We start from the raw sequence: 63837 nt of genomic DNA, 5'->3' as shown, positions 1-63837 counted from the left end.
AATCCTACAGCCTTTCCCAGCAAGATTGTCGCATAAATTTTCTTGCTTTTTGCACTCAGGAAGAAAAGTAGACACCAATCTCCCTCGGAAGACAGAGTCTACCATCTGACCTCTGTCTTTGAATGCACAGCAAAGGCGAGAAGACAAAAACAACATTTAAAGGCCTGTTGATTGCGCATTTGTTTCTGAACTCCGCATAATTATTTTGAGGGTGCTTTAGCACACCCCTAGTTCCAGAGCCTATAGCATGTGTATGAAATTGTGGAAGAGGATTGTTTAACTCCCAGGGTGCCTGGGGCGAGGTGCCTTCGTCCTCTGCCATGGTTCCCGTGTGCTGGGGATGAGACCAGCTCATCTGTACATGGCCCACACACCCTGTCAGGGATGGAAGGGGAATCGCTTTCTCTTCCACCCTGACCTGTGCCCTCCCTCTTCCCCCTCCCCCCCCCATGGTGTCTGATGACGTCAGCGTGCAATGGCACATCTGGGTGAGTCCAGGGTGGTGTGCTTCACATGCACCCCATGCCATTTTCTTACCCCCAATGCCCTTCAACTTTGCTTGAAATCACACATATTTCCCACATTTTTGTGACGGAATCTGCAGGAATCCACAAAATTCCTACCACCCAGCATTGTCGCTTCTATACCAATAAAAATTCTGCCCCAGTTGTCAGTCTAAAAGTTTTTTCTTTTTTCAAACTGCCCTTTTGGACCCGCTTTGGTTCCCCCTCATTTTCGACATGCACTTGGCTCACCTACACAAGTGAGGTATCATTTTTACCGGGAGACTGGGGGAAACGTTGGGTGGTAGGAAATTAGTCCCGGTGCGGTGATCCCACACAGAAATGTGGGGAAATGTGATTGACTCCCCCCCCTAAATTGAGGTTTGCTGAGGATTCTGGGTAAGAAAACACTGGGGGATCCACGCAAGTCACACCTCCCTGGACTCCCTCGGGTCTCTAGTTTTCAGAAATATTTGAGTTTGGTAGGTTTTGCCTGCTGAGCCCAGGACCAAAAATGCAAGTGAAACCCTGCATTTCATGTCGCGGGCACTAGGCCTACCCACACAAGTGAGGTATCACTTTTATCGGGAACGCTGGGTAGACTTAAGTTTGTGGCTGCCTTCAGATTCCGGAGCTTTGCAGCACCGAAATGTGAGTAAAAAGTTTTTTTTTTTTTTTTTTGCCACATTTTGAGGTTAGCTAAGGATTCTGGGTAATAGAACCTGGTGCGAGCCCAACAAGTCACCCTATCCTGGATTCACTTAGGTGTCAAGTTTTAAAAATTGTCCAGGTTTGCTAGGTTTTTCTAGGTGCCGGCTGAGCTAGAGGCCAAAATCCGCAGCTAGGCACTTTGCAAAAACCAGGTCAGTTTTCTTTGGGGAAAATGTGATGTGTCCGGGCTGTGTTTTGGGGGCATTTCCTGTCGCAGGCACTAGGCCTACCCACAAAAGTGAGGTACCATTTTTATCGAGAGACTTTGGGGAATGCTGGATGGAAGGAAATTTGTGGCTCCTCTCAGATTCCAGAACTTTGTCACCGAAATGTGAGGAAAAAGTATTATTTTTTTGCCAAATTTTGAGGTTTGCAAAGGATTCTTAATTGGGGTGGCTGCGCGGAAGGAAGAGCAGCCCCACTGACCTGGTCAGTGAACCGCTCTGCCTCTGTGTAGCTCTACCAGTAAGTACAGCCCGTGTGTTTCAAACTCTGACCCCGGTCAGAAGTTCGAGGCCCTCCATCCGTAGGCTCCTGCCTGTGCCTCATCCCTGGTGTCTAGTGGGAGAGCTCTGATCTTCTGCCAGGCTTTCCTCGGCCTCTTCTTCTCTGTCTTCTCCCTTTCATGTTTTTTCTTTCTAGTGTGCCGGATTGTGCCTTTTCGCTTTCTTTCCTCTTTTTTTTTTTTTCCCTATCATTTTCCTCTTTTTTTTTTTTTTTTTTTTCTCGCATTCTCATTCTTGCTTTTTACCTCTTCCCTCTTGCTGCTGCCCCTGTGGCCCCGCCCCCCCTCCCTACTTAATGGCGGCTGCTGCGCGGCCAAGCCGCCAAAGGCTTGCCCGTCCGCAGCCCGACCAGTGCCAGGACCCCTGAACCCGCCACCTCTACACACCAGCAGCACTCAACCCAGGACGCAACAACAACTGTAAGCATGCATCACAAGCCGACACCCATGGACCCATCAGCTGCCTCCGCTGCTGCCAATCCTACACCACCACCAAGACCTTGGACCCAGCACAACCCTCCCGCAACAACACACCGACACCAAATCCTCTGAAATGCATCCTCAGCATCCGCTCCCTCCATAAACATGCTACTGAAATCTGGGACCTCCTTGACAGCACCACCCCGGACCTCGCTTTCCTCACCGAGACATGGACCAACGCAACCTCAGGCCCGGTCATCGCCATTCCCCAAGATTACAAGATCACCCGCAAAGACCGCCCGGGGTGGGGGGGGGGGGGGATGGAGGATTCGCTATCGTTCAGTAGTCCAACATCCGTTTGAGAACACACTGCGAAGACTCCACAAGCCTGATGATACACCTTCATTTCAAACTACAGACCAGCCCGACATCCACCCTCGGGGAACCCTCATCTACCACCCACCTGGACCCCGCGAACCCTTCACCGACTCCATCACTGACTGCATCACTGCACAAGCCATCACAGCCACCAACTACACCCTGCTGGGAGACCTCAACTTCCACCTCTACAACCTACAAGACCCCAACACGGCATCCCTCCTAGACAAAACCCACAACATAGGGCTCAGACAGATCGTGACAGAACCAACGCACTCAGCAGGACACTCCTTCGACCCCATCTTCACAACAGGAACCTCTGTTACCTTCAGCCACACCTCTAAACTTCCATGGACAGACCATCAATGCATCCATTTCACCTTCAACACACCCGTCATCAGACCCCAGCACCAACCATCCCATAGAAGCTGGGCAAGAATCACCGACAACCAGCTCACTGTCGCCCTCGCCAACTCTGCCCCATCCATCACACACGACAACCCAAACCCCGCAGCACACACCTTTCACAAATGGATCACCAACATCATAGCCCCCCCCCCTCAAAAAGAACAGCACCCACACCAAGAAAGTCAGCTTGTTCACCCCAGAACTCCGAGAATCCAAACACACTTGTCGACACCTCGAGAAAATCTGGAGAAACACCATATCCACAGAAGCCCAAAGAAACTTCAGAGCCACCACCACCAACTCATCAGGAGCATCAAAAAGAAATAGTATCTACTCACACGCACACAACAGCAAGGAACTCTTCAGCATTGTTAGAAATGGGGTCTCTAGTTGGCAGTCTGTTTGCACCCTGTCCAAGTAGGGACCCTCACTATAAGTCAGGATAGGGGAGATACTCGCTCAGATAACCCCTGCTCACCCCCTTGGTAGCTTGGCACAAGCAGTCAGGTTTATTTCTGAAGCAATGTGTAAAGCATTTGCACATAACCCACAGTAACACAGTGAAAACACTACAAAAGGACACCACACCAGTTTTAGAGAAATAGACAATATTTATCTATTTAAAACAAGACCAAATACGAGTAAAATATGAATTCTGCAAGATTTACTAAAAAATACAGTTCCTTGAAGTCAGTAGCTCCACCTGGGGCTATCATGGCGTTGTGATCAACAGTTCAGGCCGTCCACTCTGTTGCAGGCCAGCAACAGTGTCGGGAAGACCTGCAACAGTACCTTGGATTTGTAGGGCATTGTGATCCTCGCAGTGAGCTCCGGAGAGCGGCGTCGCTGATGTCGGTTCCATAGTCAGTGCAGGAGTCGTCGGGCCCTTGAAGTCACATGCGTTGCAGATCGAACTCTGGGCTGATGAAGTCCAGAGCGCTGACATGGATGGCGTTGGGGCTGCGGTGCAAAGCGGGACGATGCGACTTGCGGTGCCCACAGGTCACGGTGCAGGCAGCGGCTCGGTGACTGCGTCCATTGGTGTCGTTGAGACCAGGGCTGCTGTGTGAAGAGGGGCGGTGCAACGTGCGGTGTCTACAGTCATGGTGCAGTCAGCGGCGTTGTCGTTCGGAAGCGCTGTCTGTAGACCCAAGCCACTGGTGCGGGGCTGGACAGTGCTTCGTGCTCCTCACAAGCGGTGTCAACAGCCCACAGTGCAGGCAGCGGCACCAGTGGCAGCAGGAGCGGCATCGTTGAGGATGCCCAGGCTGCGGTGTGAGCAGGCAATGCTGGAGTGCGGGGCCTACATGTTGCAGTGTGAGCAGCGGCTCGGTGAAGTCATCTGATGATAGCGTCGATGAGACTGGGGTTGTGGTGTGAAGTGGGGCAATGCGACCCAGTGTGGCGTCTGCAGGTCACGGTGAAGGCCAGCAGCTTCGTGCCACCAAAACTGCACAGACTGTCTCAGCAACACTTAGACCTGTTACAAATAGAGGTCCAAGCACTGCTACAAAAACAAGCAATAGAGCTCGTACCCAATCACCAAAAAGGAACAGGCTTCTACTCACTATATTTCCTGATTCCAAAAAAGGACAAAACGTTAAGACCTATCTTAGATCTCAGAACACTGAATCTCTTCATCAAATCAGATCATTTCCACATGGTAACACTTCAAGACGTGGTTCCCTTACTATAAAAGGAGGAATACATGACAACATTGGATCTCAAGGATGCGTATTTCCACATACCCATCCATCCTTCTCACAGAAAATACCTAAAGTTTGTAATGCAGGGCATACACTATCAATTCAAAGTGCTACCATTCGGGATAACAACAGCCCCCAGAGTATTCACGAAATGCCTAGCAGTAGTAGCCGCTCACATAAGGAGACAGCCCATGCACGTATTCCCATATTTGGATGACTGGCTAATAAAAACCAGCACTCAACAACAATGTCTTTTTCACACGCAATACGTCATAGAAACTCTACGCAAACTAGGGTTCTCTATAAACTACCAAAAATCACATCTGCAACCAACCCAAATACAACAATACTTGGGAGCAACACACAAAGGGCAATTGCCACTCCAAGTCCACAAAGAGTCCAGTCGTTCCAAAATGTAAGATCAAGCATACAACCAAACAAACGCTACACGGTATATGTAGGAAGTTGGCTCTGTATGTACTATTTCAAAGTAAGAAATAGCATGCACAGAGTACAAGGGTTCCCCTTAGAAGTAAGATAGTGGCAAAAAGCGATAATTCTAATGCTCTATTTTGTGGTAGTGTGGTTGAGCAGTAGGCTTATCAGAGGGTAGTGTTAAGCATTTGTTGTACACACACAGGCAATAAATGAGGAACACACACTCACACAATTCCAGGCCAATAGGTTTTTATGTAGAAAAATATATTTTCTTAGTTTATTTTAAAAACCACAGGTTCAAGATTTACAAGTAATACTTCAAATGAAAGGTATTTCACTCCGGTATCTTAGGTACTTTCAATCAACACAATATCATGTACAGTTTTGGCAAAAATGGCAATAAGCTATTTTAAAATTGGACACAGTGCAAAATTCAACAGTTCCTGGAGGAGGTAAGTATTTGTTAGTTTTTCAGGTAAGTAAGGCACTTACAGGGTTCAAAGTTGGGTCCAAGGTAGCCCACCGTTGGGGGTTCAGGGCAACCCGAAAGTTACCACACCAGCAGCTCAGGCTGGTCAGGTGCAGAGGCCAAAAAGGTGCCCAAACCGCATAGGCTTCAATGGAGAAGGGGGCGCCCCGGTTCCAGTCTGCCAGCAAGTAAGTACTCGCGACTTCGGAGGGCAGACCAGGGGGGGTTGTGTAGGGCACCGGGGGGGACACAAGTCAGCACAGAAAGTACACCCTCAGCGGCACAGGGGCGGCCGGGTGCAGAGTGCAAACAGGTGTCGGGTTCGCAATAGGTTTCAATGGGAGACCCAGGGGTCTCTTCAGCGATGAAGGCAAGGAGGGGACTCCTCGGGGTAGTCACCACCTGGGCTAGGGAGAGGGCCACCTGGGAGTTGCTTCTGCACTGGAGGTCGGATCCTTCAGGTCGTGGGTGCAGTGTCTTTACCAGGCGTCGGGTTCTTTGAAGCAGGCAGTCGCGGTCAGGGGGAGCCTCTGGATTCCCTCTGCAGGCGTCGCTGGGGGGGCTCTGGGGGTCAACTCTGGCTACTCACAGGGTCGTAGTCGCTGGGGAGTCCTCCCTGTAGTGTTGGTTCTCCGCAGGTCGAGCCGGGGGCGTCGGGTGCAGAGTGGAAAGTCTCACGCTTCCGGCGGGAAACGTGTGGTCTTTAAAAGTTGCTTCTTTGTTGCAAAGTTGCAGTCTTTGTGGAACAGGGCTGCTGTCCTTGGGAGTTCTTGGTCCTTTTAGATGCAGGGTAGTCCTCTGAGGCTTCAGAGGTCGCTGGACCCTGGGGGGATGCGTCGCTGTTGCAGTTTTTCTTGAAGTGGGGAGACAGGCCGGTAGGGCTGGGGCCAAAGCAGTTGGTGTCTCCGTCTTCTCCGCAGGGCTTCAGGTCAGCAGTCCTTCTTCGTATTCAGGTTGCAGGAATCTATCTTGCTTGGTTCTGTGGGCCCCTAAATACTCAATTTAGGGGGGTGTTTAGGTCTGGGGGGTTAGTAGCCAATGGCTACTAGCCCTGAGGGTGGCTACACCCTCTTTGTACCTCCTCCCTGAGGGGAGGGGGGCACATCCCTAATCCTATTGGGGGAATCCTCCATCTGCAAGATGGAGGATTTCTAAAAGTCAGAGTCACCTCAGCTCATTGCACCTTAGGGGTTGTCCTGACTGGCCAGTGACTCCTCCTTGTTTTTCTCATTATCTCCTCCGGCCTTGCCGCCAAAAGTGGGGCGTGGCCAGAGGAGGCGGGCATCACCACTAGCTGGGATGCCCTGTGGCGCTGTAACAAAGGGGGTGAGCCTTTGAGGCTCACCGCCAGGTGTTACAGCTCCTGCAGGGGGAGGTGAGAAGCACCTCCACCCAGTACAGGCTTTGTTACTACACAGGGTGACAAAGGCACTCTCCCCATGTGGCCAGCAACATGTCTGGTGTGTGGCAGGCTGGCAAAACTAGTCAGCCCACACTGGAAGTCGGGTATGTTTTCAGGGGGCATCTCTAAGATGCCCTCTGGGTGTATTTCACAATAAAATGTACACTGGCATCAGTGTGCATTTATTGTGCTGAGAAGTTTGATACCAAACTTCCCAGTTTTCAGTATGTATGACAGTCTCCCAGACCATATACTCTTATGGCTACCTTGCACTTACAATGTCTAAGGTTTTGCTTAGACACTGTAGGGACATAGTGCTCATGCACCTATGCCCTCACCTGTGGTATAGTGCACCCTGCCTTAGGGCTGTAAGGCCTGCTAGAGGGGTGACTTATTCATGCCAAAGGCAGTGTGAGGTTGGCATGGCACCCTGAGGGGAGTGCCATGTCGACTTAGTCATTTTCTCCCCACCAGCACACACAAGCTGGCAAGCAGTGTGTCGGTGCTGAGTGAGGGGTCCCCAGGGTGGCATAAGACATGCTGCAGCCCTTAGAGACCTTCCCTGGCATCAGGGCCCTTGGTACCAGTTACAAGGGACTTACCTGGATGCCAGGGTGTGCCAATTGTGGAGACAAAGGTACAGTTTAGGGTAAGAACACTGGTGCTGGGGCCTGGTTAGCAGGCCTCAGCACACTTTCAAATCATAACTTGGCATCAGCAAAGGCAAAAAGTCGGGGTAACCATCCCAAGGAGTCATTTCCTTACACAACCCCCCCACCCCCCAAACGAAAGAGGATGAGACTAACCTTTCCCAAGAGAGTCTTCATTTTCTAAGTGGAAGAACCTGGAAAGGCCATCTGCATTGGCATGGGCAGTCCCAGGTCTGTGTTCCACTATAAAGTCCATTCCCTGTAGGGAGATGGACCACCTCAACAGTTTTGGATTTTCACCTTTCATTTGCATTAGCCATCTGAGAGGTCTGTGGTCAGTTTGAACTACAAAGTGAGTACCAAAGAGGTATGGTCTCAGCTTCTTCAGGGACCAAACCACAGCAAAGGCCTCCCTCTCAATGGCACTCCAACGCTGCTCCCTAGGGAGTAACCTCCTGCTAATGAAAGCAACAGGCTGGTCAAGGCCATCATCATTTGTCTGGGACAAAACTGCCCCTATCCCATGTTCAGAGGCATCAGTCTGCACAATGAACTGCTTGGATTAATCGGGAGCTTTTAGAACTGGTGATGTGCAAATAGGTTGTGTCAGGGTGTCAAAGGCCTGTTGGCATTCTACAGTCCAGTTTACCTTCTTGGGCATTTTCTTGGAGGTAAGTTCTGTGAGGGGTGTCACTATTGATCCATATCCCTTCACAAACTTCCTGTAGTACCCAGTGAAGCCAAGGAATGCCCTGACTTGAGTCTGGGTTTTTGGAGCTGCCCAGTCCAGAATAGTCTGGATCTTGGGCTGGAGTGGCTGAACTTGGCCTCCAGCTACAAGGTGTCCCAAGTAAACCACAGTCCCCTGCCCTATCTGGCATTTGGATGCCTTGATAGAGAGGCCTGCTGCTTGCAGGGCCTTCAAAACCTTCTTCAGGTTGAGCAGGTGATCCTGCCAGCTGGAGCTAAAGACAGCAATATCGTCAAGATAAGCTGCACTAAAGGACTCCAAGCCAGCAAGGACTTGATTCACCAACCTTTGGAAGGTGGCAGGGGCATTCTTTAAACCAAAGGGCATAACAGTAAACTGATAGTGCCCATCAGGTGTGGAGAATGCTGTATTTTCTTTTGCTCCTGGTGCCATTTTGATTTGCCAGTACCCTGCTGTCAAGTCAAAGGTACTTAAGTATCTGGCAGCACCTAGTTTGTCAATCAATTCATCTGCCCTTGGAATGGGATGGGCATCTGTCTTGGTGACAGAATTAAGTCCTCTGTAGTCCACACAAAACCGCATCTCTCTCTTTCCATCTTTGGTGTGAGGTTTGGAGACTAAGACCACTGGGCTAGCCCAGGGGCTGTCAGAGTGTTCAATGACTCCCCATTCCAGCATCTTGTGGACCTCCACTTTGATGCTTTCCTTAACTTGGTCAGACTGTCTGAAAATTTTGTTTTTGACAGGCATGCTATCTCCTGTGTCCACATCATGGGTACACAGGTGTGTCTGACCAGGGGTTAGGGAAAAGAGCTCAGCAAACTGTTGTAAGACCTTCCTACAGTCAGATTGCTGTTGGCCAGAGAGGGTGTCTGAATAGATCACTCCATCAACTTAGCTATCTTTAGGGTCTGGGGAGAGGAGAACAGGGAGAGGTTCACTCTCAGCTTCCTGGTCCTCATCTGTCACCATCAACAGATTCACTTCTGCCCTGTCATGAAAGAGTTTGAGGCGGTTCACATGGATCACCCTTTTGGGGGTCCTGCTAGTGCCTAGGTCTATCAGGTAGGTGACCTGACTTTTTCTCTCTAGCACTGGGTAAGGGCCACTCCATCTGTCCTGAAGTGCCCTGGGAGCCACAGGCCCCAGAACCCAGACTTTCTGCCCTGGCTGAAACTCAACCATAGCAGCTTTTTGGTCATACCACATCTTCTGGAGTTGTTGGCTCGCATCAAGGTTTTTGCTTGCCTTTTCCATGTACTCCTGTAACGTAGGCCTAGTACATAGTCCACTATATCTTGTTTAGGCTCATGAAGAGGTCTCTCGAAGCCTTCTTTTACAAGAGCTAGTGGTCCCCTTACAGGATGGCCAAACAGAAGTTCAAAGGGGGAAAACCTTACTCCCTTCTGAGGCACCTCTCTGTAGGCGAAAAGCAGACATGGCAAGAGGACATCCCATCTCCTTTTCAGCTTTTCAGGGAGCCCCATGATCATGCCTTTCAATGTCTTGTTAAATCTTTCTACAAGACCATTGGTTTGTGGATGGTATGGTGTGGTGAATTTGTAAGTCACCCCACACTCATTCCACATATGCTTCAGGTATGCTGACATGAAGTTTGTACCCCTTTCAGACACCAACTCCTTAGGAAATCCCACTCTGGTAAAGATAACAATGAGTGCTTTAGCTACTGCAGGGGCAGTAGTGGGCCTAAGGGGAATTGCTTCAGGGTATCTAGTAGCATGATCCACTACTACTAGTATGTATTGGTTCCCTGAGGCTGTGGGAGGTTCAAGTAGACCCACTATGTCCACACCCACTCTTTCAAAGAGGACCCCCACCACTGGAAGTGGAATGAGGGGGGCCTTTGGGTGTTCACCTGTCTTACCACTGGCTTGACATGTGGCACAGGAGACACAACATTCCTTTACTTTCTGGGACATGTTGGGCCAATAGAAATTGTTAACTAACCTTTCCCAAGTCTTAGTTTGTCCCAAATGCCCAGCAAGTGGAATATCATGAGCTAAGGTCAGAATGAACTTCCTAAACTCCTGAGGCACTACCACTCTCCTAGTGGCACCAGGTTTGGGATCTCTTGCCTCAGTGTAGAGGAGTCCATCTTCCCAATAGACTCTATCTGTTCCAGTGATTTTTCCTTTGGTCTCTTCAGCAGCTTGCTGCCTAAGGCCTTCAAGAGAGGGACAGGTTTCTTGCCCTTTACACAACTGTTCCCTTGTGGGTCCCCCTGGGCCTAAGAGTTCAACCTGATAAGGTTCCAACTCCATGGGCTCAGTTCCCTCAGAGGGCAGAACTTCTTCCTGGGAAGAGAGGTTCCCTTTCTTTTGTTGTGTTGAAGCTGGTTCCCCAGTCTTCTTTCCTTTCCTCTTGGAGGGTTGGGCCATTATCAAAGGCTCCAACACCACTTTTCACCCTGAGCCTTGCATTGAGCCCTTATCTTGACACACACCAGTTCAGGTATACCCAGCATGGCTGCCTGGGTTTTGAGTTCTACCTCAGCCCATGCTGAGGACTCCAGGTCATTTCCAAGCAAAAAGTCTACAGGGATATTTGAGGAGACCACTACCTGTTTCAGGCCATTGACCCCTCCCCACTATAAAGTTACCATAGCCATGGGATGTACTTTAGTCTAATTGTCAGCGTTGGTGACTGGATAAGTTTGTCCAGCCAGGTATTGACCAGGGGAAACCAGTTTCTCTGTCACCATGGTGACACTGGCACCTGTATCCCTCAGGCCTTCTATACTAGTCCCATTAATTAAGAGTTGCTGCCTGTATTTTTGCATATTAGGGGGCCAGGCAGCCAGTGTGGCTAAGTCCACCCCACCCTCAAAAACTAATGTAGCTTCAGTGTGAACCCTGATTTGCTCTGGGCACACTGTTGATCCCACCTGGAGACTGGCTATTCCAGTGCTAACTGGAGTAGAGTTTGAAGTGGAACCTTTCTTGGGACAGGCCTTGTCTCCAGTTTGGTGTCCCTGCTGATTACAGCTACGACACCAGGCCTTTTTGGGATCAAAGTTTTTACCCTTGTACCCAAAATTGGGTTGTGAAGAGGCTTTGGACCCTCCCTCCTGAGCAGGTTTTTGGGGCCCTGTAGAAGACTCTTTACTTTTACCCTTGGATGTCTCAACACTCTTCCCCTGGGGAGTCTTTGTGACCCCTTTCTTATGGTCACCCCCTGTGGAAGTCTTGGTCACCCTAGTCTTGACCAAATTCTTGGGGAGAAATTGGTCCTAGGTCTACCAGATGCTGATGCAGTTTATCATTGAAACAATTACTTAAAAGGTGTTCTTTCATAAACAGATTGTACAGCCCATCATAATCATTTACACCACTGTTATTAATCCAACCATCTAGTGTTTTGACTGAGAAGTCAACAAAATCAACCCAGGTCTGGCTCGAGGATTTTTGAGCCCCCCTGAACCTAAAACCTGTACTCCTCAGTTGAGAATCCAAAGCCCTCAATCAGGGTAGCCTTCATGAGGTCATAGGATTCTGCATCTTTTCCAGAGAGTGTGAGGAGTCTATCCCTACACTTTCCAGTGAACATTTCCCACAGGAGAGCACCCCAGTGAGATTTGTTTACTTTTCTGGTTGCACAAGCCCTCTCAAAAGCTGTGAACCATTTGGTGATGTCATCACCATCTTCATATTTAGTTACAATCCCTTTGGGGATTTTTAGAATGTCAGGAGAATCTCTGACCCTATTTATATTGCTGCCACCATTGATGTGACCTAAGCCCATCTCTTGTCTTTCCCTTTCTATGGCTAGGATCTGTCTTTCCAAAGCCAATCTTTTGGCCAACCTGGCTAGCAGGTCATCTTCTTTAAGGCTGTCCTCAATGCTTCCAGAGTTGGACTGTGAGAGAAGCAGCATCTCTGACTATCACATTTGGAGTCCGGGTTGGAGAAACCCTGGTCTCCCTATCTAGGACTGGAGGTGGGTGTTCCTCCAACTCACTAGTGTCCCCCTCTGTGAGGGCATCATCAGAAGGGTTGTTTTTAGCAAACTCTGCCAAGAGCTCCTGGAGCTGTATTTTGGTAGGGTTTGAACCGGTCTTTATCTTTTTGATTTTACAGAGAGACCTTAAGTCTGACATCCTAAGATGCAGGTAAGGGGTGAGGTTGAGTTCCATCACAATCTCTTCTGTAGTAGACATTTTGTTTCTAAAAGTTGGAATACTTTTTAAGAATCTAAAACTATCTCTAGAACTTAATTCAAACTTTTACAAAACTTTTAAACTCTAAAAGAAATGCTAACAGGGACTAACACAAGGCCCTAGCAGGACTTTCTAAAAATTTAGAAAAATAGCTCAAATTTAAAAAATCTGTTTCTAATGACAATTTGGGGAATTTAGTCGTGTGATCAGGTATTGGCTGAGTAGTCCAGCAAATGCAAAGTCTTGTACCCCACCGCTGATCCACCAATGTAGGAAGTTGGCTCTGTATGTACTATTTCAAAGTAAGAAATAGCATGCACAGAGTCCAAGGGTTCCCCTTAGAGGTAAGATAGTGCCAAAAAGAGATAATTCTAATGCTCTATTTTGTGGTAGTGTGGTCGAGCAGTAGGCTTATCAGAGGGTAGTGTTAAGCATTTGTTGTACACACACAGGCAATAAATTAGGAACACACACTCAAAGACAATTCTAGGCCAATAGGTTTTTATATAGAAAAATATATTTTCTTAGTTAATTTTAAGAACCACAGGTTCAAGATTTACAAGTAATACTTCAAATGAAAGGTATTTCACTCCGGTATCTTAGGAACTTTGAATCAACACAATATCATGTACAGTTTTGGCAAAAATGGCAATAAGCTATTTTAAAATTGGACACTGCAAAATTCAACAGTTCCTGGGGAAGGTAAGTATTTGTTAGTTTTTCAGGTAAGTAAAGCACTTGCAGGGTTCAAAGTTGGGTCCAAGGTAGCCCACCATTGGGGGTTCAGGGCAACCCCAAAGTTACCACACCAGCAGCTCAGGGCCGGTCAGGTGCAGAGGTCAAAATGGTGCCCAAATCACATAGGCTTCAATGGAGAAGGGGGTGCACCGGTTCCAGTCTGCCAGCAGGTAAGTACCCGCGACTTCGGAGGGAAGTCCAGGGGGGTTGTGTAGGGCACCGGGGGGGGACACAAGTCAGCACAGAAAGCACACCCTCAGCGGCACAGGGGCAGCCGGGTGCAGAGTGCAAACAGGCGTCGAGTTTGCAATAAGTTTCAATGGGAGACCCAGGGGTCTCTTCAGCGATGCAGGCAAGGGGGGGGGACTCCTCGGGGTAGCCACCACCTGGGCAAAGGAGAGGGCCATCTGGGGGTCGCTTCTGCACTGGAGGTCGGATCCTTCAGGTCCTGGGGGCTGCGGGTGCAGTGTCTTTACCAGGCGTCGGGTTCTTTGAAACAGGCAGTCGCGGTCAGGGGGAGCCTCTGGATTCCCTCTGCAGGCATCGCTGGGGGGGCTCAGGGGGGGTCAACTCTGGCTACTCACAGGGTCGCAGTCACCGGGGAGTCCTCCCTGTAGTGTTGGTTCTCCGCAGGTCGAGCCGGGGGCGTCTGTGCAGAGTGGAAAGTCTCACGCTTCCGACAGGAAACGTGTGGTCTTTAAAAGTTGCTTCTTTGTTGCAAAGTTGCAGTCTTTGTGGAACAGGGCCGCTGTCCTCGGGAGTGCTTGGTCCTTTTAGATGCAGGGTAGTCCTCTGAGGCTTCAGAGGTCGCTGGACCCTGGGGGACGCGCCGCTGTTGCAGTTTTTCTTGAAATGGGGAGACAGGCTGGTAGGGCTGGGGCCAAAGCAGTTGGTGTCTCCGTCTTCTCTGCAGGGCTTCAGGTCAGCAGTCCTTCTTCATCTTCAGGTTGCAGGAATCTATCTTGCTTGGTTCTGGGGGCCCCTAAATACTCAATTTAGGGGTGTGTTTAGGTCTGGGAGGTGGCTCACCGCCAGGTGTTACAGTTCCTGCAGGGGAGGTAAGAAGTACCTCCACCCAGTACAGGCTTTGTTACTAGCCACAGAGTGACAAAGGCACTCTCCCCATGTGGCCAGCAACATGTCTGGTGTGTGGCAGGCTGGCAAAACTAGTCAGCCCACACTGGAAGTCGGGTATGTTTTCAGGGGGCATCTCTAAGATACCCTCTGGGTATATTTCACAATAAAATGTACTCTGGCATCAGTGTGCATTTATTGTGCTGAGAAGTTTGATACCAAACTTCACAGATTTTCAGTGTAGCCATTATGGTGCTGTGGAGTTCGTGTATGACAGACTCCCAGACTATATACTCTTATGGCTACCCTGCACTTACAATGTCTAAGGTTTTGCTTAGACACTGTAGGGGCATAGTGCTCATGCACCTATGCCCTCACCAGTGGTATAGTGCACCCTGCCTTAGGGCTGTGAGGCCTGCTAGAGGGGTGACTTATCTATGCCATAGGCAGTGTGAGGGTGGCATGGCACCCTGAGGGGAGTGCCATGTCGACTTAGTCATTTTCTCCCCACCAGCACACACAAGCTGGCAAGAAGTGTGTCAGTGCTGAGTGAGGGGTCCCAAGGGTGGCATAAGACATGCTGCAGCCCTTAGAGAACTTCCCTGGGATCAGGGCCCTTGGTACCAGGGGTACCAGTTACAAGGGGCTTACCTGGATGCCAGGGTGTGCCAATTGTGGAGACAAAGGTACAGTTTAGGGAAAGAACACTGGTGCTGGGGCCTGGTTAGCAGGCCTCAGCACACTTTCAAATCATAACTTGGCATCAGCAAAGGCAAAAAGTCAGGGGGTAACCATGCCAAGGAGGCATTTCCTTACAGTAAAGTTTTTAATGAAACTACTAGGCATGATGTCCTCATGCATAGCCATTGTCCCAAATGCAAGACTGCACATGCGGCCCCTACAACAGTGCCTAGCAAGACAATGGACACAAGCACAGGGTAAACTTCAAGATCTAGTGTTGATAGACCGCCAAACACACTCCTCGCTTCAATGGTGGAACCCTATAAATTTAAACCAAGGGCGGCCATTCCAAGACCCAGTGCCTCAAGCTATTATCACATCAGATGCTTCCATGGTTGGGTGGGGAGCACACCTCAACAATCACAGCATACAGGATCAATGGGACAATCAACAAAAACTACTTCACATAAATCACTTGGAACTGCTAGCGGTATTTCTAGCGTTAAAAGCGTTTCAACCACTAGTATCCCACAAACACATTCTTGTCAAAACAGACAACATGACAACAATGTACTATCTCAACAAACAAGGGGAGACACACTCGACACAACTGTGTTTCTTAGCACAAAAGATTTGGCATTGGGCAATTCACAACCACATTCGCCTAATAGCACAATACATACCAGGCATTCAGAATCAGTTAGTCGACAATTTCATTCGGGATCACCAGCAAACTCACGAATGGGAAATACATCCCGCGATCCTACAGGATCACTTCCACCGCTGGGGAACACCAAACCTAGACCTATTCGCAACAAAAGAAAACACAAAATGCCAAAACTTTGCGTCCAGGTACCCACACCCTCAGTCCAAGGGCAATGCTCTATGGATCAGTTGGTCAGGGATATTTGCTTAAGCTTTTCCCCCCTCCCACTCATTCCTTATCTGGTCAACAAACTAAGTCAAAACAAACTCAAACTAATACTCAAAGCACCAACCTGGGCTCGCCAATCGTGGTACACAACACTGTTGGGCTTATCAGTAGTACCCCACATAAAACTACCAAACAGACCGGATCTGCTAACACAACACAAACAGCAGATCAGACACCCGAATCCAGCATCGCTCAATCTAGCAATCTGGCTCCTGAAGTCTTAGAATTCTGACATTTAAATCTTACACAAGAGTGTATGGAGGTCATTAAACAAGCGAGAAAACCTACAACAAGACATTGTTATGCAAACAAGTGGAAAAGATTAGTTTGCTACTGCCACACTAATGAAATTCAACCACTACATGCCTCCACAAAGGACATTGTAAGCTATTTATTACACTTACAAAAATCTAATCTAGCATTCTCTTCCATTAAAATCCATCTCACTGCAATATCTGCCTATCTGCAGATTACACATACAACATCACTTTTTAGAATCCCAGTCATTAAAGCATTTATGGAGGGACTAAAAAGTATCATACCCCCAAGGACACCACAAGTACCTTCGTGGAGCATTAATATTGTATTAACAAGACTCATGGGCCTACCATTCGAACCCATGCATTCTTGTCGAATGCAATATCTGACTTGGAAAGTAGCCTTTCTAATAGCTATCACATCACTTAGAAGAGTAAGTGAAATACAAGCATTTACTATTCAAGAACCCTTTATACATATACATAAACATAAAGTGGTTCTCCGTACCAATCCAAAATTCTTACCAAAGGTCATATCACCATTCCAGCTAAACCAAACTGTGGAACTCCCAGTCTTCTTTCCGCAGCCAGACTCAGTAGCTGAGAGGGCCTTGCATACATTAGACATAAAAAGAGCACTAATGTATTACATTGACAGAACGAAACAATTTCGTAAAACAAAACAATTGTTTGTAGCTTTCCAAAAACCTCATGCAGGTAATCCTATATCCAAACAAGGCATTGCCAGATGGATAGTTAAATATATTCAAACTTGCTATATTAAAGCAAAAAGAGAATTACCTATTACACAAAGAGCACATTCCACTAGAAAGAAAGGCGCCACAATGGCTTTTCTTGGAAATATACCTATGACAGAAATTTGTAAGGCAGCCACCTGGTCTACGCCTCATACATTTACTAAGCATTACTGTGTAGATGTGTTAGCAACACAACAAGCCACAGTAGGACAGGCTGTATTAAGAACATTATTTCAGACAACTTCAACTCCTACAGGCTAAACCACCGCTTTTTGGGGAGATTACTGCTTGATAGTCTATGCACAGCATGTGTATCTGCAGCTACACATGCCACCGAACGGAAAATGTCACTTACCCAGTGTACATCTGTTCGTGGCATGAGACGCTGCAGATTCACATGCGCCCTCCCACCTCCCCGGTAGCCTGTAGCTGTTTTTAGTTGCATGAAAATTGTAAATATGTAAATAAATATTATTTTAATAGACATTAGGTACATACATTACTATTCCATTGCATGGGCACCTCTAGTATACTCACTACTCCTGCCTCACCCTCTGCGGGGGAAACAATCTAAGATGGAGTCGACGCCCATGCACAATGGAGCCGAAAGGGAGGAGTCACTTGGTCCCGTGACTCGAAAAGACTTCTTCGAAGAAAAACAACTTGTAACACTCTGAGCCCAACACTAGATGGCAGGATAATGCACAGCATGTGAATCTGCAGCGTCTCATACCACGAACAGATGTACACTGGGTAAGTGACATTTTCCATATATATATATATATATATATATATATATATATGTATTTTTTTTTTAAATGCCATCAGGCTTGGGCACTTGGGAATGCTGCTCCAAAGTAGCCGTGTTTAGATACTTTAGCTATCAGTTTTTCAGATTTGCGTCTGTTCCAGCAATTTCTTTCTCAGCCCTGTGTTGGAAAACTACTTAGTACGTCAAAGGCTTTTGTTTGCACCAATGGATCTTTAGAACCATTGACCATAGTCCGGAGTACCTCAATACATGTTAGGCTCAAGCTGCCATTTCCCCTGGACTCTGAGGGACTCTCCTAAATCTACCTACGACAACATAAAGGAAAGCTCTCAAATCCACTTTTGCCCTAGGTTTAGTACAAAATATCCCTGGGCTTACCACAAGATGGTTCTGCCTTTCCGCAGAGAGGTGCAGATTGTGTTCCATGAGCCACCATTGCAGCACACACCGGCTTTGGGGCCAAATTCAAACTACATGCAGCGTGCACAGGTTGTGCCTGAAGGTCAGCCTTGAGCCCCCAAATGCACTACAGCTGAGGCAGAGCACTGCTCCTGGTGGAGTCAGCAACAAGCCCAGATCCAAGCTGGAAACCGTATACCCTTATGGCCTAGCACCTCTGGCTGAGGCCTCTCTATCTTCAGAGGTTGCGTCTGTGCCCATGAAAGCTCCACATAAAAGTACTAAAGCTCACCATGCTACCCTGCCCTCTCGACACTGAAAATCCTCTCACTGTGTCAAAATCACCCCACCGCAGGCAACAGGCTTCAGAAAAATGTCTTTTGAGGCTGCCACCAAGGCCCACTCCACAACAAGCACTGAGACCGACTCTGAAATCCCTCTCAATGCTGGGATCAGATATCTAGGAGCATTCCGTATGCAAAAATCTGGCAGATGTTCCAGATGAAAAATTAAAGATGTTCATCCACTCTGAAATGGACAAGATTCTTGCCAAACCACTAGCACCAAGAATCTTCAGAGGATGAGCTGGAGCTTCTGCCTCTTATGCCCTTTCAGTGCAAAAAGGATGAGGGACTCCACCACTAGTCCTACACCCTTTCACTACTACCATCCAAACCCCACCGCTCCCACAACACGTGCCCCCACCTGATCGGCAGGATTCAGATTGCGATCCAGACAGTCCAGGACCCATATGAGTAACCATTCAGACCAGTGGCTGGGGGGTTATTGACTCACGGGCACTGGAGACTTATGCAGTACTTCCACAAGATGACCTTAACTTGGAGCCATACCCTGTCAAACCGTCCCCGCCAGATGACTTCTGCATACCATGCTGTTATTCAGAGGGTAGAACAGAATCACCAAGTAAAACTACATGTTGTGGCTTTCTAGTCCACCTTGTCCAAAGCTGAATGTATAGTATGCTGTTTCACCATGCCCAAGTGGATGCTGAAGTTTGCCAATGAGGATCTTAAGCAGCCGGTAAAAGTAAGGGTGGTAACCCCACTGATAGAGGAAAAATACAAGTCTGCTCCATATGACCCAGCTTATATTAGGAAACAGATAGTCCCAGACTCCTTGGTAGTTCATACTGCATGTAAAGGGTCTCTGCATAAGGCCACGGGAGGGCCCCCCTCCTCCTGACAGTGTGTCTAGAAAGATTGATAAAGCAGGCAGGCAGGTAGTGGGACTTGGGGCAGTCACGCATTGGTGTTTTGCCAACTCAGTGGGCCTCCTCTCCAGATACAATTGATACAACTGAGGAGATAGAGGAGCTGGTGAAGCACTCGCCAGAGACCCAGCAGAAAAGGTGACTAGAGATGGCTGCTGTGTGCAGAAGTATTAGTAACTCTCATATTCAGTGTGCCCCCGATGTGCAGACACTGTAGAGGGGGGCATCAATACCAGTGTCCTCCTTGGCAGACGCGCCTGGCTAAAGGTGTCCGGGTTGAGGCCCAAGGTGCAACCGCATCTGTTAAACTTACCCCTCAAAGGTAAGCATATATTTGGCACTAAGGTGGACCAGCTGCTTTAGAAGATAAAGAAGGATATGACATAGCTAAGTCCATGGGTGCCCTGCAGTCCCCCAGACATCAGTTCAGCATTCAGACACCCAATCTCAGGGAGCAGCAACCTATGGGAGGTTCCAAACATGGCGGGTCACAACAGATACCTCCTCATCAGGCACAGCAGCAGGCTTTTCAGGACCACCAGCAACCCAAGTCCTTCTCCAGAGGGTTCTATAGAGGCAGATGTGGTGCTACCAAAGTCTCCTGTGCTGCAAAACAGTGACTCTCCCCTTCGCTCTGCTACCATATTACCCCTGTCGGGGGCAGGCTGAGGCCCTTCATAACTCAGTGGAAAAAACTCTCATTAATGAGGGCTCTGCATTGTGTTGGAAGGTTATTGCCTTGAAGTTCCAGCCCATCAGATATCCTACTCCGCCACCACATACAGAGTTCAGATTACCTTCTCCTCCTACAGAACGAAGTTCAGACACGCTCACAAATGGGAGCAGTAGAACTAGTACCTGCACATCAGCATGGCAAACGGGTGTATTCCCTGTATTTTTTTATTTTAAAAAAGAACTGCTCCCTCCAGGCAATCCTCAACCTTTGTCCATTGAACAAATGTATCCTCTCCAATCGTTTTCAAAAAGCCATTCTACAGCATGCCATCCCACTGCTGGGCCAAGGTGACGTCATGTCCACTTTTGATCCAAAAGATGCATACTTTCATTTTGCGACTCGCACAGCACATTAACAGTACCTCTGGTTCATTGTACTTGGACAGCACTACCAGTTCAAGGTGCTACCCTTCAGAGACAATAAAGCTCCAACGCTGTTCACAAAGTGCCTAGTGGGTGAGCAGCACACCTGTGCAGAAAGGCCATTTATGTATTTTCATACTTAGATGACTAGCTGAGTATTAGCAGCAGATGACAATGCCTAGCACACACAAAAAGCAATCTTTCTGCTTTATGACCTAGTTTTCAGTACATCTCCAGCTGCAACTAACCCAGCCCTTCTTTAAAGCAGTGACCAGAGGGTGATTGCATTCCAACAGCTTCGGCCTCTTTTTCAGGCACACAGTCCTATTATATTGAACTGCCATTCAGTTGTTTGGGAGATGACTGTCCAGGGGCTCTGGATCCCTCAGCGCCAAGGGTGCCACATAAAATACATGGGGCTACAAGCTATCAGACTAGCCCTGAAAATGTTTCTTCTACTTAAGGGGGCGTATTACTACTAAAAATAAAACTGACATCACAGCCACGTTCTACATCTGGATGTAGGTTGGCACCCATTCCCACCAGCTCTCGGCACTAGTACAACAGATTTGGCACTGAGTAATCCGCAACAGCTTTCACCTGCTGGCATAACATTTACCAGGAACATATAACGAATTAGCGGATCTGCTCAGCAGGATGCATTAACAAGTCCATGAGTGGGAACTCCATCAAGACCTCCAGAAGTACTTCCAACAATGGGAGGGCTACAGAAACAGACCTATTGGCCACTCCTGAAAATGTGAAATGCCAAAACATCACCTCCAGGTACCCGTACTTGCAGTCCATCTACAGAGCTCTAACTGGTCGAAGATATTTGCTCACACTTCCCCCATCTCACACTCATCCCATACACGTTGAAGTAGATAAGGCAGGTATCCATGGGCCACATACTAGTGGCCCCAACGTCTGCCAGGCAGTTCTGATACTCGGTGCTCTGGGAGATGTCCATCAGTCCCCACAAGAAGATGCCAATCATGCCGGGCCTTCCCACACAACAACTATGCCAACTCAGACACCCAGATCCGAAACAGTTCAAAGTGTTGCTCTAGTGGTTCAGGTCTTACCTAAACCTCCCTGAGGAGCGTATGATCATACTGAGTGAGACACGTAGACCTACTACTTCTACTTGTGTATGTTATACAAATAAGTGGAAGAGGTTTGTCCACTATTGCATCTCCAACAACTAGACCCCTTCAAAATTAGGGTTCACAATGTTAGGTGTTATTGTTTACACCTTCAGAAGGCAGGTCTTGTATACATCTCAAAATGCCCTCCTTTAGCTGGAGCAGCAGCATAAATATAAAAAAGGGAAAAATGTTTCCCCTTCAGGATTCCTGTATTTAAGGCATTCATTGAGGGCCTCAAAATGGTTGACAGCTGCAAGAATACCCCCAGCCGAGGTGTTGAACCTCAGTGTGGTTCTAAAGAGACCTAAGTGGGGTTCCTTTTTAACCCCTTCACTCTTGAGGTGTACAATTTCTTTCTTGGAAGTGGCCTTCCTCATAGCTATAACATTGCTCCAATTCATCAGCAAGTTGCAATCCCTCATCATTCACTGAGGTGTACAGTGGCAGGGTAGTCCTGAGAACTAACTCCAAATTTCATCCCATGTTTGTATCGTCTTTCCATATTAAGCAAACTATTGAGCTGACCATGTTCTTTCTACAGTCTGATTCCATAGAGAATACACACCTTAGATGTCAAACAGGCACTCAGGTATTACATTGACAGAAGTAAGGCCTTTTGTCTGATTGATAAGCTTTTTGTAGCCTGTGCAAAACCCCATAAGGGCATGCTATTTCCAAGACAGGCACTGCAAGGTAGATTAAGTGCATCTGAACTTGCTAAGCCAAGGTTAAATGTGTTCTTACTGCACTTCTCAGGGCACACACTACACTTGAGAAGGGAGCCCACCATGGCTTTCTAATATCCTATTAGTTGACATCTGTATAGTAGTTTCTTGGTGAAAGTACACACCTTTTGCAAGTCTTTACTGTGTGGACATATTAGCTCGTCAGCAGGATATGATTGGCCAGACGGTCTTAAGATAACTCTTTCAGACATCTGCATCATTTGCCCACTAGTCACCGCTTTGAAGGAAACTGCTTTACAGTCCGTGCAGAGCAGTTTGCTTCGATAGCCTCACATGGTATGAACGAATAATGTTACTTGCTCCTGGCATCTGTTTACAGCTTGTACTACTGCAGATTCCCTTGCACCCACTTTTCTCCCAGGTGGCGGGCAGTGATGGCAAATGCATTCACGTTATCAGTTCGTACTAGCTTGCAGTGCACATGGCATATCACATTATCCCACCCATCACTCCGCTTTCACCTACCTCTTCATAAGAAGTGGTAGGCTTTTCCTCTTCAAATATTATGTTTAAATTATTAGATTGTGTTTTAGGAAACAGTTTTTAATGTAAATAAATTCTGTTATGTAGAGTTGAAAATGCTGCTGGTTCTCCTTAAATTGTATCTTTGTGCTGCCCCAACATGCCCTATCAAGGACGGGAAAAGGAGGACAAAACAACTCTTACTATTGGTTAAAGTCTGTAAAATACTCCTTTGTAGTTTAACAGTGCCTCCAGTGAGTTGTTCCTAGGTAGGCACCATATATTGTTCCTTGGTGGTTTACCTGTGCCTCCGATAGGTTCCTCGTCTGTCACTCCTCTGTAGACTCCATATAATACAGTCTAATGATTTGATAGTGCCTCCAATGTTTTGACTCCCCTGTTGCTATTTAATATAATGCCTATAATATGCATATAATATTTTTACTAGGGCCTGTAGCGGGTGCTTCATTGCTACTCTGGGAAGACTCCATAGAATACTTAAATGTCATTTAACAGTGCCTCTAATGGGTTGCCCCTCTGTTGCTTCTAAGAATAATCCTTACTGGTAATTCAACAGTGCATGCAATGGGTTGCTCTTCTGTTGCTTGTCTTTTGCGGTTGTGCAGCCTTGGTACAATTCTCCTTTGTGGTTTAACAGTTCCTCAAATGGATTGATCGACTGTTACTCCTGAGTACATGCCTTATAATCACTGTTCCTGCGTAACAAAATCTACTGTGTCACACAATTGCATAAAGAGCTTTGTACAAACAGAATGACAATAGATCGCAGACAGCATGACAATTATTATAGGTATGCATAACAAGGTTACTAAAAGCGAGAAGCAGAGGATTAACGCAAATGTATGAAATTGAACCCACATATAGAAATGGGACAACGTTTGCATGAGAAGAATTACTACAAATTGCATGACAATAAATAGAAAGATCATGATAAACTGTAACCATAATGTTTGACTAAATCATTAACACTGGGATCCAACAGGGTATTGTTCCACCCATTAGCAAAGCCCTAGTGCCTCATCGGAGTATTACCAGTGTAGTCACTGTTTTGCAATTTTATGAAGCGCTGACGTGGACTGAAGGCATCAGAGTGCTTTACAACACACAGGGTTATAGCGGGTTAAATTGATAGTAGTCAAACTTGGATGTTTACATCTGTATATATATATATGTGTGTGTGTGTATATATATATACAGGGGCTACTACAAGAGACAGTTACATCATCAGGGCAGAGGACATGAACAGTTAAACAGGCATCAGAGTGCTTTACAACACAGGGTTACAGCAGGTTACATTCATTTTAGTAAAGCTTGGATGTTTACATCAGTGTATGTATACAGGAGTTATCACAAGAGACAGTTACAACAATAGGGCAGAGAAAATGAACAGTTAAACGAAGGCAGATAAAAGTGCAGTGGAGAAAGTAAATAAGTCTGATGGAGGGTAATTTAATCAAGATATCTGTCAGAAAGGAGGAGCTTGAGGTCCTTTTGACGGCTGCTAGGCAGGTGGTTAGTCAAAATGAAGGAGGCAGAGAGTTCCAGATTCTAGTGGCGCTACCAGAGAAGGACTGGTTCACTTGGTAATCCTATCAGTAATACCCAATACTGTTATGCACTTGGTAACATCTCATAGCGATTTATACCATATGGTACTTTAAATATTCGTTCCCCATCCCTATAATTAAGGGAAGTAATACAGCCATTACACTTGGCACTGTCCTGTACTCATTCTCTTAACCGGTTCTGTGCCCAGGACGTAATGGTTATGTCCTGAGGCACAGTGCTGCTGTGCCCAGGACGTAACCATTACGTCCTGGTCACAGAGCCCAGAGGTGGGGTTCCCCTCCACCCCCCCAAGTCAGGGATGGCAGGGGAAGCCCACCTCCGAGCACGCGCTGATTTGTCACAGGGCCTCCCCCATCGCGTCAGCTTCCATGCGATCGAAAGAGAAATGCTCAGCATTTCTCTTTCGATCACGTGGGGAAGGCCCGGAGAGGCTTCAAAGGGAAGGAAATGTATTTCCTTCCCTTTGAAGTCTCTCCCAGCGTTTCAAAAGCCAGATTGCTTGCAATCCGGCTTTTGAAACCCCACTAGACACCAGGGATTTTTTTTTTTGTTGAAATGGACATAAGGGAGCGACCCCTTGGACAAGGGTCGCTCCCAGGGGGGGGCATTTATTTGGAAGGCCTTTTCTTCCCCCCTGGGGGCAGAACGGCCTATTATTAGGCCGATCTGCCCCCGGGGGACGCAGAAACCTATAGGCACCAGGGATCATTTTTTTTTTTTTTTTTTTTAGGTGGGGAGCGACCCCTTAGGCAAGGGTCGCTCCCCTAGGGGGGAAATTATATTTAGGCCATTTCTGCCCCCCTTGGGGGCAGATTGGCCTATTTTGATGAGGCCAATCTGCCCCCAAGGGGGGCAGAAACCATTAGACACCAGGGAGTTTTTTTTGTTTTCGTGAATTTTACACAAGGGGAGCGACCCCTTAGGCAAGGGTCGCTCCCCTGGGGGGGGGGGGATTATTTTAGGCCATTTCTGCCCCCCTGAGGGGTAGATCAGCCTATTTTGATTAGGCCGATCTGCCCCCAAGGGGGGCAGAAACCACTAGGCACCGGGGATTTTTTTGTTTTACAGATGGGGAGCGACCCCTTGGACAAGGCTCGCTGCCCTGGAGGGGAAAATTGTATTTAGGCCATTTCTGCCCCCTTTGGGGGCAGATCGGCCAATTTTTGCTACGCCAATCTGCCCCCAAGGGGGGCAGAAACCACTAGGCACCGGGGATTTTTTTTTGGCGCCAATGTCACGCAGGGGGAGCGACCCCGTAGGCAAGGGTCGCTCCCGGTGGGGGGTTGAGGGTTAAATTTATTTTAGGCAATTTCTGCCCCCCCTGGGGGCAGATCGGCCTATTGTTATTAGGCCGATCTGCCCCCAGGGGGGCAGAAACCTCTAGGCGCCAGGGCAAATTTTTTTGTTTGTGTTTTTTTTTTTTTGTTTGTTTTTTTTGAGATGGGGAGCGACCCATTAGGCAAGGGTCGCTTCCCTGGGGGGCAAATTGTATTTAGACCATTTCTATGAAAAAATGTGATGTGTCCACGTTGTGTTTTGGGACATTTCCTTTCGTGGGCGCTAGGCCTACCCACACAAGTGAGGTACCATTTTTATCGGGAGACTTGGGGGAACGCTGGGTGGAAGGAAATTTGTGGCTCCTCTCAGATTCCACAACTTTCTGTCACCGAAATGAGTGGAAAACGTGTTTTTTTTGCCCAATTTTGAGGTTTGCAAAGGATTCTGGGTAACAGAACCTGGTCAGAGCCCCACAAGTCACCCCATCTTGGATTCCCCTAGGTCTCTAGTTTTAAAAAATGCACAGGTTTGCTAGTTTTCCCTAGGTGCCGGCTGAGCTAGAGGCCAAAGTCTACAGGTAGGCACTTTGCAAAAAACACCTCTGTTTTCTGTCAAAAATTGTGATGTGTCCACGTTGTGTTTTGGGGAATTTCCTGTCGCGGGCGCTAGGCCTACCCACACAAGTGAGGTATCATTTTTATCGGGAGACTTGGGGGAACGCTGGGTGGAAGGAAATTTGTGGCTCCTCTCAGATTCCAGAACTTTCTGTCACCGAAATGTGAGGAAAATGTGTTTTTTTTTGCCAAATATTGAGGTTTGCAAAGGATTCTGGGTAACAGAACCTGGTCAGAGCCCCACAAGTCACCCCATCTTGGATTCCCCTAGGTCTCTAGTTTTCATAAATGCACAGGTTTGGTAGGTTTCCCTAGGTGCTGGCTGAGCTAGAGGCCAAAATCTGCAGGTAGGCACTTTGCAAAAAACACCTCTGTTTTCTTTCAAAAAATGTGATGTGTCCACGTAGCGTTTTGGGGCATTTCCTGTTGCGGGCGCTAGTCCTACCCACACAAGTGAGGTATCATTTTTATCGGGAGACTTGGGGGAACGCTGGGTGGAAGGAAATTTGTGGCTCCTCTCTGATTCCAGAACTTGCTGTCACCGAAATGTGAGGAAAATGTGTTTTTTTAGCCAAAGTTTGAGGTTTGCAAAGGATTCTGGGTAACAGAACCTGGTCAGAGCCCCACAAGTCACCCCATCTTGGATTCCCCTAGGTCTCTAGTTTTCAGAAATGCACAGGTTTGGTAGGTTTCCCTTGGTGCCGGCTGAGCTAGAGGCCAAAATCTACAGGTAGGCACTTTGCAAAAAACACCTCTGTTTTCTTTAAAAAAACGTGATGTGTCCACGTTGCGTTTTGGGGCATTTCCTGTCGCGGGCGCTAGGCCTACCCACACAAGTGAGGTATCATTTTTATCGGGAGACTTGGGGGAACGCTGGGTGGAAGGAAATTTGTGGCTCCTCTCTGATTCCAGAACTTTCTGTCACCAAAATGTGAGGAAAATGTGTTTTTTTAGCCAAATTTTGAGGTTTGCAAAGGATTCTGGGTAACAGAACCTGGTCAGAGCCCCACAAGTCAACCCATCTTGGATTCCCCTAGGTCTCTAGTTTTAAAAAATGCACAGGTTTGGTAGGTTTCCCTAGGTGGCGGCTGAGCTAGAGGCCAGAATCTACAGGTAGGCACTTTGCAAAAAACACCTCTGTTTTCTTTAAAAAAATGTGATGTGTCCATGCTGCGTTTTGGGGCATTTCCTGTCGCGGGTGCTAGGCCTACCCACACAAGTGAGGTATGATTTTTATCGGGAGACTTGGGGGAACGCTGGGTGGAAGGAAATTTGTGGCTCCTCTCTGATTCCAGAACTTTCTGTCACCAAAATTTAAGGAAAATTTGTTTTTTTAGCCAAATTTTGAGGTTTGCAAAGGATTCCGGGTAACAGAACCTGGTCAGAGCCCCACAAGTCACCCCATCTTGGATTCCCCTAGGTCTCTAGTTTTCAAAAATGCACAGGTTTGGTAGGTTTCCCTAGGTGCCGGCTGAGCTAGAGGCCAAAATCTACAGGTAGGCACTTTGCAAAAAACACCTCTGTTTTCTTTAAAAAAATGTGATGTGTCCACGTTACGTTTTAGGGCGTTGCCTGTCGCGGGCGCTAGGCCTACCCACACAAGTGAGGTATCATTTTTATCGGGAGACTTGGGGGAACATAGATTAGCAAAACAAGTGTTATTGCCCCTTGTCTTTCTCTACATTTGTTCCTTCCAAATATGAGAGTGTGTAAAAAAGACATCTATTTGAGAAATGGCCTGTAATTCACATGCTAGTATGGTCACCCCGGAATTCAGAGATGTGCAAATAACCACTGCTCCTCAACACCTTATCTTGAGCCCATTTTGGAAATACAAAGGTTTTCTTGATAGCTATTTTTCACTTTTTATATTTCAGCAAATGAATTGCTGTATACCCGGTATAGAATGAAAAAACGCACTGAAGGGTGTAGCTTATTTATTGGCTCTGGGTACCTTGGGTTCTTGATGAACCTACAAGCCCTATATATCCCCGCAACCAGAGGAGTCCGGCAGACGTAACGGTATATTGCTTTCGAAAATCTGACATTGTAGGAAAAAGTTACAGAGTAAAACGTAGAGAAAAATTGCAGTTTTTTTCACCTCAATTTCAATATTTTTTTTTTCAGTTGTTATTTTCTGTAGGAAACCCTTGTAGGATCTACACAAATTACCCCTTGCTGAATTCAGAATTTTGTCTACTTTTCAGAAATGTTTCGGTTTCTGGGATCCAGCATTGGTTTCCCACCCATTTCTGTCACTGACTGGAAGGAGGCTGAAAGCACAAAAAATCTTTAAAATGGGGTATGTCCCAGTAAAATGCCAAAATTGTGTTGAAAAATTGGGTTTTCTGATTCAAGTCTGCCTGTTCCTGAAAGCTGGGAAGCTGGTGATTTTAGATCTGCAAACCCTTTGTTGATGCCGTTTTCAGGGGAAAAAACACAAGCCTTCTTCTGCAGCCCCTTTTTCCCATTTTTTTGAAAAAAAAAACTAAATTTTCACTGTATTTTGGCTAATTTCTTGGCCTCCTTCTGGGGAACCCACAAAGTCTGGGTACCTCTAGAATACCTAGGATGTTGGAAAAAAAAGGACGCAAGTTTGGCGTGGGTAGCTTATGTGAACAAAAAGTTATGAGGGCCTAAGCGCGAACTGCCCCAAATAGCCAAAAAAAGGCTCGGCACAGGAGGGGGAAAAGGCCTGGCAGTGAAGGGGTTAAGAAAGCCCGCATTCAGATAGAAACTCTTGATATTGGATGCTATGCCTGTTGCTCCATTCGTTTGGCAACGGGTTCTACGAGAGTCTGCTTACGCCGACTGGGCACAGGTACAGTAATGTCAAGGGTGGTGTGGCCGAGTGGGCACCAAACCTTTGGTAACAGAAGTGTATATCCTGACAGCATTGCGTCGCAATAAGGCATGACTAATCACCAATGCTAGACTGCTGATTCGATCAGAAGGTAAACAATAGCGGGGAGGATATGAAATCACGGAGGGCTGATTGACTAACTTTCCTGTGTGTGGCGGAAATGAACTCCAGCCTCGGGTTCGAACAAGAACATGGATGACTGTGTGAGGAGTTGGCTGGTGGAAAAGTAGAGGGCAGCGGGCTCAGCACCATCACTCGCGAAGTGGCGCTTGAGCTGTGTGGGTACAAGCATGCCTCTCACGTCATACTGCAAGCATCAGACCCTGACAGCAGGCTTTTACGCCACATCCCATTGTGCCATGTGTTGATGAAAGCACCACAGTGCGCATGTGTGCATCATCCTTGTACACCTTGCGTGAGTCACCCATGTACAACTTGCACATGCGCAGTCCACTCATAATAGTTAAGCTTGGACGTTTACATCAGTCTATGAATAAAGGAGTTACCACAAGAGTCAGTTACAACAATAGGGCAGAGAACATGAACAGTTAAACGAAGGCAGATCGGGGTGCGGTGGAGAAAGTAAATAAATCTGATCAAGGGTGAATTAACCAAGAAGTCTGTCAAATAGGAGGAGCTTGAGGTCCTTTTTGAAGGTTGCAAGGCAGGTGGTTAGACTGACTGAGGGAGGCTGAGAGTTCCAGAGTCTAGTGGCGCTGCCAGAGAATAACTGGTTCACTTGGTAACCCTATCATTAATACCCAATACTATTAAGCACTGGGTAACGTCTCATAGCAATTTATAGGTGTTAAAAACCTATACTATTAGCTATTTTCAATCTGAGTTCCACATAATTAAGAGAAGTAGCACTGCAATCACACTTGACATGGTCCTGAACTAATTATCTTCAAAGAGCCCGCGTTCATGTAGAAACTCTCCCTATTGGATGATAAGCCTGTCACTCCATTATTTGGCGGGTTCTGCGCCGATTGGGCACAGGTGCAGCGATAATTCAAGGGCGTTGCGGCCGATTGGGCGCCAAACCTTTAGTTACACGAGCGCGTGTCCTCACAGCATTACGTCGTAATAGGGCGTGACCGATCACAGCTACTAGACTGCTGATTGGATCAGAAGGTAAACAATAGCTGTTAGGATATGAAATCAAGGAAGGCTGATTGGCTGAATGACCGGTGCGTGGCGGAAGTGAACTCCAGCCTCGGGTTCGAACGACAACATGGCGGAACTGTCAGAAGAGCTGGCCGGTGGAGGAAAAGTGGAGGGCAGCGGGCTCAGGACTATCACTCGTGAAGCGGCGCTTGAGCTGCGCGGGTACAAGCACGCCTGTCACGTCATGCTGCACGCGCCCGACCCCGACAGCAAGCTGTTCGGCCGCATCCCATTGCGCCACGCTGTGCTGGTGAGAGCTCCATAGTGCGCATGCCCGAGACGTACACATTGCGCATGCGCGAGTCACCCTTGTACTCTTTGCGCAGGCGCGGTCCGGTCCTGTTGTGTCTACCTGGCATGGCTTCTTCTGTATCCTTCTGATCCTGTCTTCTAAACACCCCACGAGTCCTACTGTGAAGATGCCTATCCCAGTTAGTTAGCTGCTGTTCTTTAGTTTTAAACAATATTTATTTTATTTTTAGAGCAAGTACAGTGCTGCAGCCTGGGGCCTATTACTTTACCAAAATGTTTGATGTGGGACAGATTGAGGTCTGTCTGCCCTAATGTGACAACATGGAAGCGCCTTGAATTGGGCCGCATGAAGGGAAAAAAAACACACACCAAGGGCATATTCTCAGGACAGGCTCCAGTTTGGTTTTACTTCACACGTATAGGGCTCTTTCCCTACTAGCATCTCTCACGGCGAATGTGTTTCAGGTACTGAGCTATGTGGGGTCCCTCCTGTGTTGCAAATTCTTCCTCGCAGTCCGGCATTAAACAAATGCCTGCTGCACAGCTTATATATGGCAGGAAGAAGAGCAAACGGAGCCCTGCGAGATAGCTTGTCGCCTCCCTCCCAATCCTGATTATTGAGCATTTGTATTGGTTCTCTTGGAAGAAGCAAAACGTGAGATATTTGGCAACATGACAAATCGCCCTATCAGGACATTTTATGAAACAGATTTCAACAGCATTTTCAAAACAACATTTGTAGGTGAATTCAATTATAATGAAGGTAGGAACTATACACACTTTCTTTTTTTTTTGTCCTCATTCACACCCCTTTATCTGAATATCCGACAAATGAACCTCCAGGAATTAACTCCTTTCAGTTCATTACCCATTCGGTACTATCAGATCAATCGAATCAAAACCGGGGCAGTCCGCATCATTGAGCTGATTTACCTTTGTGATACTCAGAATCAAGCTCTTTCGGACTTAACCGTGAATATTCATTGCATAAAAATGTATTCCGAACAAACCAGTCTATTAATGGACCCCAAAATTCCAAACTCTTCCCAGTGCAGCCCCTCCCCCTAGTATCACACATTAAATTATGCAATAAAGAATCTTTCCATTCTACAAACGTTAGGGGTGATTGGCTAGTCCATTTCCTACAGGAAAAAGAGCAAACGGTGCCCTGCGAGATAGCTTGTCTCCTTCCCCCAATCCTGATTATTCAACACTTGTATTGGTTCTCATGGAAGAAGCAAAACTTGAGATATTTGGTAACATAACAAATCGCCCTATCAGGACATTTTATTAAACAGATTTCAACAGCATTTTCCAAACAACATTTGTAGGTGAATTCAATTAATTCAATTATAATCAGTGCTTTAAATGGGCCGGTACTCACCGGTACTGAGTACCGGCACTTTTTTATTTTGAGAGGGAGAGTACCGGCACATCTCAGGAAAAACGTAATACTTTTAATTGGATAGTACCGGCACTTCTCAGAAACAAGCAGGTACTCTATTACAGAGTACCTGCACTTCTATTTTTCCATTTAAAGCACTGATTATAATGAAGGTAGGAACTATATACCTTGTCATGTATTCTGTACATTAAATTTCCTTCAACCTAATGCAGGACATACTTGCAGAAAACAGGTTGCTTGGTCATCCTCTTGGGAAGTGCAGCCTCTTATTTCCATAGCAATCAAAGGCATGCAACAGAAAGCCCAGTGAGACAGGCTTCCGGTTTGTTGAATATGTGGCCTAGCAGTTTATTCTCTTAATGGAACAATTCTTCCAGGACAGAACTTGTGTCCCCTACAATCTTTTTTTATATAAAAGAGGGTTGAAGTTGACTAAATTGTTTGCTGTTGTGATTTTCAAATGGATGCATTCAAAACACAAGTTAACATTCTTTTAGCCATTTAAAGCTGCCCTCTTCTCTGTGAGGTCTTGCAACGATGCATTGACTGGTCAAGTCATAGATGTACTGGGCACAATACCTGGTTAAGTTCAGGAGGAAGCCGGAGAGGAAGTGTTATCCGGGCTTTTTAGAGGTCGGAAACATTAGATTAAAGGCGATAGCAGAAGAGGTGACCTTAAACCTTAAAGGAGTTCTTCCCAATAGTGACGCGCATCTCTCTTAAGCAGCATCTTTGATTCAGTCAGTGCTTGGTATTCCAGGGTGAGAGTGTCTTTGTCTTCTTATTTTCTGAAAATGTTGTTGCTGTCATTCAGGCAACTTGGGATACCCTAAACGATACAACCCATTTAATCTTAGAAGGCATCAGCAGATGAAGAAACGGGGAAGCTGGTGCCTTTATACTCCAAGGTCGCAGTGTTTTGCAGATAAAGTGATGTAGCGTGACTCTTTATTGAGCTGAAGCTGCTGGTATCATTATTTGGGTCTACAATTGAGAATTCTTTGGCTGATGTATGGAACCGGAATGATTAGTGGCCCCCTGAGTGTGGACCCATGTACAGGTTCAGTAATGTTCTTTTTGATCAAATTTATGATTTCATTTTCACGTTATTTTTTACATGATGAACGTTTTACCACGAAAACGCTGAACACTGCGCTTGATTGTTTCATCTTCTTGTAAGCGGATAAGTCTATCGTTGAGTTTGCCAGTCCCTTGAAAGAGGTATGGAAACCTCTTCATGTTGTTGACGCCATCATGGGCACTCACTTTAGCAATTAGTTGGCACTAATCTCCAAAGAGGCCCGTTTTATTCAGATATGACACTATCACCGCACCCCCCTTGACTACATAAGACATCGTAGTCAGAAGAGAGAGAAAAGTTTGCAAACTGTGATCGAAAACATCCTCGATACTTGAGACTTCTTTGAACTGTACACATAGATACACACGGTCAGTAGTAGTCAAAATGGGTTTGTTAGACAGAGTTGCTTCAGCAGCATTCTTATTGACATTTCTGATGGCTCCACGGTCTACAAAGAACGGCATCTGCAGCCCATCTACGCCGGTGTCATCATCTGTAAGGGCACTTCCCCTGATAGTGGAGACCTTGACCTCTCAAGGGAGCTCGGTCCATGCTCAATGATTTGGACCATTGACGTGCGCTGAAATCTCTCAGATTCACTGCTGCAGCACATTAGGATTTGTTAGTTGTTTCATCCGTGCGATTGAGCGAAGTGCAGACTTGGCCGGGGACATGCTCCTATTTAGACTATTGCAGGCACTTTGGACCCTTGGAAGTGACCCATCTTTCCGCAGCTGTGTCATGAGTTGTGGACAGCTGGGCAGGTATGGGAGATCACAGCTGTAACATATGCATGGAGTTCCATTTTTTTCTGTGCTGCCAATCTTTGAGAGATTTATTTTTCTTAAATACATTTAATTAAAGTTTTGCAGCAGCCCTAGCAAGTACCAAGCATCAGGCTTTAGACTAACGCATTTCATTGTAGTGTGGTCCACGGCACTGAAATCCAATGTCATGCATTATAGCGCCTCTGCTGTCAAGCGTCTGGGGCTGCTATAATGCATCATACTGTATCTGCAGTGGCAGCACGTGGTGCACGCTGCTCCCGGCAGGCTTGGAGGCTCAGGCCCAGCTGCAGGAGCTCGGGCTGCACAGTGCTAGGATGTAACACTGTGCACCGACAGCGGTGCAGCATTAGCAATGCCAATCACTGGCGTCAAGACAGCTGGTCGAAGTGTCAGTGCCCAATGTGAGATACTTGAAGAATGATAGGTGGGTCTGTCTGCTCCTCCTGCTGCGTGGGTGTGCGCGCTGCTGCAGCAGTTCTCACTGTTTTGGCTGCTGCTGGGCAAATAGCAGGGCAGTTCGCTGCTTGCACCACAGCGGTGGTATCATGATCAAGCCAGCTTTAACGCTGGTGGCGCCCTGTGCGACAGTCCTTTTTTTTTTTTTTTTTTTTTTTTTTTTTTTTTTTTGGTGCCTCTACCCAGCACCACCTCCTCGAAATCCCTCACTACCACCCTGCAAAAGTGCCCCTCATCTTTCCATAGCCCCTCTCAAATACATTTAATTTGTTTTAAAGCACTAGTAAATGCCGGCTTTTCTAATCCCACTCAGCAATTCACTTAAAATATAGTTATGTTCTTTGCATCAGGCACATTAACCCTCTGCGCTACTTTATGGTGAGTTCAAAACTGCCACCGGACAAAACGCGATCTCTCTCTAGCCAAAACATAAATCACAAGGAACTTTTCCGTAGGTGCTTTTAAATCGTAAGTTTTATTGCTAAACACAGCGCTCCCTCATCCAGGTCAGCACCTGGTGCAGCCGCACCGCTCGCACAACCCGAAAGCCGGCTCTGACCATGATCCCGCTAATTCCTGCAACGCCGAAGTATCCAACCTGCCACCGTGACTGCCGGCCCTCCGCTTATTGTGAACCAGTCTGCCATCGGGGGACCCAACCCCGGGCAGCGCTGACTGCAGGGGCAGCGTCTGTGCAGCTGAGAGCCCAGGGCTGAGCCAGAATGGCCTCAGGAGTCAGTTGGTCCACGGCATGAGTAAGTGCGGCCACCGGGCCCGCCAGTAGCTGCGGCGCCGGCTCGCTCGCTGGTCTCCGAAAGAAGCAAGTGTGCCTGACTACTTGCTATGGCTGCTAAATTTTGCTTCGTTCTGAGCTCTGCCCCTATACATTTCCCTCGTCTTGATTGCTTGATTTTGCGCGTGGGAAAGTGTCACTTATAGTCATTGAAATGTCACTTATAATTTCATTACAACTATGAAAATGTCACACACAGCAATCTGAAACCTTGGCCGCTATGTTTGCAGTTAAGATATAACAGTATACAAAAGAGTCATAGGGGAGGCGGAGGTGAGTATATATAAAAACAGACACACAGCAAATGTGGAGAAGAAGGCATCTACATGTCCATAAAAAATTCAATAATCTGTGCAGCCATTGTCACGCCAAAGTATGAACACACACGGGTCAAACTCAGCTGGGGGAAACAGTAATCTAAAATGTGTATGTCATCACTGATGCAAACAACATTTCCAGCTTATGGAGAACATTAGTTGCAGGAGAGGGAGTGGTCAAGGGTGGCTGTGTAGGAACATGTCAGAGCGAGTATAGTTGCTCGGAGGGACGGGTGCAGAAAAGTGTGCAAGGGGGGCCGTGGGGAGAGAGAGTGCAACCAGACCAGATTCCAGTTGATCCATGAGGGAGCGTAAGGTGGAGCCAGGGGGTGTTTCTTCAGCCCCTGACTTCTTCCTTGAGAAGAGCAGAACTTTGCGACTCTAGGGTCTTGAGGGGCCTTGGATTTCCAAAGAGAAGTAACTGCTCTCTTGGCGAATAGAAGCGTATGGTTTGGGAATCAAGAGGCCGCTTTATCTTTTTTGGCCCTTTTGTATATTCCCGGAGGTAGGTCAGGTATATTCTGTGGGATCGCTTGACCGAGAGGGAAGAAACAGTGTTAATTACGTGGGTCTAAAATGGGTCTGAGGAGGGGGGGTAGGACCAGAACATAAGCGTGAAGTGAGCAAGGCTAGCTGAGCAGGGAGGTGAAGGATAGGCCCTGTGCAGTATGAAATATCCATCCTGTTTATAGTTGGTATTGTAACTTGTCTTGTGAGGAAGTCCTAGGGCCAGTGCCCGTTCCTTCGTTGAAGGGCTGGTCTGCTTTATCCCCTCCATCTCCAGGAGGAAAGATGGAGGAGAGCCTTACAAAACCAGGTAAAATGGTGTCGGCCACATCCCATGGTATTTATGGGTTAGGGCAGGAGGTGGGTCTGCAAAGGAGTGCTCATGGTGGGCCAGAGCCACTGTATCACTAAGGGTGACCTGTTGTGTAGAAGAAATTGATCCTCATGCAAATTGAATGTGCCCCGAGTTCTTCAAAAGTGAGCCAGTGCTCTTGATCGTATAGATCACTTAATGTGATGATGTGATCTTCATGCCAAGTCCAAAGAGTCCTAGGAGTTGGAGACCGAGGAGGGGTAGGCGGGAGCATATGGGAAGCCTGTTCTGTGATTCTGAGGGCTCTGGTTTAGCTGCGTAGGGTGACTCAAATCAGTTTGGGACATGTTTGGAAGTCCTCAGGTCTTGGACAGCAGAAGGGCGTTGAGATCTTGCAGTCTCCTTGTGGGATAGGCCAGCAACCTACCTGCTCTGGCATGGAAGCTGCGCCACCAGGTAATAAAGCTCAAACTGCGCGTCTCCCAGCCCACTCATTGCAGTGGAGTGATAGCACTTTGCAAGGACACACTGTGTCTATTCGAGTTCCTGTTGACTGAGAGGTTTATTACCAGTGTTTATTAGATTGTGCTGGCTCCTCACTTCTGCTTGGTAGTTGTGGCTACCATGTTGTCTCGTTTGCAATGCTTCCGTAATAGGTTTTGGAGGCAAGTAGCAGACTCGCCAGTAGTAACCTGTGAACACGGAGCTCCTCCTTAGGTATATTTGTCGAAATTGAAGTGATAAAAAGTTCTTTTAGTTGAGTAACAACAGAATCATGCGTGTTTTCGAGCCTAGTGATAATGCAGATGTGGTGCTTGTTTTCTGGTAGACAGCTTTTATTGTAGCTCTAAGTCCAGTTGGACACGTAAACAATTTACTGACAATTTGCATGTTTAATCTGAATGATTTATGCTTCCCCCCCCCCCCCCCCCGATCCCAGAGTTTAATCTGTACAGTCTTTGTTCTACCGTTCAAATGTTTACTGTGGTAATTCTATTTTTGTGTCATGCTTTCTTTATTGTAAAGCACACTAATACGTTCTAGTTGAGAAAACTATATATATAGAACCTATAAATAAATTGAACACTTATTTTTCTTCAGAGTGCCCTTGTGTGCAGTATAGTTTGTAGTAAAAATATGGTGAGTGTCATTTTTAAATGACTGCAGAGATGCCCTAAATATGGTGCATCTCTTCGACAGGCATTTTCAGTTCAGTGCACTAGAGAAAACCTTTCCAGTCACTTTTACAATTGTTACTAATGTGAAACTGTTTTAGGAATCCCAGTTGTGACTAGGTAGCAATATTCCCTACTTTAGCAACCCTCTTACCAGCAGTTAGTATTGCCCTACCTAAACCCCTGCCATTGTGCTTCTACAATAATGTCATGCACACCATCAAGCCAGTCAGTGGGCTGTATGCTTGCTGCTTCCATCTATATGTAATTTGCAATTTACGTGCTTGAATCCTGGGGTGATAGATTCGGTCTTTCATCCTTTTGGAGTCGATGACATGAGTACACCTCTGTGAACTATGCCAATAGTATTGTTGCAAAGTAATCTACTCGATATAAGACTGACCGGTCTCTTGTATTACAAGGATCTTCACCCTTTTCCTCTCCTGTCTTCCCCAGATGATGATGCGGTTTGATGGCCGCCTGGGTTTTCCTGGTGGCTTTGTCGATCCAGAGGATGTGTCTTTAGAGGACGGGCTGACCAGGGAGCTGACAGAGGAGGTTGGGTGGGGTGAGAACCTATGCCCTATCACTGAGGAGGATCATCTGAGCTGCCAGGTTCGCGAACACCCCCAGAAGATGGTCACCCATTTTTACGCAAAGCAGCTTACCCTGGAAGAGCTATCGGGAATTGAAGTGTCAGCGACGCACGCCAAGGAGCATGGGCTTGAGGTAAAGCGAGCTTCCTGAATCTTAAGCACGCATTAGATTAGGGAAATTGACTGTTTGTCACATAGTAAAATGATCACTAAACCTCATCTTGTGGCAAGCCATTTGGAGCTCTTCCGCAGGGGTTTGTCTGGTATAGGTCCGTTTCAAATATTGATACCACCTCTAGGGTAATCGGGATTGGTTTCTCCAGTGGGTGCCACAGAGCCATGCATTTGTTGCAAAATTATTTCCAGCCTGGTCATTTGGTGTATATGGGCAGATACATCTCATTGAAAACGATTTTTGAAGATCTCGCCTGAGCTCCTGAATGATTGTTCTCTTTCATAAAAGCCTAATAATATCAATCTGTAATATGTATGTCTATATGTAGGATCCAACAACACATTTTACCTCAAATAAAAAAAAATGCATGTTTATCAAAAATACCGCCCCGTCCCCCCCAACTCTCCCAAACATATGTGCAGTTGTCTATTGACATTTGCGCTCAAGAGGAGTATGACTTTATTAGGAGGTGTTATTTACGGACAAAACAGGGGAGACCATTTTCTCGTGAGCTAAACTGGGCCTTTTTGGAAAGCACACTGACAGAAGTGCTGATCTTCTAACCAGACAAGCAAGTGCCACAGAAAGGCTCTGCCTCCATTACAGACCTGGTTGGAACACCGCCCTGCTTGTGAGCCCAGGCATCAACATTACCATTCTCTCCTAGTGTGATTTAACCTCAGACAGCTACCAGCTCAATGTCAAGGTACCTTTTGCATCTGAGAGGTCACTGAACATTAAGTTGCAGGTTGCCGGGGCCTTGCTCAATCAGTACAACTAGCAATAAAAACCCTCTAAATATTAAGGTTCCAAAGTCATCATGTAAGACAGGGAACATACTTAAATATCTTCCTTGCTGAGTCCCAGGACTCAGCCTCCGGGTCTGAGATGTCCCAGAGTTGAGAACGATCTTGCTTGAAACACAAAACATCTGAAGCTCATCAACTAGAAGCAGTGTCTTGCTGCAAGTAATGGAGATGAGCACCATAGGCCCATCTAAGTCCCATTGGGCCTGCATGTTTTTTGGTAGTCTACTCAGATGTGGAATTCCTATAGCCTGACGCTCAGGACATATTGTTTGGGTTCAAGGGCAACTATTTTTTTATTTTTTTTATATGTTTATTTTGTCCCTGGGACAAGTAGGGCCAACCCTCTGCAGCACAAGCCCTTTGCCTGAGCACCATGGGACAGGAAATAAGGCCTCACTAAAATGGCATGGATTCATCGAAGTGTATCTAGCGTAGCATTGTGTTGTGGGAGCCTGTTGTAAGCTTGTGAATGTGACTGCAGTGAGCGCTGGGCTTGTGGGCAGGAGGCAGGGAGTGGTGTACTGGTCAATAGGGAAGTAATAGTGCTTATGCCTAGGATGGCAGGGTTTTCCAACTTCATAGCAGCCTGATGTGGATTTGAATACTAGAGTGCAAGCCACCTAGGATCTTGAATGGATCACAGGCCAGGTGCACAACTGACCTCTCTCTCTGTCTGTCACCCTGTTCTAGGTTATGGGCATGGTGCGTGTACCCCTCTTCACCATGCGAGATGGTAGCGGGGGCCTGCCCGCCTTTTTGTCCAATCACTTCATCGGCAACTCCCGGAGCCAGCTGTTGTACGGGCTGCGGGTCCTGAAACTGGTGCGTGAAGACAAGCTGTGGGAGGCCACCAGGGCGAGCCAGGGGGTGCGGTAGACATGGCGCTGGAAAACCACAATGGGGAGAAGTTGGAGAGAGCACCCCAGTTAGACTCTGCCGCCCCAGTGCACGCGTATAGCTGAAGGAGAATTGGTTGTGAATGGAAATGTGGCCATTTTAGCTACCCAGTGAGTTTACTATGTTTCTTTGCCATGGCCTGTGGATTGAGCTCTGACGCTGGTCATCTTACGTCTGTAACCAGGACAGTTCTTCTCCTTCTCTTGTAAGAGCCTTAGTGTTTTATGAAAGGCACCGCAGTTCATAAATGAAAGCTCTTTTGTAGCCACACACAAAGCCTTTAGTCTCTAGTGGAAAGCGGCTTGGAAGGGTATTTGCTCATAGACTAACTGCTGGACACCGTAGCGTTTCTCCTCTTGTGATACAGCTATGTATCTCCACTGAATGTAAATTATGATGCAAGACCTTGTGAAGCAGGTGAGCAGGTTCCAGTCCCAGCCATGCCTCTGCTATCCCAACTAGTTAATAATCTGCAGCAGCAGCTATAAGGCACCAGTGGTTAACTTCTGGGCACTGGCCGTGCAGCTGAAGCCGTAATCTGGCCCTTGAAATAAAGTATGATTGATATGGCCCTCTTCTAAAATAGATTAAACACTAGTTTGCATGCCGACTTTTCTATAGCAGGGCACAGCCCCGAAAGAGGGGTACCAAGATATCTCCTCCTCTAAATCACCAAGGACGCTTTGCAAGAAAATATTCTCTTAACTGAACAATACATTGGGGCAATGACCTTGCACCGATAACAAATCAAACAGCGATATAGCGAAGGCAGGGCAAAAGTGGGCCCAACTCCCTCTGGTGATTCCTGTACTCCTTTGGCTTTAAGGCCCTCTCACTCGAATGGAAATCCATGCCCATCGTGAATATTACTCGTATTTTCATAGTGTGATATAGGATCCCTACTTTCCCGTTTGACCTGTTTAAACAAGCAAGGAGTTTTTTGAGGCTCGGGTGATTAAAAGATGTGAACAACTAATGACTTCAGAACCCCTAAGACTTTCAAGGATCTTACAACTCTGCCTCCTCCAGTAGTTCCAGTTCAAGTTCCTATTGTGCTGGTGCTACTGGCCCCAGCAGATCCAAAAACAGTGCTCATTGCTTTCAGTCCTTGACCATTCCCTCCTTCTGAGACCCAAGGACCCACAGAGATTCTCTCTTGAGGAGAGTCTATCCAAGCCAAAGCTGTTTTTACTGCTTCCTGGACGTCATGATGTGTGAACTGAGGTTCTTGGACCAGTTCTCCTTTGACCCCTGTAGAAGAGTGTGCTTCTCCTCTCCAGTCAGAAGTGGGGTATGACCGAAGCCTCATTCCTTGGTCATATCGAATTAAGGAACTCATATTAAAGGTATACTACTTCTGGAGGAGATGTATTTCACTTCCTCCCAGTCCTTCACTTTGGCTGCAGCTCTGAACATAATGAAAATCTGTGCATCTGCAGGAGAACTGACCTATGAAGAGGCCTCTGTTCAACTCTTATGGGCGAAAGGAGATGCCATCCTGACAGGGTACCAGACAAATATGTGTAATTCACTGGCTGGTTTGATGATATTATTATTTTTTCTTTTTTTTGTTTATTCCCCTCGATGATCACCGTGGATAGCTTTGAGTTTCAGGGAATGATAAATGAAGGAAAACTCATTGCTCTTCTTGCCCTGAGCTCTCTGTCTTGTACTATGTGATGCCGCCACCAGAAGACTGCACCTCCAGTTTGGCACAAAGGACACGTGGATTAGCTCTGATACCCACTTTCCCAACCTGTGGTTTCCAGTAGTTGTAAGAAAAAGTTCTAAGCCTTCTGTTCAGTAACAACTTTTTCTAGAAGCAGCCTGCAAAATGTAAATGAGGCCACCACTGTGAAATCTAAAGTGGCCGTTTTCACTCTCCACCCAAGATCAAGGCTAGGTCACTTCAAGACTTTGCTCACAACTTCCAGTGGCAATAGGAGGAAGCAACAAAAGGCATCCAAAACACTATTTTGATCTATATCCTTTATGAATGCTGAAGCACAATACTCCATCCAGAGTGTGGTTTAATCTGCTCCCTGCAAGATGGAAGGGATTACTTTAAATAGGTGGGTCCTCTAGGCGATGGATCACAGACTGAGGCTTCCTCTCCCCATCAGATTTCTGAAGAGCCTTCTGAGCAGCTGCGTTGACCATTCTAGTGATAGTCAAACTTAGAACAGCACTGTTTTACTTCAGCTTTGCCACCCGACCATTCACTTGGTCAGAAGTGCCCCAATAGTGGCCTCCTCAATGGAAGCACCTAGACTTCTTAACAGGCTGTCCATTGGCCCCTCCCCCTGCAAGTGGTGCCTCAGTAAATCAGCCCTCACGCTTTCTCCTATCACCGGTCGGCAGAGATCATTTTTGTCAACTATTTTTATTTTTTTAGTGCCGAGGCAGAGTTACAAATGAACGAATTTGTTTTATGGCTAAGCCTTGATTCCCTCCCATGGTGCTGAAAGGATCTCCTCCCCCTTCCTCTCTCCCTCTACCCCACTCTCACTATCTTTTTTTTTCTTTCCTAATTCTCTTTTTTTCAATCTTTCAATCTCGTCTCTCACAAGGAAGGCTTCTCTCTCACTTCTTGACTGAGTCAACCAGCTTTGGCAGCAACAATGTTTTGTCCCTGGCCTCCGGCTTTTATTTTATCTTGCTGGTTGGTTATTGACACTTCAGCCTCAGGCACCCAGACCTATCCCAACCCTACTTCGGAGTTTTGAAAGCAGCCAGATGGTCACCCATAGCATGAAAGCAAGTGCCAAGAACCCAGCACCCTTCTCCTTTGCGTTTGCATGTCGTGCTCTCTTATCCCACATCTGCACACCTTGGGAACCGAAACTAAGCAACGAAGATGGTTGACTACATTAGAAGTTACTAAAGATCTGACATATTTGTTTTCCTTCACCCAGGGTACTGTGGTTAAGCATCTTTTTCCTGTTTAAAACGTTTCCTTTGATGTGGAATCACCTCCCTACGTGGGATTTGAATGTTCGGTCTGTGCTGGCTCGAAAGACCATTTGAACCTTTGCTATCAGTGAATTCAAACTGGTCAAGTGCAGTCCTGAGTTGCTGATGTGGGGTGGCCAGTGCGTTACGAACTGTCTTGTGAGTTTTGCACACTTTTTCGCAAGGGCAAGGTGGTGTTTCTATGTGCAGACCTTTTTTGTTTCTTTTAAAGTGATAACCAGGAGAGCAAGGCCACTAATGCTCTCATTCCAATTTGGGAGCAGAAAGAACTTGGGTTGTCCTGGTGGCCAGTGATGCTTCATACTGTGCTTTAACAGAAAGAAGGTCCTGCTGTCCTGGGAAGGCAGCCTTGCACACAAGAAGAATCTGCCCCATGGCTTAAAGCTAAAAGATTGTAGGCCATCCTGCACTTACGCAGTGAGAGTCAAAGCATCGTATGCTGCTCTCTGCAGCTGTGACCCCACTAGGCAGACTTTGGCCCACTCCTCACATGTTCAGTAACTGCTGCATTATGGATGTGTGCTGCAGGCTTCTTTAAGCATTATTCTGGCTCTGTTGCTTTAAACAGGCTGCCTGTTCCCTTTGTGCGCTTTTCAGTCATCTTGTGAGAGTGGAGGAAGAGGTCTGAATGACAGTAAGCACGACATTCTCCTGTAGTGTCTCTTGTAGGTCTGGCCTGCGGTGTTGCAGGCCATCCCTCCCACTGTCCAGCTTATTTTCTTTACCCCTTGGACTAAGGGTCATAAGGGCCAACTTGTAGAGACCCAGGCTGCTTTGTGACTGTGCCCATGATGAACTCATCAATCAATTCTCTAATAGGCTGCAGTGTGGATTTTGGTTTCTCTTTTCTTTCCTTCTCCCCCATGACTCCCAACAGAGTGCAATTCTTTACGTTTAGTCCTGCGGCCAGGACATCTTTTCTTGTAAATCTTGGTCATAATCACCATGAAAATGTTCCCTATTTAACTTTTGGGCGGGGGTAGGCTGGGGCAAAGGGATCTGTCTGCACTTGGTCCCGTTTTACTCAGTAGGTCCTTGGAGTAGTCTCCCTGAACTGGGAATCTTTTGGAGATGTACTGTCTGTCGTCAACTGGTGTATGTAGACTGTTAAGCTGCACACAGAGGTTGGGAAGATTATTTTTTTAAAGAAAATGTCTTTTGTGTGTTTGTCTTTCTTGTAAATTTCTTTTCCTCTGAATTTTCATGCAGTCATTGTTCCCAAGAGGTTATTGTTAATGCACGTTGAGAACAAAGTGGTCCTTTTGTTTGCTTACGTTTTTTTTTTTTTTTTTTTTACTTGTTAATAGTTGTTATGTTCACTTCACTACTTCAGTCTTCTGTGAACTTTGAAATAAACCTCTCTGTAAACTGAACTAAGACCTTGGACTCCTTTTTCGGTGGGTTGTGCAGCACAAGTTGTCTTTATAAATTAATATTTTGTGTATGTTTCCCCAATCTAGTGGAACCGTGTCTTGTTCTGATCTTACTTTAATTGTGGGCGTCACATTTAACCTTGCTTTGATTGACTTGCTACTAAAAAGGTTAAACCCAAAAGAAAGTAGAGATTTCAGTGTTATGTTATTTGTCACCATAAATATATGTCCAGTTAATAACAACATGAAACCGCACTATTTTGACAAATTCAAAGTTCACCACGGTCAACTTCATTTGCTACTTAAATATATATCCAGAGATCTCTTTTGTTTTGCATAATTTATGCGTCACTCTAAGCCTGAAAGGGTTTTGTTTTGACTTCTACTGATTGCGCCCTTGTGTCTGGACAAAGCTAAACATCTCTGAAGAGATGTAGTGACATCAAAACAAGTGTCAGGGGTTGCTTTTTCCTATTCCAGGTTGGCTTGGATGGTATTTTATCAATCCAAAGCTGTAATACTGTGCCTGGAGTGGTGAAAGGCTTTTGTCATTTTATAGCTCAGCAAGGATGACACTGAGCCAATTCTATGCCTAAAGATTTTGTTGTACAAATGGCAAAAGACTTTGTCATTTTCTAGCTCGGCGTGGATGGCACTGACAATCCTATGCTTAATAACTCTGCTAGAAAAACAGACACTTGAGGTGAGCAAATCCAGTGTGTCACTGGTGTTGCAGGGTGCTCTTTACTGGAGCTGCTCTCCACGTAAACATGGGAACTACCCAGAGTTCTCTTTTGTTTTTGTTGGGGGGCGGGTGGGGGGGGCTGTGTGTGTGTGTGTGTGTGTGTGTGTGTACACACCCACACGCCTTATCTTGTAACTATTAAATTAATTCCTATAGGAAAAAAAATCAAAAACTGGCCAGACTCAACCTTCAGAAACTTCTACAGTAGTGAGTTTGGCCCGTGGCCTCCTTAAATCTGACCACATGTCGGAGGCAAGAACGTCCCTGCACCTGCTCTCGGTCAAACAATGGTCCACGTCTGATTGACTCTACCGCCTACAATCTGGGCCAGTCTGCCTATACAGCCTGTATAGTTGCTGGGATGTTGCTAGATGTTTGTGGCTAAGTACGTACGCATTGCTTGGATCTCACAGTGTTAGGGATGGTGATGTGGGAGCAGAGTCGAGAGTCAACCATCTTCTCGAAACTCCGCTTTGGGATGTCCTGCTGTTGACTCTTCATCTCTTGGTAAATCGTCCTTCTTTCCTCTCCACTTCAACCCATTTCTCCTCTTTCTGTTGTGTCTTATATCCCTCTTCGGTTTCTCAAACCATATTTTAGCTCCTCACCACCCCACGCTCCTCCTGCATTTGTAAACGTGGGTGGTGAAAGATCTCTCCCCCCTCCCCCCCCCCCCCCAAATTCCGCATTCTCTTTCTTGCCCCTTTCTCCATGCCCTCTTACCTCACTCTACATCTTTAGTCTTCCTATCTCTCACCCCTTCACGCTGCTGCCTAATTAGACGACCTCTGAATTCCACTCCCCACTGTAATTCCGCTTTCGGTTCTCCCTAGACCATACTTTGCACACACAGATGCGTCACACCGGGCACACAGAAGACCAGAACACTTGGATTATAAAGTGGCTTTATCGGGCCCTGGACAAAATTCATTGAGTTGAACATGAGCAAACCTGATTGCATATATTTGACATTTGACCTTTCATGTGGCTAAACATCCTATTATGTACAGTATGATAGGAATACTTTACACCATGGAAATCCAGGAATTCACATGGCTGTCCAGTAACGGGGGTGTGGGAAGGCACGGCTGATCTCGCCTGTTTAGAAAACACCAGGTTAATACAGGCACCATGATGTGAACAACCCTAGAGTTGAGCTAGAAGGCTACGGCCAAGGGAAGCCACACTCCCCCGAGCCAGCCCCAACTAATAGTTGTAAATCCACAGAATGCACCTTGTGCTTGTTAGTCATCTTTGATTTCAGAGTTTCCCGACACGTTGGTGTAAGTTCAGTGTGCATGCTCCCCATCCTCCTTCCTGTTCTCCCTCCACATCAGCTGTTGCTACTTCTGTTGGGATTGCAACCAAGGTAGCAACATACAAGCTGTTGGGTCTCTCTTGCAACAGTGATTTCCCAATCCAGTGCTTGCAGCTTAGTGTTCCATGCTATAGTATTACAGCCCAGCTGCATCTTGGAACTAACTTGAACGATGGTGGCTACTTTTACATTCCTGAGCAAGACCTGAAAACACTTGTCCAATCTTTGGTGCTCTCCAGACTGGACTACTGTAATTCTCTCCTTGCAGGCCTCTCCAAGTCCAACCTAGCTCCTTTTAAATTCTTCCTCCACTTGGCTGTGCATTTCATCTACGGGGCCAAAAGAAATGCCCATGTCACACCTTTCTTGATAACTTTTCACTGGCTGTCTATTGAAGCTAGGGCCATATATGACTGCTTGCATCACCCATTAAAGCCATTCCGGCTTCCACCCCTCGTTACCTAGCAAACAAACCCAAGTTATCAGGTGGCTCCACACCTTTAGGAAATGCAGGAAATCTGCTGTTCGAGCTTCCAACTTTTAAAAGGGAAAGACTTATGGCCCACTCTTTCTCCGGTAATGTGATTAGAATTTGGTGTTACATAACACTCTTGAGAGCTATCCACTTTAAGTCTGTAAATATGTATCTGTGTAACCTTAACTGTGTTAACCTTTCTAAATATGCGATCTGTAATGAATATGTAAATTGTAAATATGTAACTCTCACCATGAGTAGTAGCTATACATAGTCTCCTACTACCCTGTTACTCTGAATTTCTCATGTAACATTCTTCGCTCAATTGTAAAGCGCTCTGACACCTCTAGGTATTGTCCACGCTATTTAAAATTGTATAAATAAATACATTTTTCACGATCTAACTGTTGGTTGGCTTTGCAGCTTGGATTCCCCCTTAGCATGCAAGAAAGCACGTGGCCTGCAACAACATTCTAGTTAGGGGAGATGATGACCCTGATGAAGTTGATGTGCTTCCAGCGTAGGAAAGGCCGCTACCGGCAGTCAGTAATGCATCTCCAAGAACCGATAGATAGGGGAAAGGGGTGGACTCCATATTAGGGTAAGCCGTGTGCGGCACACAGCATTGGCAGCTCGCATCCATCCTCCATCTGCATCTACATTTAATATGAAGGTGGCCAAGGCTGTGCTACCATTGATGAGCAAGTTAGAAGCTGCCACAGAATGCCCCCCTAACCCCAAACGGCGATATGCTTGGAGGAGCACTGAGATGTATGAAACGCTGAAGGTAAAACGCAGTGATGGATGAATGCCCCTTTCCCTGGGCAGTTGACTACAACTCTAAGAGTAGCAAAGGGTGGTGCATCACCCATCCAGAAAGCTTGTCATCTCTCTGCCCCTCTTGCTCGGCATCATTGTCCTGCAACACACTGACTTCATTGTGTGCACAAGGTAACTTCTGCAATCTGCACAGCCAGTGCTCGGAAAGGATGTTTTAGTTGCACGACACCCATGCAAGGGAGTACCAGTGAGGGGGTTCAGACAGTTGGAATGATGTGGTGGAATTATTTGGTAACAGAAGCCTGCAGTCGAGCTTGGCTACGCCAGATGGGCCACCAGGAACCTAAAACCTACAGGCTTACCTGAAGAGGTCGCCTGCACACGTCATGTATCCTGCTCCGTCTCCATTAGAAATAAGATGCAATGCTGACACTACTGGTCCTGTCTTCTTTACAGTAGGAGACTTTTGGTTTTACGTTTGTACAACTATAGTCAATGTACTACTCCCTGAATTCCCTTTGGCTCTGCATACAGCTCTCTCCTTGGACAAGTGCATTTCCAGGTACATCTTGATCTTTGCAGGTGAGCTATAGCTCCTGCTGTGTCTCCTTCTTATGTCTCATCAGCCCTTCTGACTGGTGCTATGTACAAAAAAGTTACATTGTTCCCATTTGTGTTATCATGTGCTGTTTCCGGATGGATTGCCTAACTGGTATGACTTTTGCTATATGGGATGTTTTGCAATACAGTTCTCCTTGTTGCTGATCTTGCTTTCAACAGATCGTTCTTCACGTTGGCCCTTTTAATCTCTCTCTGTTTTGACCTTGCCATTACTTTTTAGCAAGCAGTTTTCTTTGCCATGCCTGAATCATTGAGCTAGAAAAGTCCTGATTCTGCGTTCGGTGGAAGTTCTCTATAAATGGCTTTAGCGAGCCAAACCCTCTGGCGTTGTGCCTCCTGCGTGTACCCTTTAATGGTACTCTCCGTTTGAATATCAGTTTTCAATACTTAACCTTATGCTACTTGAACATTTTACGAAGGTTTGTGTTCTTTCTGCTTGACACCCATGTGGATGTTGGTTTGGACAATCGACAGTGACCATGTATGAACTTTAGAGGACATGGCTTGATGAGCCTGTCTGACAAAACGCCTTAAGAAGATGGAAAAACACTCACACATGGTCACGTGAAGTCTAAAGCCATCTTACATCTTCTTCGGCTATTTGGCCTCGAGAGAAGAAATCGGCCTGTTTTAAGCATGAAAACATCATGACTGGAGTGTGCCTTGCAGAACAGTGGCTCCTCTTTTTCTAACTGCTGTTCCTGAATATTGACTTCTGGCATATTAAGAATCTATGATTATCCCTTGCTTAAAAGTATGCTGACATGGGAGAATCCCAAAACATACCCCTTGCTTACACCTCTGGAGACTTTGGAATGAACACATATAGCCTGCTGAAGTTTGACTTTCCTTTTAGGTGCCCAAACCATCTTTTTGGTCGTACTGGGTAGGGTAGGCTTACAATTCAGGGAAACGCAATTATACACTGTCCTATACAAGCATTTTCTTTTTATCCAGTTATTCAATTAATGAGCCTGTACCATGTCGTAGATTATCTTTAAGCGTGATAGGACCTGATGAGAGTAACCCAAGTCATTGACTAGGCATGGTGCGGCGAGTCGACAAGCCTGAGATGAGTGAATGTTTAGACAAGCAATACTCCAGTCAGCTCTGGAGTGCTATTTCCTCATAGTGCCAAACCGATCTACTCTGATAACCTCTTCTTAAGAAACCACTACATTTATTAGAAACATTAATGCACATAATATAAAACATTTGGAGCAAATGTTCGCAGACTTCTACAATTGCTTGGCATGCGCACTCTATACTCACTTTTTGCCGTGTTTCTTAAAAATAACTGAATGGATTTTACCAAATCAAGGGAACGCACAGAATGGCTAAAAATGTGCTGTTAAATTTTAGTGATCATCCATTCAGTGGTTTCATAAGTATATGAATAGAAAAAAAATCTTATAAGCAATCCCATTGGTTGGATGGGTGAAAAACTGTTTTGGACCAATGTGAACCAAACTCTGCAGGCTGCGATGAGTTTCCTGAAATAATTTCCCCCCCTAGGTGACCTGCAGATTGGTGGAAGGGGAGCAAAGCTAAGGATCCGAAAATTGGATTTCCTATGGATTGAGGTAGCAACCTTAACTATAGAGCGCTCCTCTGTGATATATCGATCACTGAAGTACTTTTCCCACTAGCAGACTGTAATGGAATTATTGTATATTTGTCAATTGATGCCTCTGGAAGGCCTCAGAGAAATGCTCTAACTGAATCATTGTTATTTGTAAATTAATTAGTGATCATAATCTAACTATGAATCTAAAATATCTTTCCCTTCCTTGGACTTAGCTAGAGAATTAAACAAAGTGCTAGATGGCCTTCATGAACCCATGCTGACTCTTCCCAAGGCCACCCTAGATTCAGCAGCAGGATTTATCACAAAAGCAAAGAGGTTGCACTACATCCCCCAGTCCTAAAAGGCCCACTTTGACTTCCCTTGAGCCTAAAATGCTCTTTGATATGTTCTACTTCACTCAAAACACGTTGTAAATCAGATGCCCTTCCTACCACAGGGAGACACTTCGAACTGCTAGATAAAAAAATATAAATGCTAGAGGCAAACCTGACTTCTCGAAATCCCCTGTACCAGAAAAATTTTAACTCAAAACTAAACATTCTCTTATCTAGCCCCAACACTTCGGAATTGCCTACTAGAAAACATCTAACTTAATGTGAACCTGTTTTTCTTCTGGAAAGATCTAAAGATTCTCTTGAGAGTAAGCCTTAAAGGTTAGTTTGCTTTTCTGTTTGACCTTTTAACTGCACAGTTCTGTCCTTCCCATGCGAAACATACCTCTTACTCTTGTTAACTTCAAATGCTCTGTTGTCTATGTTGCCATGTTTGGGTTATGTAAGTAAATTGAATAAATAAAAAATACTTTAACAAGACTGCAATAGGCCTCTTTATTCATAGTCATAAATATGTAGTAGAAATGTCAGTCCCAGGTCCTGTATTCTGCTGTCTCTAAATCTCTTCAGGAGTAACATTTATTCAGTGATTGAGTTTAATAATATTTCGCCTACTATCGCTTACCGGACACCCCTCATTCCATTATCTGTTTTGATACAAACTTAAAGGCTATGAGCAAGACTGTGCCCCTTGCACTAATGGGACATATCTGAGTGACTCCTCATAATTCATGAAAACTCTCTCACATGTAAGATGTTTGGTTGCCAATTTCCAAAACTTGAATTTGTCTTAGTTTGCTTGTTTGAACAGCTCTAATATCTTAGAGTTTCGATCAAACCTCTTTATCAATCTGCTGTCTCATGTCTGCTAGTTCTTCTAGCTTTAGTGGCTACATTCTCAAGGCCCTCTAAAGTGTAGATTGAGCTGCATCTCTCTGAATCATCTTTTTCACAAAATACATATACAGGTGTTGGTCACTCCTCCTATTTCAGTTGTCGTCAGTTAGTGAAAATATAAAAACTTTGATGGAACCTTAAAAAAGCTCTATAGAGGGGAATTTTTTCCTTCAAGTAAGTCCAAATTGTTTATATCACAGCAGTCCTAGAATAAAAGGTATCAGATTCCTTCCAACTGAAGAGCAACATTTTGGCGCTTGATGAGGGGACTGGAAAAGGTTACATTCTCTGAGTGATATCATAATTATCTTTGTGGTTGCGTAGTCTTGATCTTTGTATGTAGGTGGCCGTATAATATCAGTGGGAGTCGAAGAGCCCAGAGCCAGAGGTAAAACAGTTGACTTCTGTTATTTTATTTTATTTTATTGTTTGCTGCAAAATGTTGAGCGACAGGCAATTACTTCTAAAAGGTGAGTGAGTTTTTAGTACATATATCCCTTTCTAACTCATCCATGATGTGGAATATGAAGAGTTTGTCTCAAATAAAAAGTGTTCGAGGCATGTGTGGCTGTAGATACACATGCTCTGCAAACTTCCGCCATCTAGTGTTTGGTCCGGATGTTTGCAAGTTGTTTTCTTCAAAAAAGTATTTCGAGTCATGAGGTAAAGTGCTTCCTCCTCTTGGTGACAAGGTGCGTGAGCATCAACTCCATTGTTAGATTGTTTTCTAGTGCTCCGATTCAAGACAGGTTTTGGACTCCCTTTCGGCTGTTGTTCATTTCCACACTAGTTGGTATTGTTTTTGATAGCTTTCCATCGTCGTGCTTTGAAAAAAGTGTGAAAACTAGCAGTGTCAATTCGACGGGCTGTACTTGCGTCCTTCGAGCCTCATCTCTTTGGGCCTACTCTTCACCTCATCAGCTTCAATCAACAATGCGCTGCTAATGGAATGGATTCTATTTAAATTCTGTCCCAGCTGCCATTCAAAGTATCTGTGGACTGACCTACGAGGTTTACAACCTCGGCATGTCTCCTGACCACAAGGAGGAGGACTGTGAGGCTTGTTGGTATTTTCAATTGCAAAAGACTTTGCAGGACTGTTGGGTGTGACACAGAGAGATGCAGCGCAAAGAAGTGGAAGAGACCCCCGACAATTTCGGCCAACAAGATGTCGAAGAGGAAGAACTGCACAAGGCCTCGCAAGCTGAGGAAGAGGCCTTTTCAATCCAGGACTCTGACCCCAAGATCAGATTACAGATGCAGGACCTTCCTCCAGGACAGCGGACTGTGAGTAGCCATGCTCCTGTCCAACAAACCAAGAGACACTCTATTCACGACTCACAGGCCCCCTCTGCTGAAGGCTGTTGGAGACGCTGACCATCCGCTAACGACGCCCCGCCATCGGCACCAAAAGTGAAGTCGAAACTAACCTCATCTGTACCAAGCTGACCAGTCTCCTCACTGAGCTGACCATTAATTCCAAGCCCTGCCCCCCCCCCTTCCCCAACCGAATCAGCTCCGAGCACTTCAACGCCAAAACGTCTTTCGGCACCAAAATTCCTCCACACCGGCACTGATAATGTCTCCCTAACCGATCCTCCAAACCATGCAGGAGCAACTCCATCTGAAGCAGAAGAATTTGAATATACAGCCTCTCTCAGGTCGAATTCTGGCTAAAAATGTACAGCCGGCGCCCCAACCATAGATGCTCCAGATATCCTTTGAAGAGGCTATAGACTTGCTAGTGCCTCCCAGGAGGAAGAAGAACAACATTGCCACTGTTCCTCTGCAGCCTCCTCTTCATGCATCTCCACCATCGTCCTTTCCATCATGACCACCTTCATCACACCACTCACATAATGATATAGGAGACATCACACCACATAGCTCCCCGCAGTCGTACACTGGGGATCTATGGTGGGTGGGGGGAAGATACATTTCAGCATCCCACAGATCTATGATATTGATCCCCAGGTGATACCGACCCAGATCTCTACCCAACCCAGCCCTCACCATCCTCATGATGCAACATCTTTCCAAGAATTAATTGCTTGGGTGGCAACTTACCACTGGGTCCCTTTACACAAGGACCCCAATGAAGATGATTTTCTCTTCAAAACTCTTTCCAGCACCAGTAGGGCATGTCAGAACCTCCCTTTGTTGAAGGAATTCACTGACATTCGGATGACATTTTCAAAGACCTGGTACGGGCAGGCATCAAAAATAAATAAATAAAGTGACATCCTCGGACCCAGTTTAGATCCCAGGTCCACTCTCCCCGGACTCCCTAGTCGTATCTAATGTCTGCAAGAGGGCCAATGCCCAGACCACAGCGAATGCTCCTCCCCCTGATAAGGAGTCAAAACTCTTTGATTCATGCGATAAAAAAGGTGGCAGCACAAGGCACTAATCATTGGCGAATTGCCAACATCCAGGAGGGCAATTAATATCGAACAACTCCATCAGGTGTGCCCTTGATTCAGGTAACGCAGCTGCCAGGGGCATCAATACGAGTGAACTGCTGCGTAGACCTGCTCGGCTGTGCGTGTCTGGCTTCAAGCCAGAAGGGCAGGAAACACTGTTTGTCCCATTTGATAAGCAACATCTGTTTGGTAGCAAATCCTATGGAGGTGCTCCAAAACCCCACCCCTCATGGCTCCTTTTGGTGTCCCCTATACAAACCATGTGCCAAAGCTACATCCTCAGACTCCTCTATTTCCCCTTACATGCAACAACGTCAAACCTCTCCTTCAAGGGGATATTTCAGGAACACATACAGGGGGAACAATTCCAAGAGTTGCTGAAAGGGTGCCTCCTCTCCCACCGCACCTTCTACCTCGGGTAACTCTCTTCTTAGTCCTTCTATCTAACACCTGTCCGTGGTGGGGGTTAGGAGAGTGGGTTGGGGGTCAGGGGGCAGGCAGCTACAACATTTCTTCCCCACCCTGGAAAACATATCAGATCAACGGGTGTTGGACATTATCCAACCTTTTATTGTCTGGAGAACATCACCACACCTCCAGACATCCCACCTCACACACACAAACTCTGATGAACATCAACATTTGCTCAAACAGGAAGTGCAGGCTCTGTTGCTCAAAGAGCCATAGAGTCTGTCCCTCTTCAACAACAAGGCTCAAAAGTATACTCCCTATACTGCATAATCCCCCAAAAAGATGGATTGCTACAGCCCATACTGGACCTTAGACCTTTAAATCATTTCATCCCATCAGAACACTTCCTCCTGGCCAGTCTGCAAGACGTGATCCCACTGCTCCAAAAGGGTGACTAAGTGTTAACACCAGGCTTAAAGGATGCTTATTTTCACATCCTGATCTATCCAGTTCACTGCAAGTGTCTTAGGTTCATTATAGCAGGAAAGCATTACCAGTTCAAGGTGCTCCCATTCGGAGTCACTACCGCACCATGGGTGTTCACCAAATCCCTGGCAGTAGTAGCAGCACATCTATGCAGGCAGAACATTCATGTCTTCCTAAGCCTGGACGACTGGCTCATCAAGGCCAGTACGCTCCCATGTGTCAACAACACACTCTGACCACTCTACATCAACTAGGGTTTACCACCAGCTTACAGAAGTTACACCTTCAACCTTCACAGATTCAGCTATATTTAGGGGCTATTCTCAATGCACAACTAGTATTAGCCTATCCAACTGTAACCAGGATTCAGCACAACTAAGCGCTATTACAACAGTTTCACCCTGACTGACACGTAGCAGTCAAAACAGTTATGCGACTCTTAAACATTAAGGCATATCGCATTGCAATAGTTCCACATGCACCACTACACATGTACCTGCTGGTGGAATGCTTGGCATGCCAGTGGTCTCATCCTCAGGGTCAGCTACAAGATCTAGTGTTGGTAGACAGCTGCACACATCTCTCTGCAGTGGTGGAACTCACAAAATCTTTCTGCAGCCATTGTTCGATCCTTTTCCCCAGGTCATTCTCACAGTGGACACGTCCCTCATAGAATGGGGGTGCTCACCTACAGGATCTCACAGTTCATGGTCTCTAGGATATCAGACACCAGAGTCTCCACATCAGCTTCCTCAAGCTTCAAGCTGTACAACTAGCATTGAAAGCTTTCCTAATTCACCTGCTAGCGAAGGTTGTTCTGGTCCGGATGGATAACATGACAGCCATGTTTTGTCTACAAAAATGGACACACACTCTCTACAGATTGTGCGTGTCTCAGATGATTTGGTTTTGGGAAACACATCACAATATCCACCTGTTAGCGGAACACATCAATGGACAACAACTTTGCTGACCTTCTCAGCAGGATGCAGCAATAAGTGCACAATTGGAAACTCCACTCCTGAGTCCTCCTCCCATACTTCCACAACTGGTGGTTTCCACACATAGACCTGTTCGCAACCACAGACAACATAAAAAAAAAACAACTAAACTTTGCCTCCAGGTTCCCACACCCACTATCCAAGGGCTTTGCTCTAAAGATGAACTGGTCAGGTATATTTGCCTATGCTTTTACACCTCTCCCACCTTCTGTTTGTGGTTCGGAAGCTCAGGCAAATGTCTCTCACCCTCATTCTAGTAGCTCCCATTTTGGCTTGTCAACCATTGTTCACCACACTACTCAAGCTCTCTGTCATTCCCCACAAGAGGCTTCACCTCAACTTGGACCTTCTTGCTCAGATCCATGGAGAATTTAGGCATCCAAATGTAAACGAACTCAACCTTGCAATTTGGCTCCTGAGGTCATAGAATTTGATTACATTGATCTCCCACCTGAATGTCTGACTATTGTCAAAGAAACTTGTAAACCCACAAGTAGAGGATGTTAAATACAGCCATGTGGAAGATATTTGTTTCCTGCTGCAGCAATACACATATTGAGCCATTTAATGCAACTGTGCAAAAGACGGTTTGCTACCTTCTCCATTTGCAGACCTCTGGCCTAGCCTACACTTCGATATGTTTACTCTTAGCTGCAGTGGCTGCCTAGCTACAGAACAGGCAATACTTCTCTTTATTCAGGGTACCAGTTATTAAGGCATTTATGGAAGGTCGTAAAAGAATAATTTCACCCAAAGTTACACCCGCATGGAATCTCAATATTGTACTCAGAGACTTATGGGTCCACCTTTCGAACCATTGCATAACTGCCCCCTCCAATTTCTCTCTTGGAAGGTCACGATTTTGGTGAATATCCCTTCACTGTGGCGTGACAGTGAGCTCCAAGCATTTACTTTGGAAGAACCTTTCTTTCAGCTGCACAGAGATAGGATTGTCCTTTAAACTAAGCCAAAGTTCCTACCGAAGGTTGTTTCCACTTTCCACTTTAATCAGTCAGTTGAATTACCTATTTTCTTTCCGCAACCAGATTCAGTTGCAGAAAGACCCCTTCATGCACTAGCTTTAATGCATTTTATTGACAGAACTTAAGAGTTTGGAAAAACTTAACAGATCTTTGTTGCCTTTTCACCCTCTCGCTAAGGAAAGCCCATATCTAAATTGGGCATTTGAGGTGGATAATTAAATACATTCAGACATGTTACACCAAAACTAAAAGAGCGTTTCCAACATATAGGGCATGCTCTACCTGTCACATAGGAGCTTCTATGGCTTTGCTGAGAGATATTCTAATAGCTGAAATTTGTATAGCTGCTACATGGTCTATACCAGACACGTTCACTAAATATTATTGTGTGGATGTATTAGCACGCCAGCAAGCAAATGTAGGACTGGGAGTGCTACGTACTCTTTCAAACAACTGCAACACCCATAGGTTAGCCACCGTTTTCTGAATGGCACTGGGTTACGGTCTATGCAGAGTACGTGTATCTACAGCCACACATGCCTCAAATGGCATATGTTGCTTGCCCTGTAAGCATCTGTTCATGGGATGTAGTACAGTAGATTCACATGTCCGCCCTCCTCCGCAGACATCTGTGGCTGTTGCAGTTCCTTAATAGAATTTCTTTTGCATGGACATCCATTTACTCATGCTTACTTACACTCCCTTCTCACCCACCTCCCAGCAAAACAATTTAATATATGGAGTCAATGCCCATGCGCAATATCACCAAGAGGAGGAGTCAGTTTACTGTTTGACCGGAAAGACTTCTTCTTCGAACTTGCACACATCCAGATCCAACATTAGATGGTTTACGTATGCAGAGCATGCGAATCTACAGCACTACATGCCACGAACAGAGGCTTGCAGGATAAGTAGCAATTTTCTTACAGCAGCCAAAGTCTAGATCTCAACTGCATAAATACACATAACATACCCTGCCTGCCTGTAGAGCCTTACCCTGCAAACAGGGTGGTGCTCTCAAAACCTTCCGCTCCCAACGGCATTAGTCCCCCCCACACTCCATCTTTTGCTTGCTCGCTGCTCACCAACTGTCCTTCAATATTACTTTTACCCAGTACCCTCTCAAGGACTTACCCTTTCCTACACACTTCCACCTCTATGCTTTTACTCAAACCTCAACACCTATAGCCATCCTCATGCGACCGCTCACTGCCTAGATCCTCATCTCCAACACCTCTCATACTTTCTCCCTCCTCGCCCTGGGCTCCTCCTCCCCCCCCAACTCCCCATCTAACCTTTACCCTTCCCTGCCCTCTTAACCCTACATTCCACTTTCAGCCAACACAGCCTTCTTCTTGGTTCCGTGCTGAACTTGCAGCCTATAATGACACTGCTCCCCCTCAACCTTCTACCAAGCCTCCTAGCCCCTCTCTCCTGTCTTTTTGCAAACCTCTCCTATGAATGCAAACCCATCCCTCCCCTCTTTAGACCTACAGTCCTCCTCAATCCCTTGGGCGTGTCCACTCACTCAACAAACATCAGAAGAAACATTTACCCTTCTAAAACAATCACTTACACCCAAACTTCCACTCTAATACAATCCCACACACCCTCACCCACCACCACTTTTTCATTGCAGCATACAATGACTCACCAACTATTAATAACTCTGGGCCTGATTTAAAGCTCAGCGGATGGGTTACTCCCTCACAGCGGTGATGGATATCCCATCCGCTGAAATCTATATCCCATTCTGTCCTATGGGGTTTAGATTTCAGCAGACAGGATATACGTCACTGTTGTGACAGAGTAATCCATTTGTCCATATACAAAGCAGGCCCTGAGGTCCTCACCATCCAAGCACCATACACACCAACCAGTCATTTCACAAAGGTGCAGAAACACTTCTCGCTCACCCATTGCAGAATTCAGAGCCCAAAAAGTAAACCCTCGTGTTCCACCGCACCTCTAAACACCCAAGCCCCTCAATCGCAACCACATATTAGGCCCCACAAAATCTCTCTTAAGCCTATTTCAGCAGGATAGTGACAAACCGAAGCAGCTGGCCATTAGCCCAGCCAGAGCTATCTAAACTTCAACTCATCCTCCATACAGAACAAGAATAAAAACTGTGCCAAAAAACAATTACCCATCACCTTTAAGGACCACATTTGCTCTTCTGAAGCTTTAACCATTCCCAGCAACAAACTAGTTCACCTAAACTCCCCACTAAATGTGCACTGAGTGAGCAAACGCCAGTATATCTCAGAATTAGTCTGCTTTCAATGGACTACCCAAGTCACTGGATTGAGCATCACTTGGTTTGTATCCAACAAAAGATTTCACAACAAACTTCAACCAAACTCCGCTACCTGCACACCGTGGACCAGCTGACATTGAAGACCTAGAAATCCAATTTACCTCTCACACAAATATGGACACTATACGCTTAGTAGAAAATCTCTATGGGTGGCTTGATGCAGCTTTTCATATATTAATCCCTCAGAAAACATTGAAAGCAATTTAATACAAAAATTGACCCTTAGATCAATGCAGAAAGATAAAACAAAAAATTGCAATGCTTCAACTGGCCTGGCACAAATCCAAAAATTCACACAACAAAATGTGCCAACATAGACATTATAGAATGTACATTTCACAAATCAAAAATAAGTAAAAAATGTTTCTTCTCTAGCAGAATTCGCAATGTGAAAATCCCTGATAGAGAGCTTTTAAAAACTATTGTCAGAATTGCGCCATCTGAAAGCCTCCAAGGAACCCTTCCTAACTTTCCAGAGTTTTGTAATTAACTGGCAACTCGTTAGATGGCTGAAGCAGACATGCTTGAATCCTGCTTAACATACAAAAAGCCACCATCTTCTTCAACCCACTTGCAAAAAGCAGATCGCGTGGAAAGACCACTCCATTTATATCTTTCCAAGAACTGTCAATGACCAAATTCCAAGTTCAAGTAAAAACTAGCAGACCACGCTCCAGCCCTTTCGACTCTTGTCCTCACAAATCTTCTGTGAACACCAGCTGCTATCCAAGTTATAATCATGATCAACAACTCCCTATCAACAGGTGTTTTTCCAGAAAAAGTTACAAAAGGCTTACATTGGACATTGGAATCTCAAAAATGTTTAGTTGCATTGTTGCCGTTGACCAGCGCATGACATGGAGACCCCTCAAGTTCAACCTCTCAAAAAGCGAGATACTTGTGGACACTGGAACATTTTTGACCCTCTGTGCACTTATCCAGATGAACTATGTTGTTTATCAAAAAAACTAAGGAGGTATGCAACCTAAGAATTAACTCCAGACTGTCCAAAAATACCCAAGTAGAAAAACCATTCACTCAGCCTTTCTTACTATGAAAAGACTGTGGTGCATCTTCCTACAGCCAGTATTCCTTTGAAAGGTTTAAGCAATGGGCTAGATGTACAAAGCATTTTTGAGGTCACAATCAGCCCATATGCGGAATCAGGCGTTTGCTGCCACAAAAATGCTTTTTGGGATGTACAAAGCCCAAATTGCAGTTCAGTAACTTGTTACCCACATCGCAATTTGGGTTTTGCGATTCAGTATTTTGAAGGGGCGCGTTGAGCGCATCCCTTCCTAATACCAAATGTTTTGTGACCGAAATGCAGTTGGAAAACAGTCGCACTTCACCACCAACTGAAAGTTGGTGGTAACCCATTTACAAATGGCAAGGGATCTCCAAGGTACCACTTACCCTTTGAGAATGATTAGAAAAGTATGTTTCAAGAGCATGCAGTTAGTTGTTCCACGGACCACTATTACTCTTAAAAAATTAAACTTCAATGTTTCATTTTTTTTTCTTTTTAAGCACATCCTGTTTTCCTTTAAGAAAATTGGGCTGCATTTAAAATAAAAAACAGTGCTTTTTTTCAAAGAAATCACAGACGTAGTGGTCTGCAGACCCAGCAGGCCACCATCGCGGTGATGGCTGCGATCCCTAATAGGTCGCAAAGTGTGAACCTACCTTATGAACATTCTTGAGGTAGGTCTATTTGCAACCCACTCGGAGTCGTAAATGAAACTCAAGAGTTTCATAGATTAGAAATAGCGATTTCCTAAATGCGATTCATAGTAAATCACAATTAGGAAATTGCTATTTCAATTCTTCGTACGTCTCCCATAATCTCTTATCCCATCAAACTTAGACTATTCTAATGGCCTATACCAGCGATTCTTATCCTTTTGACATCTGTGAGCCCCACAGAATCACTACTGGACACTACTGGAAGCCTCGGACTCCCACCTTAGCAATTTGTAAAATGTGAACCTCAAAATCATAAACCAAACCAGAGAAACAAGAACACATCAAACAACTACAGAAATCAAATAATGAAATACTTAATTTAATTCACAAACAAAAAATGAAAATTGAGATTTGAATTTTAAATGGAAGGTTGGAGCTTTTCAAAATGTGGTTTTATTTCTACAAAACAGTGATATTCTTGACTCCAGTATATCACGTTGTCTTTTTTGCTCTTATCACACTCTTTTAGCTGGCACTTAAAATGAGGTCATCAGTCATCCATAGTAGATCTATTTTGCTCTACTTGAGCTGCAGCCATGAATCCATATAAGGAAGTTCATTTTTATACGTCCAGTTTCAAATGCCTTCTCCTTTACAGGGCATTTAAATTTATATGTAGCTTTTATATGTATATGTACTTTATTAATTTGCTAATATGTCATTTTCTAAACTGTCGTGGAACCCCCTGAATTAGACCCCCAGTGTTCTGCAGACCACAGGTTAAGAACCCCTGGCTTCTACCACGGCTCACCTTTCTCAACCATGAGGAAGTTACAGAGAATCCAGAACTCTGTTGTCAGAATATTACCCCTAAAACAACACCAACCCGAAAAAGAAAAAGTTAGAAATTCACTGGGGAAAAAAAAAAGGTTACAGGAACCCTATAGTTAAGTGAAAATGTCAGTTACAACACACAGTTTTAAATGAAGAAAACCACTGAAGTTCACCAGTTATAGTTATCTCAACTAACTATAACTCGTGCCCTAAAGTAACTGTAACCTGAGCCTTCACCGTACACTGCTAATTACCTCACATATTACACCACTCGTGACATGTTTAAGGGCTGCATTGATGACGTCCCTAATGAGATCTGACATGGGATCATTAATGAACAGTGTATGGCGAGGGCATGGGGATTTTGATGTGAGTACTGGAAGGTGGAGGGTGCTACAGGTCAGCAGACGGGCTGTGCAGAGCTCTGTGTCGACTGTAACAGATGCAGAGAGGGGGCTGCTCAGGGCACAGTTGAGGTGCTCCAGCAGAGTTGTGTGGGGATCTCAGCCATTAGCACTGGAATAGCAGATGATGGGTATTACCAGACCACTGTGTGCTTGTGTATCATTTGAATAGAAGGGGTGCTGCAGGTCTGGATGGGGTGTATTACCGCCCCCGCCCCACACTAGTTAGTGTATTATTGGAAAGCAGGGGTGCTGCAGGCCGGGATATGTGTGTATCGTTGGAACACAGGGGGTGCGACAGGCTGCGATTATGTTTTACCAGACGGGTCTGTATGTGGGATATGCATTAGCAGTCCTGGGTAGGTGTGTGTTTTGGAATAGCTGGGAGACTGCAGTTAAGGATTGTGGTTCATCCAAAGAGTGCTGCAGGTCAACAATGAGGCACATTGGCAATCTGTGATAGGGTACCAGCAGTGGGCGGGCCGACAATTGGGTGGGGGCGGGGGTAGCGGGGTGCGTGCGTCTATGCGCGTGCCCGCTTTGGGAGTGTAAATCATAAGCACTAGACCAACGATGGGGGATGCAGTGCTGAATAAAAGCTGCACTGCAACAGCGTGTGCTTGTTTGTAGTAGAAGGTTGCTTCCCATTGGATAAAGATGAGGTGCACTGACAGAGCTGGAGTGGAAGTCTCAGTCAACAGCACTGGAATAGCAAGATTTGATGCGGAATGTACTGCATTGACAGAGCTGTGTGTGTATGTGGTTGTGCTGGGATAGGATTGTGCATATCACACCAGGATGTGCTGCATTGTCAGCTGTGTGTGTGAGAGGTGTGCCGGAATAGAAGGTTGCTGCATATCGCACCAGGATGTACTGCATTGACAGAGTTGGGGGGTGTGTGTGTGTGTTTATATATATTTATATATATATATATATATATAATGATGGGACCCCCTGCAGAATGTGACGAGGGACCCAGAATCTCCCAGAAGCAACAGATATTCATAGTCTTGGGTCAATTGGGGCCCCCTAAATGACCCCCCCTTTTTTGCTTTTGCAAGGCCCTTCTCAGGAAGGCAGAGTAGCTTTCCCAAGTGTTTAACTATTTCTTATTCCATGCCGTTGCACACATTTTGCGTGGCATGCACTGGCATGGCTTAGAGGGTGCAGGGGCCCCTCCAAAACAAGGCACCCTGCCCCCCCTCGCACTGCTGGGACTGCAGGCGGCTCTGTTACAGCCCTGATGGTGTTGGCATAGAAGGTTTCTGCATATCACTCCAAGATGAGGTGCATTGAAAGAGCTGAGTGGGTGTGAGATGGTGCTGGAATAGACAGATGCTGCATACCTCAGCAGGGTGAGGTGCACTGACAGAGCTGGTGTGGGTGTCCTTACTGGCCAGTCATGGTGAAGGGGGAAGCACAGTGCAGAGGGGGTAGGCCTACAGATCTCGGCCTGACCTGCACTGGTGGCAGTGCAGCTGCTGTTCTTGTTTTTCTGCTGAGTTTGCTCGTGGGAATTGGCTGTAAGAACTTGAGTAAACTGCTCCAACTCCCGGCCTCCTTGGAAACGCGCTCTACAATGATAGGATGACATCCCTAAATGGAGCTTCATCGGTCTGGCCTCCCTTGTGTTCTGCTCCCCTGATGCTCACAGCCACAGCTGCTAAAACACAACCCTCTTGGAAAAGAGACAAAGTGTTGAACTACCAGTGATCAGGGTGCCAGGGCCTTCACGTACCTGGCACATTATGCTGATCCACACCTACAAGGCCCTTCACAATCAAGGACCAGCATACACCAACCACTGCCTGAACTCCCACCAACCCTCCAGACACCTGCGATCTGCTATCTGCTGAAGCAACAGTGGAGGACGCTCCTTCTCCTACCTTGCAGCAAAATCTTGGAACGACCTCCCCTTCACCTCTAGACCTCATCCTCGCTTCTGGAATTCGAGAAAGGACTCAAGACCTGGCTGTTCAGCTGAACCCCTTAGCAGCTATGTTCTCAGTGCCTGGCTATCCTTGTGGGTGATTAGCTGCACTCTGTAAATCCTGATTGATTGATTGACTTCACGAGCTCCTTGATTTACTGTGTAACTGAGGACCAGTTATTGCCTCTGGGACAGATCGGTTTATATCCGTGTGATGTACATATGCATACACACGTTTTCATGTACACTGCTCGAATGCCTAGTGAGGCCTGGTCCGTGCCTAAAAGAACTCTACCATATAAACAAGCAATGGCAAAGCCAATAGGTCTCCCCATTGCAAGGGCTATTGGCTTTCCCAATGTGTTACCCATGTTGTACACTAGTGTGACTGCTGTTCAGCATGG

The 63837-nt window shown here is 46.1% G+C and overlaps 1 protein-coding gene across 1 annotated transcript; it reads left to right on the top strand.

Moving 5' to 3' along the window:
• The first annotated feature begins 30306 nt into the window (after positions 1-30306).
• NUDT16 (nudix hydrolase 16) lies at positions 30307-44199 on the top strand. The gene is made up of 3 exons (XM_069209439.1): positions 30307-30539; positions 37833-38105; positions 39647-44199. Exons 1-3 carry the CDS (start codon positions 30357-30359, stop codon positions 39830-39832), a joined length of 642 nt encoding a protein of 213 aa, XP_069065540.1. The 5' UTR covers positions 30307-30356; the 3' UTR covers positions 39833-44199.
• Positions 44200-63837: the final 19638 nt, after the last annotated feature.

The sequence above is a fragment of the Pleurodeles waltl genome, chromosome 10 (genome assembly GCF_031143425.1).
Source record: "Pleurodeles waltl isolate 20211129_DDA chromosome 10, aPleWal1.hap1.20221129, whole genome shotgun sequence".
NCBI classification, from domain to species: domain Eukaryota; kingdom Metazoa; phylum Chordata; class Amphibia; order Caudata; family Salamandridae; genus Pleurodeles; species Pleurodeles waltl.
This window is presented reverse-complemented; position numbering and strand designations above follow the sequence as displayed.

What these genes read in the sequence shown, in the direction of transcription:
- NUDT16 (XM_069209439.1), top strand. Translation starts at nt 30,357, where the DNA reads ATGGCGGAACTGTCAGAAGAGCTGGCCGGTGGAGGAAAAGTGGAGGGC. An exon ending in CATTGCGCCACGCTGTGCTG is followed by an intron (nt 30,540 to 37,832) that starts GTGAGAGCTCCA and finishes TGTCTTCCCCAG; the next exon opens with ATGATGATGCGGTTTGATGG. An exon ending in CCAAGGAGCATGGGCTTGAG is followed by an intron (nt 38,106 to 39,646) that starts GTAAAGCGAGCT and finishes ACCCTGTTCTAG; the next exon opens with GTTATGGGCATGGTGCGTGT.